Raw genomic sequence first — 61,317 nt, 5'->3', positions numbered from 1 at the left:
TTGCATCAATACACGGTGCATTAAAACTAACCCAGATTATGAAAAGTCACAAAATTATACCATTATGCATATTTTAACTTTAACTGAACATTTTTTTTTTCAAAGTGACATGACCTACCACTGCTTCTATTTTCATCTTCAGCAGCATTTTCAACGCTTCCGTCATCTGCAAATAATAAAAAAAATTAATATTTCACATTTATCCAAAAACGTTTTTTAAGTGCAGTAAGAATATTAATGGATAAAGGAGAATATTATACATTTAAAGGACATTATTGTCGGAAATTTAAGGATGTAAAATTTTTTTGTTTCATTGTAATACGCTCCCAGAATTGGATATTACACATAAATAAAACTACAATGGCATTAAATTTGAAAAAAGTATAGAAATATAAGAAATTGTTTAATTTTAAGCAATTGCAAATCGAATGACTAAAGCGGAACAAACAGTTCAACATGCACACAATCAGGTCAGCAAGCCAATTTCTTATACAAAAAACTATATATATACAAAAAATACGGCCCAAACGTATTGTTGAACCAACCCATAAATACTTTTTTTAACTGCACGAATCAGCTTCCTAAAGTAATAATTATTTCCAATTGAAATCAATATGTGTGACCAATTAATACCCATAAAGGTTTTTCATTCAGTTTATATTCTTACAAGGTGGTAGCCCATGAAGACCTGTCCTATGTTTACCGTACTGTACTACAATACTTACCTGAAAAGTGCTGATTACTTGACGATTGAGTGTCCTGGCTCTCCATGTTGAGTAGTTTTTATGCTTAACGGCGTACGAGAAACTATAGAACTAACATCTGCGTTTAAGCTGAGTTGTGTTTCAATCACGCGCTGCCGTCGCTTCGTGAAAAAGGTAGATGTGAATTTGTTAACACCGCTAGTAGTTGGAAGTGATCATTTGTATCAAAGCTAAATATGAAGCTTCATAATTTAGGCAGCGATGATTTTAGGAATGGTTCTTTGTACTTTTTATTAAGCACGTCATTTACTTTTTAGTTGCCTTTTTACTAGATTCGACACAGATTAAGTAAGTTCAAGATATTGAATCTGATTAGTTCAATTTTCAAGATTAAATCTAATCAGAATGGCGAGTGACGTGGGCACGCATAGCACAGTTCAAAATATCAATCATTTCAACATTAAAGCAGAAAAACTGTAAGTAATGTTATTTGAAATATCTGTATGACTGTAATCATGCAGAGGCAAATAATAAATTCATGTCAACACTGTCACACCACGGACACTGCCGATATTGAAAGTGGCTATTTGCCCGGATCGCCGTTTTAAGCTTGCACTTATACGTGATTCCTGATTATGCATTGATTAAGGTCCGAGTTGTAGTTAATACACAAATTTTCCGTAATTTCAGTGCATTTGTGAAACCGTGTACCGTAAATGGCTAGTTTTGGGGTATTCCTGGGACCTGAAAAGGTTTATGAGTTGGTGACTGGTTAACTTACTGTCAAGTCATTTCTAAATGTAAAGAAATAAACTATTGTACTAAATTATCAATAAAATGGTGATGAGTTGCCGCCGATGTTAAGGTTGTTACGCATGTCGTAATTCCTACTTGGTAAACATTTCCAGCACTTCATTGTAATTATATTTTGTTAGGATCAATGCAAGCTTCGGACAAGCGACTAACTACGGTAAGAGAAGCCTTACACTCTTCAAAAGTAATGCGTTATGGCACATTATAACCATGTTGATTTAATTTATTATTTATTTATAATGCTGGCCTTACATTACCTAGAGGAATCACCCGTAAGCAACGAGTTAGATATACTCACGTTCTTGAAAAGTACCGTATATACTTTTCTAGACTCTTAAAATCATGTCTTATTTGCGGATATAGTTGACCATAGTAAGTAAATTTCAAAAAGAAAAGTAATTGAAATTTGTAGATTAGTGACGACAATATTTGTTAGGTTAGGTTAATTGGTATTGAGTTGTTTTAACGATAGAAATAACGAAAAGGCTTGTGTAAACCAAAGAAATAATAACATTCACTGTTTTCAAACTTATAGTATCGTAATTATATTAGAATCAGATCGTGTTGAGAAAAAGGCGCCCAATACTCCAGACAGCACATCAGGTCAGACTGCGACACAAGAAGAAAATTTAGGAAAAAAAAAAAAAAGGAAAGAAATACGTACCGGTAAGCAAATTCTGATCAAAAATGTCAAACCAAAAAAATTGTTATTCAAAAATGTTTTGTTTCGGGCCAAATAACAACGTAAAGTTTATAAAAAAATTATAGCTAACAATCGTATGTTAAACTTCTTAACAACGCTTTAATTTCATCTATTTTGTTTCTTTGGGCATACTAATAACGCCATTTGGTGTCCAATCGAATTCCGATAATTTTGTCTGAAATATCTGGTATCGGTATTGGAATAAAATGTCAATTATCGGATATCCCTAGTTCAAATAAAGGGAGTTTTATTAGTTAGTTGTCCAACAGGTTGTCCCAGGGGTTGTTGGCCAGCACTCAATTAAAATCATTTGCATTTGAGTTGGCGCTTCCACAGTTAAATAAATACTATACGAGAGAAATACCGTTCCGGGTTGGGAAAGAACTGGAAGTAGATGGGTATAGTCCTGAAATTAAACGCACTTTGTTTCAGACTTGGATTATTTGTTTGTTTTGCAGAGAGAAAAAGAAACAATAAAGTTAAAGTTGAGTTTATTTGGAAAACAGATCTGGAACAACTTCTGTCATTCGAAGGTGGGAAAAGTTGCCAATCAGTAGTTGTTTATTAAATGTTTCTAAGGGGTGATTTTAGGGGAAAAAGTGTTTATATTTGTCGATTTTGTTTTCAGCGCTATTGGGAGATTAAACTAGATTTGATCACAAAATTTCGTTTTTTCTATTATCACATTGGGTAAGTAAACTAACCTTCAATCTTTAGGAATTTTCTAAGGGGGTGCCGGAGATAAAAACAGCATAATAGCAATTTTATACTGTTTTACTATTTTAAAATCCTAATTTTGTAAATTTTAAATTAACGTAAAAGCTTCCCTACAACAACCACCTGCATGAATATTAAACCGAACTATTCTCCCTTAAAACGCGCTTTTAGGTCACATCCGCTTTTGCCTATGAAAGCACCGAGAAAATGCAATACACATGAAGTATACGTACTTTAAGATAATATAACATTGACACAGTGTAACAGATCTGTCCAATGCCCCTGGTTAAATATACAAATACTGCATACTGTCGATTACTCTAAAGCAGTGGTTCTTAAACTTTTTGAGACACGCCCCCCTTTTACAATTTTAAACAAACTTGCGCCCCACCTTGTTTTAAAATAAAAAAACACTAAGCATAACAGCAATTTATTTCCAGGTGAGTTGCATCAATGCAAAGGATGTAACTGTTTTTAACCTAGCCTAACATAGGGTTTCATACTTTGAAACGCGGAATATCTGACAAATTAACCGCGGTTGCAGTGGCCAACTCCAGATCAGGGACCTTAAAAAAACTCGGAAATGACGTCGAACAGTTATGTCAAAACGTGACGTATTTTTTATATTAAAAGATTGGAAACAATGGTGTGCTGCGTGAAAAATGCCTTTATATATAGTTTAAGTTTTACAAATTTTCATTATCGGTGGTACGGTGAGACGCACGGCGCATTCTGGCTAATCCGATTTCAACAAAACGGCTTAGACATAGACCTTATGAAACTGAGATATATGTGGCTTGGTTGTAAACTAAACATTCTGCTTCCCATTCTAATTCTACCATTTCTGAAGCATGGATATTTGGATATTCTGCTTGTATTTCACTCGTGGATTTACATTTTCTCTTAGAAGTAAAAGACTTTAAACAACCCTAAAAAAGTGAGTTTCCATAACTTCATATTTACTAAAAAGAAAAATATATAATCTCGCTTGTTTAGGGTTTGCCAACATTTAACATGCAGTACAAAAAAAAAAGGTATTGACTGAGCTTAATAAAACAGAACGCAATACGCAAAAACTCTTTTCAAAAGGGAAAAAAAGATTAAAAAGGTATAAACTTGGTAGTGTGTGACGTAACAATGAACAGTATTTTTAAACAATGGACAGTTTTAGCACTTGGCGATTTACTTTCTGTTAATTAAGCTATTTATTAAACAGTACAAAAAACAAATTTTGGTATTAACAAATTTCGTTTTCAATCGCTCGCGTGCGTGCGTGCGTGCGTGCGGCACATACCTTGTTTTTCTCGGATAGCCGATTAGAGCGCGTAACTTAATCACGTGGTTAATGCGTTAGCATGAAGTTTTTGTGGAATCATCTCCTCACAAACCGAAAATACTAACCTTTAAATCTACAGGAATATTCTACATAACGGAAAAAACTAATGATGTTGTCTATTTCAAATATACCCCCCCCCCCCCTCTGTAAACCTCACACGCCCCCCAGTTTAAAAACCACTGCTCTAAAGGTAAAGAAATATATATTGCTTTCGCTAGGACTCCTTCTACAAAAAAGCTTGTGTATATATTTTTCTAAGTGGGTTATTTTTACTTATTTTGTTGTGGTTTATATTTCAGCCAAGGCCAACGCTCTGATGAGCCAGGGAGACTACAGTGAAGCTAAAGGCATATTGAGCGACATGGGGCGCTTTCCGGATTCAGTCCGTGATGTTAAGTTTAAATTTGATTATTGCGCCAGTTTAATGCTTACTGAACACAATGAACATGTTTCAGACGTATTTAACTCGCTAGTTGAAATTGTGCGTGATAATCTTGAGTGTACTTTTCTTGAAGTCATGGCATCGGGTAAAAGATACTTGGCTAAGGATGATTATATTTTTGCAATATTACTTTTCAAAATTGCTGCAGAAATTACCGATAAAACGCAGCTTACGGCCCTTAATGCTGTCCATCATAGAAACTGCATGACACACATGGCAAAAGCAACAGACAAATTAATAAAAAAGTGTGACAAAGCTAGACCCTTAATTAGAAAGCATGTCATTCCAACTTGTCATGTTTTAATAGATCATATTCTTGGAACCCCGTGCATAAATGACACCAGAAACCCATTTTTCGAAGTTAAAGTAACCTGTTTTCACTCTCTTGAAATAATCCAACATTTCGCAAATAACCATCGTGGCAGGATAAAGACTCTAAAACACGCCATAAGTTTCATGGAGGGTATGTATGAAGCAGAGGAAGTTACAAAACGTAAATATTACGGCACTTATCTTCACAACCTGGCCTCAGCCTACTTGCACTTGTCACAAGCCTCCGAGGCTAAATTAGTGCTACAACAAGCGCTTGAGTGCTTTGAAATAGCCATTGATTTTGACGATGAAATCGAAAAAATGATGCACATGGAAAAAACAAAGCCTATGTTAGATCAACGATTGAACACGTATTGCTAGTTTCATCACAAAAAACTAACAAAATCAATTGTATATAATGACAAACATGCTTATATGCTACCTTTCTTGCTTATATATCTTCTTATATATATTCTTCCTCGCTTTGTTTGTAGTTGTTGTTTAGCATATATTTGTTGTTCCAAAAAAATATTTGTTTTTATATGTCATAGATAGGTAAAAGTTTGATTGGATATTTCCTTGATGTACAAATGTAAAAAAAGTTCAAAATCAGTCCATCAGTAAACTTTTACATGGGCATGCTGGCTGTACAACGAGTTAAGCATTATATTTCCTATTTCCTATGTCTTAAAGAAAAAAACTGGCTTGTATTTTTTAAGATTTGATGTTATTTTTGATATCCATTGAAGTATTGTATTATGGAAAAAAAGCGTTTTTTCGTTTTAGTAGATTAAATTGTTTTCTGGGCCAATGGATGTGGTACGGCTCTATCGTCTGTTATAGGAAGTTATAAGAATGTCTAATACTTGGTATTCTTTTCCGATTTTTTTCGTGGTATTTTGGGCGAGAAGTACCGCTTCATCATTACTTTTAAATACGCAAACATGTTAAAAGTCAAACGCAGAAGAGCCATGTGAACTAAGTTATTGAAACAAATCAGAGGACTACAAGTTGAGAAAACGTTTCGGGTTGTAAATTTGGTTTAGCATTAAAACTATAGTTACCTACGATTGTTAGTTTACTATTTTTTGCCTTTTAACATAAAAAAGTATCGTATAAATACAATGAGCTGGTATTATAGACATCGGCTTTTATTACCGGATATCTCTATCTTCGGTGAAATTTTGTGCTCAAAATCAAACATCAAAATAGTTAAAGAAAAAACTGTATTTGCTTGGGAACCAACCTGTAGTTCATGAAGGGAAGCTGTTCACACAATACACAAACACACGAACACACGAACACGGCTTTTGGAATGCTATGGGCTTTGATCAATTGCGTTGGTAAATAGAAATTCAATCGCGATGTAACGCCAACTCTGTTGTACGCTGACTCTAAGGCTCTTTTGTTTTGCTCTTTGTTAAAACACTGAGTTTTTAAGTTGGCGACCCATGGCAACAATTTCAAAAACTTGCGAAAGTCAGGTGACCTTCGTGATACAAGCCACACCGGCGGGTTCAGCCAATCACAACGCGGCATCGCCGTGAGGCAATAAAGGGCCGCGCGAGTCGGGCATCACGAATGTCACACAGGTTTCGGATCATCTGGATGATTGTTTTAGCATCTAGCGACGCGTAGTGGTGGAATTTTGCTTATTGTCGTTAAATAATACATTTACTCACATGCTTTAATGCAATTTAATAGTTATAAGATTAAGATATGCAACTTATATTAGTCGGCTTCACACTATAACTTCACATTAACTTAGGTTTTGACCCAAAATTGATGTTAAAAAAAAAAAAAAAAAAAATTGATGTTACAAAAAGCTTTCTTACTGTAATGGCTGTACGACACGATATAATAACATTTTACGGTTTATTACTTTGATGTTCAAATAAGATAAAGTATTTTATGGGCAATTAAATGCGGCAAACGATGTAATAACATTTTCTTCGTTTATATTCTTGATTAGAAAAAGTGTGGAATACTTTTACGTATTCGTTAATATCAATAATACGGCAATGATAATACGTTTCTTTAAAAGTAACCTAGGCGGTTTGTTCAATTTTTTCTAACTAGGTGATGTCGACTTAATTTAATACGCAGTACTTATGCGGCCCGCCAAAAAGTCGCTTTTTATGTTGCAGCCCTTGAAAAAATTTAAATTACGCAGGTAAGTACTTTCGAAAGTTCAAATCACTGTTTTACAAGTAGGCAGATTACCTTTTATTCTCCAAATTTATGGTTAGCATGGCAAAGCTCGGTATCCCAATTTATTTCTGTGTTTTCTGAAAGATATACCCTCTTTGTCGCCATCAAGCGGATGCGAGCGGTGTTGTTTTATTGGTGGCCAAATTTTAACTTTAAAGAAGTCCTTAAAATAAATTGCAGAGGTTGTAGCTATAATAGACTATTATTTTTAAAAGTCGATCTCTTTACAAACAACCTATTGTTCTAATCTCACCCCTTAAAAATATAACTACTAATGAATTGCAAACATTAAAATCGTCTGAAGCTCGGAAAATATAAAGACGTATAAACGTGTGATATAAACTATGTAATAGCATCGTTACATTAGACTAGTGCGTTTTTTTGCTTGATTTTGCAATGTTAATTAACTTTAAAACTATTTTATAAATGAACACTCAGGACAGGATTTGACAGGCAACAAATTCTCAATTATTTCACCACTTAACCTACATTTGCCAATTGTTTTGGGTATGGATGCGGTATGACCTAGTTGCGAGTTCAAAATCTCACCACAGGCTAGACGTTTTATCTTACCAATCCAAAAACAAAAAACAAAAGGTTACAGATGCATATCAATCATTTGTATACCGTGCAATTAGAAGAACTATGTCAATCCATTTAAATTTATATATATCGTTTTGCGACAAAGAACGTTTTAGAAGCATTTTGGGAAGCTGAAAACGAACAGTGATTAAGCAAAAACAATTAGATTTAAACGAACAATTTTTAAGCAAAACTTAGATTTGTTGAATAAAATCGAACAGTATTTAAGGAAAACTTAAATTCGTTGAGCTTGGAATAATAAAATCTCTTATGTGTAAATATTCGTTTCATTGACATGTCTTACATTAGGCATTGATGGCATTAAATACTACTTTGGTTTGCAGGATAAGGTTAGCAACAACTTTGAAGTGATATGTTTTCTAGATGCGTCGGTTTTTCTCCAAATATGCCGCTATAGCGACATCCAACGATTCTGTATTGTCGCCCGAATTGGCAATGGCATTGTTAACATACGTGCAGCGAAACTGTGATCAACAAGCAGAAACTTACTGGCCATGGTTTTGGATTCCATAAAGATACACCCTTTTGTATATATCCTTTCACTCAATGTACAGTAGTGTAGGCTACTGGGTTACGCCATGAGATAACAAATTGTTGCCACAAAACTCAGCAGAAAAATAAAAACGAACTAAAATATAAAATGGCTTTCGGGTTAGTTAACCCTAAAGGTATCCGAAATTTAATTTACATCACAGCAAAGAGAAAAAAGACAAATAATATTTTTTTATGTTTCTAAAAAGTAAGAAAAAGCACAACAAAAATAAAAACAACTTTGTCTTGTTGTTATATTACTCGAATGGGTTCGACTGAAGCGGCACCAGTTTGTTGTACTTTGTAGTATCTTGACTTTCTGTGACGACTCTCCACTTTTTTGTGTCGAAGTTGTAAGCTTGGATACGAACAACTTCGCAGTACGATCTAAATAATATTTTGTAGCATTAGGAGCTAGGGAAGCAATACCTCCACGTAAATGCTTAAAAAAAAAACTTTAACTGTCAACAAATATTATGTAAATTAAATAAACGTATAACAAAATGGTTCGTATTCAATTACAACGCAAGCTTACTCAATTTGGTCATAACTCGTTTTTCCCAACAACACTGTAGGTTTTGACACAAAAGAAACAGTGATTTCCCCCTGAGCAGCACAAGCGTCACGAAATTCACCAACGTGATCAATCTTACTCAAATCATGTAATTCACCAGATTCGTGATTGTATTGCTTTAAAGATAAATTTCTTCCAACTGCAAAGTAAACTTGGTTTCAGCTCCAACAGACTTTTAAATGTAATATAATATAAATAGGCTTTTTCGGAGATTTAAAAACAACAAACATATGGCTCGCAAAAATTCTTTAGACTTTTTTGTATTGGACAACTTGTGAATGATTGACTTTGACCCAGACAGGAAAGTCTAAATAATATTTGCCTCCTATTGAAGTTATTGTCGTCATTTACGTGTAAGGGCGACGAGATATCTTCATATATTACACATTCAGCTTTCCATAAATGGCCCGTTTATTGCGGATATAATCGGTTTGATAATTATAGCAGTCATTGAAAAAAGCTACTGAATTTGCGATTTTAACTGTTCAGTTTCAGCACATGTAACAAGTGAAGCTAAATACCTTTTTGAAAAAAAAAGCTACTGATTTTTGCGATTTTAACTGTTCAGTTTCAGCACATGTAACAAGTGAAGCTAAATACCTTTTTGAAAAAAAAAAGCTACTGAATTTGCGATTTTAACTGTTCAGTTTCAGCACATGTAACAAGTGAAGCTAAATACCTTTTTGAAAAAAAAAAAGCTACTGATTTTTGCGATTTTAACTGTTCAGTTTCAGCACATGTAACAAGTGAAGCTAAATACCTTTTTGAAAAAAAAAGCTACTGAATTTGCGATTTTAACTGTTCAGTTTCAGCACATGTAACAAGTGAAGCTAAATACCTTTTTGAAAAAAAAAAGCTACTGATTTTTGCGATTTTAACTGTTCAGTTTCAGCACATGTAACAAGTGAAGCTAAATACCTTTTTGAAAAAAAAAAAGCTACTGAATTTGCGATTTTAACTGTTCAGTTTCAGCACATGTAACAAGTGAAGCTAAATACCTTTTTGAAAAAAAAAAACTACTGATTTTTGCGAATTTAACTGTTCAGTTTCAGCACATGTAACAAGTGAAGCTAAATACCTTTTTGAAAAAAAAAGCTACCGATTTTTGCGATTTTAACTGTTCAGTTTCAGCACATGTAACAAGTGAAGCTAAATACCTTTTTGAAAAAAAAAAGCTACTGATTTTTGCGATTTTAACTGTTCAGTTTCAGCACATGTAACAAGTGAAGCTAAATACCTTTTCGAAAAAAAAAAAACTACTGATTTTTGCGATTTTAACTATTCAGTTTCAGCACATGTAACAAGTGAAGCTAAATACCTTTTTGAAAAAAAAAGCTACCGATTTTTGCGATTTTAACTGTTCAGTTTCAGCACATGTAACAAGTGAAGCTAAATACCTTTTTGAAAAAAAAAAGCTACTGATTTTTGCGATTTTAACTGTTCAGTTTCAGCACATGTAACAAGTGAAGCTAAATACCTTTTCGAAAAAAAAAAAGCTACTGATTTTTGCGATTTTAACTATTCAGTTTCAGCACATGTAACAAGTGAAGCTAAATACCTTTTTGAAAAAAAAAAGCTACTGAATTTGCGATTTTAACTGTTCAGTTTCAGCACATGTAACAAGTGAAGCTAAATACCTTTTTGAAAAAAAAAAGCTACTGAATTTGCGATTTTAACTGTTCAGTTTCAGCACATGTAACAAGTGAAGCTAAATACCTTTTTGAAAAAAAAAAGCTACTGAATTTGCGATTTTAACTGTTCAGTTTCAGCACATGTAACAAGTGAAGCTAAATACCTTTTTGAAAAAAAAAAGCTACTGATTTTTGCGATTTTAACTGTTCAGTTTCAGCACATGTAACAAGTGAAGCTAAATACCTTTTTGAAAAAAAAAAAGCTACTGATTTTTGCGATTTTAACTGTTCAGTTTCAGCACATGTAACAAGTGAAGCTAAATACCTTTTTGAAAAAAAAAGCTACTGAATTTGCGATTTTAACTGTTCAGTTTCAGCACATGTAACAAGTGAAGCTAAATACCTTTTTGAAAAAAAAAAGCTACTGATTTTTGCGATTTTAACTGTTCAGTTTCAGCACATGTAACAAGTGAAGCTAAATACCTTTTTGAAAAAAAAAAAGCTACTGAATTTGCGATTTTAACTGTTCAGTTTCAGCACATGTAACAAGTGAAGCTAAATACCTTTTTGAAAAAAAAAAACTACTGATTTTTGCGAATTTAACTGTTCAGTTTCAGCACATGTAACAAGTGAAGCTAAATACCTTTTTGAAAAAAAAAGCTACCGATTTTTGCGATTTTAACTGTTCAGTTTCAGCACATGTAACAAGTGAAGCTAAATACCTTTTTGAAAAAAAAAAGCTACTGATTTTTGCGATTTTAACTGTTCAGTTTCAGCACATGTAACAAGTGAAGCTAAATACCTTTTCGAAAAAAAAAAAACTACTGATTTTTGCGATTTTAACTATTCAGTTTCAGCACATGTAACAAGTGAAGCTAAATACCTTTTTGAAAAAAAAAGCTACCGATTTTTGCGATTTTAACTGTTCAGTTTCAGCACATGTAACAAGTGAAGCTAAATACCTTTTTGAAAAAAAAAAGCTACTGATTTTTGCGATTTTAACTGTTCAGTTTCAGCACATGTAACAAGTGAAGCTAAATACCTTTTCGAAAAAAAAAAAGCTACTGATTTTTGCGATTTTAACTATTCAGTTTCAGCACATGTAACAAGTGAAGCTAAATACCTTTTTGAAAAAAAAAAGCTACTGAATTTGCGATTTTAACTGTTCAGTTTCAGCACATGTAACAAGTGAAGCTAAATACCTTTTTGAAAAAAAAAAGCTACTGAATTTGCGATTTTAACTGTTCAGTTTCAGCACATGTAACAAGTGAAGCTAAATACCTTTTTGAAAAAAAAAAGCTACTGAATTTGCGATTTTAACTGTTCAGTTTCAGCACATGTAACAAGTGAAGCTAAATACCTTTTTGAAAAAAAAAAGCTACTGATTTTTGCGATTTTAACTGTTCAGTTTCAGCACATGTAACAAGTGAAGCTAAATACCTTTTTGAAAAAAAAAAGCTACTGATTTTTGCGATTTTAACTGTTCAGTTTCAGCACATGTAACAAGTGAAGCTAAATACCTTTTTGAAAAAAAAAAGCTACTGATTTTTGCGATTCGTGACTGTTCAGTTTCAGCACATGTAACAAGTGAAGCTAAATACCTTTTTGAAAAAAAAAAGCTACTGATTTTTGCGATTCGTGACTGTTTATTGGCGAATTTTAATAAAGACTCACTACTTTTGGTTATTTTGACCAATCTTATTTCGCAATGTCCAGTTTACTTGAAAATGAATCCTTCTTTTTTAAGGTTTTGCCTGTATTTTTTCATCTTACATAGAGTAAGCAGGTACAACTGATCGTCCACGGTAATGAGTTTTGAATGTTGAAAGTATCCAGTGATTTGCTCTATTATCTTCGTGGTTGTTGTTTCAGCCATCGGGTCGTATTGCTGTATCATTAGATTATAATAATCTTTAACTAGCATGGCGTATATCATTTCTGTGAAATCAAAAAAAGTTACCAAGTTGATTGTACAATAGTAACCTTAAATGTTTCACCATTACAGGAGACGATATTGTTGGATGAGATTTTACACTTGTTCAATTCCTGCCATCCAATTTCATTGTTGTTCAAATCGAATCTTGCTGGTGTACCTTTAGATCCGGTGACATAAATGAAGCCTTTAAATGTATAATAAGACGTAAAGAGGTCGGTGTGGCTGTAATGTTAAATTTCCGCGGTGGTGAAATGATATTACGGTTTAATCAAAATCATTACAACTTTCTAAACCGCTGCCTGGTTCATACTGAAGTCGGCGACCTTTTCCTAGGCGCGGGCCAAAGTCAAATTTAACTTACCACTTCGTTGTTAAACATTTTATTATAACAATATGGACGAGGGGCAGACCTAGGATTTTTTTGCCAAATAAAAATGGGTCTAATTCAGTATACGAAGAAGCTGGTAGCTTCGTTTGCACAAAATAAAATACGTTTATTTGGTTAAAAAAATTTGTCCACGCGGCGGCATGTATGATCACAATAAAATTTGTGACAAAAATACTTTAGAAATAACACGATAAATGCATCTTTGTAAAATACCACACTTCGCCCGGATATTATTTTGTCAAATTTTGCAGACCCTTGAATTCTTTGGAGATAAATATCAAAGGAAACTGCAAAAAATTATAAATAACCGTTTCCTGAGGGAAACTGCTGCGGAAAACAGTCGGATATTATTTTTCACAAACGAAAGTATTGCGTAGACCCTTGAATACTTTGGAGCTAAAAGGGCAAAGAAAAAAAAAGGGATTTGTACTTTGTCTTGATAAAGCACGGTTGTACAAAAGCTTGCCTCGAATACAATAGAATTTGTCGTTATATAATGCCACCTGTTTACCCCCACGATTTGGCCGAACTCTAGATGCTATTTTCATATTTAAACGACCTAATGAATTCGTGCGAAACGCAATACCACGCATTTGAATAAACTATAAGTTGGCGAAACTGCAATTGTTAATAGTTCCAAGGTATGCATGGCGACTTTAAGCTAAAAATATTACCTCAAAAGGCAAACATACGAGAATTGCAGTTTTTAATTCAAATAGACCCAAAGTATGGCAAAACTAAGCGATATCGGGAAAATTCTTCTCAAATATAAAAGTTACACTGTTTCGGGAAGAGTCCGGCACAGATTCAGCTGCTTTGTGTGTGGTTCGTTTACCTATACGCGGTATTACCAGTAAAACGATAAGAACACATTTTAGCCTTGTGTTTCCCGACATCTTAATAAATTAACCCCTTTTTTGTAAATTTATTCGTATTTTGTATTTTGGGCCTCAGACAAACATATGGTTTCTGCATTGTAATATAGTTAATTTGTAGAATTTATATTTAGTCGGACAATGCAGAAAACATTCGTGGTAAAGGCGGGAGTCGAACTCGCACACGTGGGAATATACGGGCGCTACTCTGCCAACTGAGTTATCAACCGTCTTGATTTAGATTCGAACTTAAGCCCTGGACACCTTGAGCTTGGAAGGTGGATTAAATCGGCATGACAGATACAACTGACTTTCCAAGCTCTTTTAAGCATGTGATTTGATAGCTCAGTTAGTAAGGCATAAACGGGCAAAACAAAAACGTTTAAAAAAACAATCAAAGCAAAACTAGTGTTATGCCTATTGTATATGAAAATATTACCCTTTAAAACGGCTAAACCAGGATCTGATCTTCCTTTTATCAAGGAAGGTTGTTTCTCCCAACATTTATGTGGGAATCTTAAATCCTTTCTCAAAACCGATTTAGATTGATCTCCAGAACCTCCAATCATGAACAAGTAATTCATGTAGACAAGAAAACAACAGTGTTCCGTCGATTTATCCGGGCTCTGTAACACATAGGGCAGAAGAGTTCGGGAAGTTAAATGTAAGGTCGGTAGCAGAGTGTACGAAGCAGTAAGTTTGATTAAGTTGTAGTTTTCCGTCTGCTACTGCATTTCAACCTAGTTATTTTACAGTAGGATTTTTGTGCTACAAAACACTTCTAATAATGTATGTTTGTACCTGGATGCAACCGAAATACACGCTTTATAGAATATAGAGTTTGTCATAAAAGGAAAGAAGTACAGGAAAAGATATTTACCGAAATCACTTTCTCTACCCCTTGTTTGATATCCAGCATTGTTATGGTGGTGGAACTTGAATTAACAGTAATGATGCTGTTTGCTGGATCTGAGTTGATATATAACAGATAATCATAAACAATTAAATAGCCCACTAAAAGTGACATAACGAACTTACCAGGACACAATAAATACTTTATATTTTCAGTAACTCCAATCAAACATTCCCGGAATTCTTTAACAAGCTCCTAATAAAACAATACTAATAGGAGCAACAAGGCATATGTAATAAACATTGCAAAAATTACTTAAAAGTTACCTCATTCGCTACAACGTAAGCTAAAAATTCATGGCTTAACGATTTTAAATCGATCAAAAGAAAAAGTTGTGGAAACAAATGCTTCCTTTCTTCCAAGTCATGTTTCACCCAAATTACTGAGAATTGAAAAGCTGTTTCTTCACCTTTCGTCTGTTAATACAAATATTTCACCACCGGCATAAAAATAGTTAATTTGTTAATAAAATTTCCAAAAGAATAGTTAACTTTAATAAATTTGCGTCGCGTCACGTTTTGATATAACTGAATGACGTCATGATATGATGTCACGTTGTGACATAGTCTCTGAAAAACAAATCCCTGTCGATCCCCCCAACAAATCTGATCCTTGCCTTTCCATTTCAATTGATTGGCATACAACTGATTTCGCTTGTCATATGAACAATAATGCACTAAATATTACAAACACTTACATCACGACACCTTGTTCTAAGAAACAACTTCAAAGTTTCCAGGTCAAACAACTTTATCTTTTCCAAATCAGTAAGTTCGGCGAAGTTTTCCTTCACAAATTTGTCGCAACCGTCTTTTAAACTTTCGATCTCGTATTTCTGCAGGTTCAACCAAACTTGGACGGAATTTTCGAAATCGAGAGTTTTTAAAATAAAGTTGCAACAAAAATCTTGCAGTTCTGCACAAAATACATAATGTGCAAAACAAGAAAATAGTCCAAATGTTATCAGTTATGCTTATTAGAAAGTTATACTTTTTTTAAATACTAACATAATTTTTTTAAATATTATCTTAGCCCAATAAATGTAAGTTTGCCAAATTTTAAACAAACTGACCTAAACAATTATCCTTTACCCATTACACCAAATATGTGACTGGTCAAAACGCATATGCAAAGAGAGCTTGCAAGTTTTTCGTATGGCATCATAATGCATAAGATTGCAAAATTTGAAAAGGTGGAAAAGGCGACAAAATTATTGGGATCGAGTTAACAGACGGGTCTAACAGCCAAGAAAGTGTATATTATTTAAGACAGATAGTAATCAAATAACAATTGCAAAGTTATGTGCTGGCAGTCTAACTTAATCCTAAGAACTCGAATGAGTTAGTGGACTCTGTGTTTAGAACAACACTAAAGTACCTTTCATGAGCAAATAGTTTGCAGCATTTAAAAGGTCAAAAACACTATCAGTTACAATCGTGATTTTAGCTGTGTAGATAAAGTCCATTATTTGCTCAAATATTTTCACATCGGCTGCTTTCATTTGAACCTCGTCTTCATGCTTTTCCCTCATCTTCAAATAGAATATTTGACAGTTAGATGAACACCTATATCGTTTGTATTTAAATTCACTTTAAAAGTACCTCAGAATAGAAGAGCTTTTTAAAGTACTCTGATACTTGGGAAAGAACATTCTTATGGGCGTGAAATAATTTTGCATCACATTTTAACTTGATGTCGCAGGTATCACCTCCTTCCAATCTATCGCTGGAGATTACAAAAACATTTTCTAGAATTTAGAGCTACGAAACTTTTTATGCTATTTCTATGTAAAAACAACAAATATTTTCGCAAGTTGCAAATATCCCGGAAACCTTACAAAATTCGCAAAACTTATATTTTCCTAATTTAAATTTAGCCACAAATAATTTATTAGCAGAGCAGTTATAAAAATAAACTCAGGCCTATAAACACGAAAATGAGATTCGCTGGCAGCGCAACTATCTGTTAAATTATTGTGGTAAAAGTTAACAAAACATAGTGTTGGAACTGATGTATAATTAGGTAAGTTTCGTTTAAATACTCACGTGTTAAGTTTTAACAAAATTTCGTTTGCTTGATTAGCTGCAAAATATTCTTCCATATTCAATGGTCGGGTTTACATTTTAAAGGAAATAAAATCTGGTACAACTTCGTAGCTTTTGGGAATACGATACTATAATCTCCGGGGATCTTTTGTATACAAACTTAGTAGGGAGAAAGAACGGATCGCCATGGCGTCATGTTTTGATTGTGACGTAACACTTTGTCATAAAAATGCCGCTGCAACACAAACTTTTGTATTCGCAAACTTTACGCTGCAATTGAATATAAATAGTACATGATTACCTTATACTTGTATATTTATATCAAACTGGAAGGCAGCAGGTAAGTTGTATGATACCTGTAATGATTTATGTTTCTATTGTTAACTCTGATTTCTATGCTATTTGCTTCTGTGCGTTTCTCCTTTCTTTTCCTTGCCTCTCTCCGTAATTATCATTATACGCCCCGCGTCTTGTTGCATTCTTTCATACCTTTATAACTCGTGTAACTTTACTGTGCTTCGTCAGTATTTGTCAGTTTCTCTTATTGGGTACTCTTCTATATTCGTTACTAATAACGTTCTTTTTGTTACAGCACTCTATGTTGTAAATTGTTAATTAAAGCTATAGTAAACGTACTTGACGACGTTTATTGTTAGTTACTTCAATACCTATGTGTCTGATAAAGCAGTGCTTGTGTTCTACAAAGTATTACATTACACAATATTCTCCTTTGAGCAGGAAATTATTCTATCTAGATCAGGGGTTGGCAATTATTTTTAGCCGCGGGCCACATGAGAAATCTACAATATTGTGGCGGGCAGGGTCAAAAAATAGGATCTCAAATACACGCAATATGACGTCATACTCTGACGGGATAAAACAAATAAGCTAACGAATTTGTTATTACGTTTAAAGTTGTGCAATACACATGTTTCTCTGATAAAGCAGTGCTGTGTTGGTGTGCTAACAACTATCACAAAAATGTGACGTGGTAATAAGCAAGAACATACGTTGTACTTCACATAACATAATAAAAAAACAAATTCGAATACGTTTTAATTTCCGAGTTTTATCACCAAACACGTGAACAGTTTACATATTACGTCATATTCGACTATATTCAAAGTTTAGCTTTTCATTAATGGACTTTTTTATAAGGTGAACAATTTTATGTGGATTTTCATTTGAAAATGTTTCTTTTTCATTCAATCTGCAAATTTTCAGGGTTGGCGTCAGTTACGTAATTGCGTCGCGTCACAAAACATATGATCTTAAAACACTTTTCGTTGTGGAACGTGCACACAATACAGCTAAAATGTAACCTATAATCGCGGGAAAACGCGAAACATTTGTGTTTATTTGGCCTAAATAATTCAAATTAAAGGATACGTTTTGGTTGTGATGCATTAGGCACAGAAAAGTAATTTGCACATTGATGTATATAATGGCATTTACGATCGTGGAGTTAATAAATTAACTCTGCACAACATACAAAGCTTGAGTGTTACCTTTGGGTGAAACTAAATAGAGTTCCCGAAAACTGACAAAATAACAAAACGAAAAAGTCGAGTGACTTGTATTTCCTAAGTACAGTACACAGTGTTGTTTTAACTTGCTTTCTGTTTGTTAAAAGACGTTAATGTATGGCATTATACGGCAAAAGTTTGTGACACAATGATGGTGTGTACTTTGAACAATTTATATAAACATATCGTGGCTTCTAACTACACCTATCCTCAAGCTGAAGTGCTTCTAAATTGCAGGACAGGATGTACAAACAATAAACCGTGCAACTTATCAACTAAACTATAACTGTACCCTGCAGCCAAGGGGCTACAAAGTATTACCAGTAGTACACACACTTATATTTTTACTTGTGTTTTTACACCTATAAAACATGGGTTCTTAAACTTTTTTACCGTGGACCCCTAAATTTTATTTTACCTGGCGTGGACCACGGTAGGCGAAAAATTTCTATAATGACGTCATAAATTGACGTTACAATACAAATAGACCTTAGAAATCTGCCGATTTTAATCCAAAAAATGTGAAAGTATAATGGAGCCAACATTCAGTGAAAATCGTTTGATTTTTAATTAAAGTTATTTTAAAAATTGATTATTTTTTATATGTATTCTACTATTTCCATTAGGCCTTCACAGACCCCCAAGGGGTCCATGGACCCCAGTTTAAGAACCCATGTTATGAAACATAGATGGCAAACACTATCTATAACTGTTGCGTTAGGCAAAATATCAATCAGCCCAGCTCTTCTTCCACTTTTAGTTCAGCTGTAATGTTGCGACATCCTGTATCAAGCGCTTAAGTATATAAAACGTTGAAACTAAGGGGGCACAATGTACCTTTCCACAGGCGATTTTTGATAAACCGAATCTAGTTCAGTCCTTAACAAAACCATACTTGAAAAAAAAATACTCAATGAACGCCTTAGCTGTGTAGCAATGATATTCATTTACTCAGCATGTCATGTGATATTTTATTGACACGGGTCTCTTTGTAATCATACACCAACTGAAACCTTATCCATTGTGGGTGGTTCAACACATAAGCGAAATAAATTTAACAGGCATGGCGCAAAACCTACTACATTTTTACGACACAGGCTATGACAGCAGTAACTATACTTCTCCATTCATTGCTGAATGTTTTGTACGTACGAAAACAATAGCCAAAAAGAATTAAAACATAGAGGGGCTACAATTGAAGCAGTAACAATTTTCGTATAGAAAGGGTATTAACGCTTATGGGTGTAGGTAGTTATTATGTGCTGGATACCTAATCTATACGTTGTATCAATAAATATGGCGTTCAATTGGTCAAAATATGGTTAAAAGCAGTCTGTGTCACCTAAAAAAAACAAAAAACTAACCTATAGTGTAAAAATCAAAATTCCATAGCTCTAAGAATGCTCACCGAAGCGTTTACTTTGTCTCGCATGAATGGTTTTATTCCTGTGCTCTGCACGTTTTATTGGCGATACTTGTGTTTTGTGCTGCGACTTTATTTGCCAGGCAAACAATAAAACGACGCACAACTGCATTGTGGTGACTTACTACGATTTATTAGGAAAGCGAGGAACAGTTTTATGTTGCAACAGAACGGCTTGATATTTAGCTAGTTGTGAGTAATTTGACAAGCAGATTAGAAACCACGGTAATCACTATTTTGTGCTACAAGTATATTTCTTGCTGAACCATGGAAGAATACAGTTCATCTACTCATGCAAACGACATTTTGGAGAAACTCAATGTGTAAGTATTTCTACGCCATATTTTATATTTTTAAACATTCCAGGGGCAAAGTAAATGAACAAGCCACTGCATCAGATGTATAGATAGTCGATTAGCGATGATCGCTTTTTAAGTCCGGTTTAATTCCCTGCAAGGCATTGCACGCTAGAAAATACCATTCATGTTGAAACTCAGACACAGGAACCCAGTCATTCTAACTGTTAATCTTTAAAGCGAATCTTTAAAAAATGCCTTGCTAGTATTCGATTTCGTGTGGTTCAAATTCTTTCGTTATGTTTTTTAAGGCTAAATTTTAGTTGGTTTAATATCTCCCGGTGTTTCAAACATATTAAGCCCCTATCGTTGCATTCCGAGACAGTTTCATACATACGCAGACAGGGTTTAATTTATTGGCTCATTTAACAACTCACCTAATGTATACCTTGCTGGTATTTATAGTTAATTTGATGCGTATAACTAGGCCTATGTGTATATTTTAAAAGAAGAACCATAGATACTGCGAAGTAACCAAATTCCCACATTGAGATATAGAAAAACAATTCGGTAATGAGAAGCAAAAATAATTTTTGCATTTTGATAGTATAGGATCGTTTTTTTCCTGTACTTACCATTTTTTAATTTTAAAATAAAAAACCGATACAATTGAAAGGCATAAGCATAAAAATGAAAATAAGAAATATGGGTGTGACATAATTACAGGCTCGTCGATAAAAACAATTGTTTTACCAGTGATAGGTTGACTGGGGGTGAAACTTGTGACATCACGTTGAAATGTGACGGAAAATCTTTTCATGTTCAAAAAAGCGTTCTTTCAAGAGTATCTGAGTACTTTCGGAAACTTTTTTATTCTGAGGTAAGTCCAATATAACATTTCACCACCACGAATCTTTCTTACGTTTTGGTTTTGACTTTTTAGATGAAGGAGAAATATCAACATACGGTTGAAGTAAATTCCATTGACGCTAAAATATTCGGGCTGATATTGGATTTCATCTACACGGCTAAAATCACTATTACTACTGACAACGTGTTGGATTTGTTAAAAACGTCTAACTATTTGTTGATCAAAGGTGGGTCTACCAATATAGCAATTATGAAGATGCTTTGAATGAAGATCCTTCGATATTATGATGCAAAATAACATTAACAAAAATATCTGAAGTATGCGAAGACTTGTTGAAAACTCACCAGACAAACAAGGTGCATCAGTTTGCAACAAAACTTTTCAAACTAGCGAATGGTCCACCCTAGGGTAAATGCAATTTGTTTACATGAATTAAAACAAAACATTCCATTAGGTGTGCATACTAATTGAATAAGCGAGCTTGACAACCATGCGTAAAAAAGGCCTCCTAACAAAACCTATACAATAACTGGCCCTCATGCCTACAGCGTACATATATACCAGTCGGAAAATTATCCATGTGCCATGCCTGTTTTATCCCCTCGCCTTGCAAGGGCCAACTACATATGTTCAGTGATAAATCGGTTATGTAAGCACGGAAATTCAACACCGGCAGGTACATGGTCATAAGGTATAAATATGGTTGGGCATCCTGGCAAATTACGACTATAAATCTGCAAAACACCATGGGTAAATTTACATTGAGCTTTTATTCATGCACGTTAAAAATATGGAAAGAAACAAAAAGAAACACAGAAATAGAAACTGTACAAGGCAATAACAAACTGCAGTTTAAAAAGACATCAATAATTGTCTGAAGGTTCCTTTTGTGTGATTTATTCACTGTCAGAAATATAGATTCTGAAAATGAGTCAGCCAACACCGGTTCAGCTATATCGGACTTGTGATTCGCAGGGAGTGGTCATCACAGGTTCTGTGCTTTCTTTATTAGCAATGGTATTGGCTTGTCTTCTTGCACCTATGCCACCATCCCAGTCTATTGCACCTTGTAGTCGATAACAGATGCAGTTTGGTCTTTGTGACCTATGAACAGGAGAACGCCTAAAAAAATAGCTTGTACTAATAAGTAGGGCGATTATTATTTTTTGACAAGTCAAAATTATTTTAAGTTAAAATCAGTCAAAAATACACATAATTCATTTACAAAATTAAAAAAAACTATTGGCAAAACATTAGAGCCCAACATATGAAATAATAAATAAAAATCACATGCACTTTATATAGTATGATATTTAACTAACTTACCTGCAAATTTTGATAAGCAGCCGCCCCAATTTGGAAAATCTTTAACATTTATAAGCTTTAAATCCCAGAGGCCATGTTGGTGTTGGCATTTATTGGCACTTTATGTCGATATCTTTAGTTTTTTTAAGATTTCCAGGTATTTAGTCAGGATTTTATGCTCACTTGATATAAATATTTAGATGTGACTTTAGATTGCGTAAAAAATCTGGGATGTGCACCTTCCACAGAAATAAACTTGTCAACAGATGTAAAATGGAGCTTGTTTCCTACTTTGTTTAGATACAAATTTAGTTCTTGCTAAAAGTTATTTTATTCAATGAATTTATTTTTTTATTCTGATATAAAACTTCAAATATAATTACAAATATAGCTTAGCCTACACTATCCTAAACATATATTTGATAGCTAACCTGATCTTTAGGGCTGAGGTAAAAAATTTAGGGCAGGTAAAAAAAGAAAACAACAACTAACGAAAAAGTCTAACACTCAGCTGCCGTATAGCTTTCAACTGATTTGTGATTTCAATTGTCTTAACAATAAACGTTCAAACTCGATTGTGATGTCATCCGCATATCGGCCAATCGGACGTCTGGAGTTTAAAATTATGCGCGCCGTTCGTAAATAAAAAAAAACGCAATATAATAAATTGCAATGACAGAGCGGGGAAAGGTCGGCGCGAAGTTGAATCAGCGGGTAACCTAGCCAGTATTGTTGCCTTCAGTAGGAAACCATGTGTATAGCGTTGGTACGAATAGTACTTTTCCAAAAGATTTGTGTTCAGGCAACTTAACCTTTACTAATGTAATAAATTTTATCAATTAACATCTTTTTTTTCAGCATATCTAAATATACCTTCTTAACTTTGCTAAATATGTTGCCTAAACAAGAAAACTATAAAGATTAAAACAGCTAACTTATACCCAAGTAAAAATAGTAACCCCCAAAACATTATTATATATGTGTATGATATAGGTTAAAATTTTGGTTTAGCAAAGAAACTGTTAAAATAGGCGAGTCTACAAAGTAAAAAAAACAACTTTGTGGTTAGGTTCGATTTATCCCAGAAAATATGGAATCGCCGAATAAGTTACAAAAAACACATTTATCACCAAAATTCTGGGAAGCGCCGATGATTATGAAGTTTCGACAGAAATAATCCAGAAAAATATGTCATATATCACTGATTATTGTCAGGGTTATATACCTTTAGCCGGATATAAATATTTTCCGTGATGGCCCAGGGATAAACGGGGAAAAATTTCCGACTGGGATATGATAGCAATATTATGGTTATATAAAAGGGCGTATCTTTATGGAATCTAAAACCATTGGTAGTAGGTTGCTTCCTGTTGATCGTTGTTTTACCAGAGTTTCTAAACGTTGAGTTGTATTTGTATTATGGTTATTACGGTCACGTCGATTTTGCTTTTGGGTTAATGCAGTGAAACAAACTTAAATAGCTTAAGAAATACGTCTTTAGAAGACACAACTTTCAAAACAATAACCAATGGTACGTTTTCATCATGAAATAGAGAATGTTTGTTTATTACAGTTGCCGTTTAAACTGACTCGACAAATTTTAAATCCAATGAACTTTGAAATTCTTCTCGAAGGACATAACTTTATTTACGTTAAGCAATGTAAATAATACGGAATTAAAAATTTACCTTCAGTGGTAAAAGTGGCTGGATAACAAAATCTGCTGATTTAACTTTACCATTTAATATTGCCAGCCAACAGGCGGTAAATCAACAATGATTTGCATCTAAGCATTTCACAGAGTTTTCGTAAAAAGAAAACCCTCGATGATTAGCAGCGCAAAAGCGGTGGGCAGTTTTGCTTTTCATATATGTGCTTTACTTCTTAAAATATGCACTTGTTGTCTGCTGTGGTCATACAGTTATATGAAGGTATTTTATAACGATATTTCTGACCTTGCTATATCACGTGTTTACAGAACTACAAGAGTTTTGTTGCAACTTTCTTTTGAAAACTCTGGACTGCGACACATTTGTCCACGTTTGGCTTACTGTGCAAACGCATAACATTGAAAGTATAAAAAAACAGTGTGACGAATATTTAAAGGAAAACTTTAGCAATTTAACCGATGTTGCAACCATCAATTTAATGGATCTAAGTACATTTAAGACGTTTATCGCAGCAAGGCCTAACCATGTAAGACAAATAAATTATTAGCTTATTTGCAATAGAACTAATACCAACCGTTGTTTTAGGCAAAAAGTGAAGAAAGAGCTTTTCAATTCACAGTGGCTTGGGTCAAACATGATTTAGAAGAAAGAAAACATTTGTTTCCACAACTTTTTAGATTAATCAACTTGAAACGTTTAGATCACGATTTTTTTTCACAAGACGTAGCTTTTCAGGTGAGCAAATTGCTTCGCATTGTGCTCATCATTATTTGCATATTACATTTTACTATTTGTGATTTTTAGGATTTAGTACAAGAATCACACGAGTGCCTACAAAAAGTTACAAAAAGTATCAAACATTTGCGCGGACCTCGTAAGTTTTTGTTTATTTCTTTTAGCCAGGCACAAAAAATGTTTTGAAAATTATTTTAGGTCCACTGTACAGTATTTTGGTGGTTAATGAAAACTCAAACAAAGTGAAAATGCTGGATATTAAAGATGGAACTGAAAAAGAAATCACAGTGAGTTTAAACGTTAATACTAATTGTTTAGATATACATACCTAAGCCTTCCTCTATTGTTACTGTTGTTGGTTGTTGCAGAAAAGAAATGAAATAAGATTGAAATCAAGTTTTGTGGTGTACAACAACTACTTATATATGGTTGGTGGTTCAATAGTTCAGAAGCTAACTAACTCTGTTTTGAGGCTGGATTTACGATGTCGATGTAAAGGTTGGGAAGTTCAACCTTCAATAGTGTGCAAACGCAGTGAGCCTGGTTGTGCTGTGATAGGAGGTATGGCTGAGCGCTGTGCATATTAATGCGACCCATGTAACAATCAAATGTATATCCTAGTGTTTCTCAACCATGGCCATCGGTATTTTTATCCGTTCTTCAGCAAGTGTGTCCAATGGCCACAATGTGTTGGGATCCCTGGAAAGGGACCACCTTATGAAATGTTAAGAACCACTGGTCTATTTTAAAGTGCTATGACTGGCTTTTAATTGATATTGTTATTTCATCATTGAAACACAGCTTTTATAGCGACGGTCCCGGTATGTTTGAGTTTGCAAGTTCGAATATAACCATATGCTAGTTTCATAAACAAGATGCAGCAGACAAGTGTTATGGTTGTTTCTCGATTTGCTTCCCTCTGAGCATGTGTAGCTCAGTTGGTACAACTAATTTACGTTACCACTTATTTCATTAGTAGAGCTACTATATTTTGACCTAACAAGTTAGAAACTTTGATCTCAAATTTTAAATTGACAAATTTTGACATAAAATTAATTTTTTTCACAAAATTTTGACCTATTAGAAATACATTGATTTAAACGACATTTTGTCGCTTAAATTACTGAAACTCTTGGCGTTATCCACAACACGTTTTGGACCGGTCGAGCAGAAGTCAATTCCTAAAAATGAAATTCGAGCTGAACCTAATGCGATAAATTTTGTAAGCTGACTATACTTTTTTTAATGTTCTAAATGCTTTTTGCGCATTTTTATTCGAGCTTGACTTGAAATAACTTTGACATATTTTAACGTAGCCTACCGGTAACGTGTAAATTTTGACAAAATTTTAACAATTCAAAATATAATCACCCTAGTCATTAGTATTACTATGTACAATTTTAAGCTTAGGTTGTTGTTATTCTTGTGAATAGATTTCATGTTTGTGTTCGGAGGATATGCAGAGAACGATGAAAGTAAAGTTTGGTTTGTCCCTGAGAAACTCAAACTTGACAAAGAAAGTGAATGGGTGGAAATGGAAAGATGTCAAGAAGGCTCATTCGACCTTGTTTCTTGCAAAGGTTTCAGTGAATCTCTTATTTTTAAATGCTATGGACTTCAAGCGTTTTATAAATATTTTTATTTTAAATTATGTAAAGAGTTTCGTAGATTATGGGACGTCTCAGGATCAAGTCCTGTGTTATATTTATGGGTTTCCAAACACTACCGGTATGTCCTGGTGTAGCTCTAGGATCGTTGTACAATCGCTAAAAACATTTGTTAATTTGTCACAGAATATAAGTAGGCAGTACTTCAAGTTGAGAACTGTTTAAAATTAAAACGTTGTGGTATAGTTTATATAAATTCTTCCATCACTGTTGTACCAATCACAAAATCAAAGCGTAGAAACCAGGGCTGCGGAGTCGGTTAAAAATAAAACGGAGTCCTACTCCGGTCAAATGTGCGATTTCGTCGAGTCCCGAGTCCGGCCCTGAATATACAGTCTATATTCCGCCAATTTACGTAACTAAAATAACGTGGAAACTTAACCATCCAGTTATAGGGGTGTCGTATAATTAATTCACTCACAATACATGGTTGGAAAATATCCACCAACTGCTATCCAGCCTTACAAATTTACAGTTGGCTGTCATATCAGTTTCCAAATTTCGTACTGCTAATGTAACTTACTCGAGTCCCGAGTTCGACTACAGCTTAACAAACCGACTCCGCAGCCCTGGTAGAAACACCATCACACTGTGTTTTGGTGTGCGGTAAACTACCACTTTTATGGTGATTTGACTTTTGTGCTCGAGTTGTACTATTTCTGTTGCAATCCTATCCATCTCAGACATGTTATACGCTCTGGATTATGGCAACTTAACATGCGAAAAATACGACCCTGTTACTGAAATACCAGAAGTGATGCCAAATCTACCAGATGGCTGTGAAAAAGTTGTGGCAATGGAGAATCAGTTATATGCGATTTTCAAAGGTTAGTTGCGTGTGTTATATAATAGACTTGTATTTGCTTGTCTTATTCTAGTATTCCAATGTTGGTTGTTTGAACCGGTTAAATAACTTTACAGATGGCGATAATCTTTCTTTGGCAAAATACGACCCCGAAGCCGGCAAATCACGTGATATAAGTGAGATTAGTGGCGTTGGTGTATTCGGAGATGCTTGTGTTGCTCACGGAAAGATCGTCGTATCATATGGAAGGTGCGTGAAGAAATTTATTTGAGAAACAGAAATTTATATTATTATTTACCTTAAGGTGCTTCATATATTTTAGAGAGAGTTTACATAGAGCGCTAACTTATTCAATTATTAGTTAAAAAATTAAACAATTGCACTTATATTTTGTTTTCGTAAACGTTTCCAATACCGTTCAGTAAGTTTTAAACTTGAGCATTTTTAAGATCCGACAAGCACATTGTTTGCATTTCTGCTTACAACTTTGATGCAAAAGAGTGGAATCTTGTCATCGAAAGTGAAGACTTTTTAGACTATTGGACACTTGTTCCTTATCAGAACAATCCGTTTGAGTAGTATAACTAGTCACCTTGTCCATATCACATGTATAGTTCGTCTTTAGTTTTCTGGAAAACACTTTCTTCTTCTTTACCTTTTTTTAGAAATTCTGCTTTGATATGCTAAGAAATATAAGTTAATTTCTGGCTAGTTTTAATCCTCAACGCATTCGCTTTTACTGCAACGTTAGTCGTGTCCTTTCTACTGCAAGACAGTCAACGATGCGCTCCTTACTGGCAACACGTGTTTTTACTGCGCTGTAAGCCATTTTATTGAAAGCGAGCTATAATTATGTGAATGTACAATAAATCTATAAGCGACCTGACAGTATGCTCCTTTAATTACAATGGCAGCTTGTTTAGTTTCGATTTAGTGGAGTCAGATAGCACGTTGGTCATGTCTCACCTGTTGAAATATACATTGGAGACCCCGAAGGAGATATGAACATGCAAATAAATCCTTCTGAATTAAAGTTTATGCTTACTGTCTGGTTGCATAGAAAGTATGAATTATTATGGTTTGCTAGCGTAGTTTTCTCGTTTGTAAGTATTTTTAAGTTACGTCGATCAGTTATGATTTGTTGAAACGTTTGTTGACAAGTTTATGCCAGCGTTATTGCTTGTTAAATTGATGTTTGATTAGATGTAATGCAGAGAAAAATCGTTTGACGCTTTAAATTGTTAGTTACGCAAGACTGTTACAGTTATTATTGCAAAATTATGGCCTTTTTTGGTAAAGTTTGGTGAAAGTATTACGATAGAGGTTAAACACTTCTCGTGATATCTAATCTCAAAACCAATAAACGGATAGATTCCATCTCAACCAGCACTTACAGAAGTTGTTACTTCAAAAGTGTCAAAGCCACTGCGGCTATTGTCTCTGGTCACGTGTTATGGTGATTGATGTTTTATATCTCACCCAAATAACCCGACCACTTTGTCTAAAATCCCTGCGTCACTTAACCGTTATGTTTCATTATAGAAGGAAAACAGAGCAGAAGGCCAAACCTTGTTGCCAATTCCCAACATAACGCGAGATTTATCTCATTTGTGACTGCAAGCGAGCATGCTCTGGGTATTATAAATCCATGATTTTTAAGGCTTTTGATGCCTCATTTACCTATCTGACGGTGCGAGATAACCTTCATGTAGTCCACATGAAGTTACTAGCATGCAGAGAGTAACTTTCTAGAATGACCTTTTGCGCCAAGGTTATTATGTCTGCTATTTAGGGAACCCATCTAATGTGGACTAGGCGATGTAATTTGTTTTGGCGTTTCTGAGATTAGCACCTTACCCCCTTTTAATTGGTATTCTAGAGCAAAAGACTCTAAGCAACATACTACAGTTTTGCGATTTAAAATTCGAACTGCGTTTTAAGACGATAATTTTCTGCATTATAGGCTATTCAAAAGTGTTTTGCATGGTTGTTTATTGTGCCTTTTAGGTACCATTTCAGACGTTACATCGTGTTGCACAATCAGCTACCCCCGGAGTTGTTCGTTGGCCGCCAAGACAAGGAATTCATGAAACCTCTCTTCTTTTCCACATTGCACAAATGTCAAACATTCTGCGTTTGCTGGTCGACTCGTGATTGGATCCTGGGAAGATTTAAAGAAGAAACGCGGCCCAACGAACTGCTCGGAACTTTTTTCGTGTTCCAGGGAGGAGGGAAATGGTGTAGAGGTCCCACCGTCTGTATTTGTTATTTACTGTTTGTTGTGCGTGTGCTAAATGCCTGGTTAAGTCGTTCTGGTATATTTCCTTTCCCTGCATCCTGCTCTTTAACACTGGCCAGTTTTAATCCTCAACGCATTCGCTTTTACTGCAACGTTAGTCGTGTCCTTTCTACTGCAAGACAATCAACGATGCGCTCCTTACTGGCAACACGTGTTTTTACTGCGCTGTAAGCCATTTTATTGAAAGCGAGCTATACTAAATTATGTGTACGTACAATAAATCTAAAAGCGACCTGACAGTATGCTCCTTAAATTACAATGGCAGCTTGTTTTAGTTTCGATTTAGTGGAGTCAGATAGCACGGTGGTCATGTCTCCCCTGTTGAAATATACAGAAGCAACTTTAAATCTTGGATGACCGTTTGGTGCCTTAGGATTCCAAGTAAAGAATCCCTAAGTGTATTTTAATGCAAAAAGGAACGGTAGGCTAACCCTAATAATCTATATAGGCCTGCCTGTGTCTTTAAGTGTATGGATTCTTAATTGCTGGCAAATTGTTTCACGATGAAAAGTCCTGCTTTAAAATCACCGGAATTAATGAAGTGTGAAAACAATAATGCTAAATATTTGTATCTCACAATAACGTACTGGCTGTACAAACTGGAACAAAATTCGTCAAAACCATTAACATCTTCCATTTAGGGAGCATAATGGTTTGACCAATGCCTTGATGGCAGAGACGAAGCTAAGGGGGGAGCTGCTTCTTTTTTAAATACACAATGTCCTTGTAAAATTTGAAATGTTTTTTCGTATAAAGCAAGGTATATTATGCTAATGTAATATAAAATATGATAAATATGGATTTAACTCGCGACAAGCCAGGACCGTCGCTCTACCAACTGAGCTACACTTAAAAGAAGCGAGTCGAGAAACAATCATACCAATGCTAGCTACATTCTTACCAGCAACTTCACATTGAGCTCAATTTATGTTTACCAGACCGATTTATTTTGGTCTTGCCTGAGTGGTTACTTACCTGTGTGTGTGAGGTTTCTCAGCAGACTGAACGAAACTTTGCTTTCGACTGCAAACATTTTTTTCTCGTCTTGTTTGTGATAATGCGAGTAAGATGTTGTGTTTTTAGGCTTGCGTTAGTTGAAATATCTGCGCATCAGTAATAGGAAACAGTTTTCAAACAAAGTTAGAAACAGTGCTTGTTTCACACGACATTATAAATGCTTGCAATATTTTCTTCGTACTATGATAGTGCAGAGAAACGTGTAAGGTCAATTTTGGCGACATTTTGAATTGGCAAGCTGTCATGATTGTTGCTTATTAAATAAGTGAAACTTGGGCACTGTTCTAGAATCCTACCACAACGAACATTATTTGGGTTAGGGTGCGGGTTAGCGTTTGGGTTTAAGTAGGGTAAGCAATATTATTACATAATAATACTTGAGCCACCTTCACCCAAACACCAACCGAAACCCTAACCAAAATGTTGAAACAGTTAGTGAGTTGAGAACAGTGTTGTTATCCACACGACATTATAAATGCTGGAAGCTAAGTTTTCGTCATACTATGATAGTTCACAGGAACGCATAAGGTCCAGTGTGGCGCCATTTTGAATTGGCAATGTTTAAATGTAATTTGGAATAAAAAAGGAACGGATAAATATATTGACGCAAATGTACGGTTTCTTATTATTTTGTCAAAATACGCTGTGCACACTCTCCGTTATCTATTATATTATCCTAATGCATAGATTGTTTTCATCAAAATATCCTTCAGCAAGTAAATTGCTATTTATTTGGTACTAATGATTCGGCTGAGAGGTTATAGGCCTATAGTCTCTTCGTGTATTGACAAATTTATAGGTGTTGTTTTTCCATATAAAGTAAAATACAATGTTGTGTTTAACTTTTCTTATTCGCACCTGGCAAATTTTTTAGCGCACCGGTTAAAAAGCGATGAATTAAAGGTTAGATCAGCGGTTCTCAACCGGTGGGCCATAAGAACATTTAAGGTGGGCCACCGACCAATTCAAAAAGCTAGATTTAGTTTCATTTGTGTCATTATATTTAATTTTACAGGAATAATGGCTTGGGGAAGAATTAAAAAGAAATGTAAATTTATTGTTCAGCCGCAAGTATCTCACTAATGCACCGTTGAATGAATAATCTGTTTTGAAATATCTTCTGCTGTGTTTTGTTCCAACCTATTTTAAAGCTTTTTCTTTCGTAAAAGTTCTATTGGGCCACAGAAATATTTTGTAACGTAAATGGGCCACGGAAGAAAAAAAGTTAAGAACCACTGGGTTAAAATCTTAAAAAATAGTATATGGTGTCATGACAAAAAGTTTTTTCAGTCGTAAAACTGCCAACTGGTTGTCGTTAAATCAATAAGAATAATATCAAAATTAATTATAAAAAACTCCAAAACTTTACTTATCACCACCGTGTTAGGCTGTTATGGACTTTTTTACTTGATGGACAAATGTCAAAAATAATATGAGTTTCTTTCCAGGACAACCTCGCGTTTTGCGCATTTGTTTTCCAACTATAGTTACGTCACAATAAATACACGCCGTCACCATAAGGAGTGAACGCGTTTCATTTTTTTTGGCGAGTTACCTTCAGTTCGTATTGCTCTTATGTTGTTCCTAATGTTGTGACTTCCTCAGTTAAAAGGTTTTCTGGTAAGGAGTGGATTTTCTGAATTACAACAAATTAAAACTTGTAAAAAAACGCAGTTCACAATGAAAGAATACTTCGCACAGAATCAAGCGAGCGACATTTTGCAGAAACTCAACATGTAAGTCAAATGAACTGAGGTGTTTAAATTTTGAGAGTGGTAACTTAAAAAGTAAAAATTCAGTTTTTAAATTTAATAAATGTTTCTCTTTCCTTTCCAATAAAACGCGGGGTCTTAACAGTGATAGATTGAGTGGAGGCAAAACTTGTGACATTCAACTAAAATGCGGAGAAGTAAAGTTTCCCGCCCACAAAAACGTTCTCTCTCAGATATCAGAATACTTTGAGAAGCTCTTTTATTCTGAGGTGAGTAGCCTAATTTTTAATCTCTTTGAAAGCAAGAAACTGGGGGAAAATTTGACAGTGTAGTTCCACGTATTTAAACAATTTTAAGAGAAAATGCCTGCAAAAATTGAGACGGGGGTACCTGTCGTCTAATTATTTACATTTTACTCAATGTTCTTCAGATGAAAGAAAAATACACCGACACAGTAGAAATGAATTCAATCGATGCAAAAACATTGAAAACCATTTCGGATTTCGTGTATACAGCCAAAATCACCATTTCTACTGATGACGTGTTTGATATATTAACAGCTGCAAACTACTTCTTGATCAAACGTATGTAAATAATGTAGCCTAACATGCACATTGCACACGTATAGGTGTTAACAATTGTGATCTAGCCCTTCTGAAGCTACTTTTAGACTAACGATTACGGCCAACGTATCATTAGAACACCGAACGCCATCGCAGACTCACCTAATCTTTCGATCAATGATGCAAGCAAGACAGGCTAGAAAAACAACTAGCCTGCACTCTGCAGTAAGGTTCGAACTCACAACCTCGGTCATACCGGGAACGTCGCTCTACCAACTGAGCTTCACAGGCTCAGAAAGGAGCGAGTCGAGAAACAGCCATATACGCCAATGCTTGCCACATTCTGTTAGCACAAGCAACTTCGTATTGAAGGAGGGTTCACATCTACAGTTTCAATGAAACATATGTGCACACATATGCGTGTTAACAACTGTAATCTAGACTTCCTGAAGCTTCTTTTTCACCAACGATTACGGTCTACGTATCATTAGATAAAAATGTGGCAAGCATTTGCGTGTGATTGTTTCTCGACTCGCTCCTCTTTGAGCCTGTGTCGTGTGTGGCTTAGTAGGTAAAGCGACGGTCCCGGTTTGACCGGAGGTCGTGAGTGCGAAACTAACTGCAGGCTGATTGCTTCTCTAGCCTGCCTTGCTTGCATCATTTGTCGACATATGCTATCTAACTAAAGTTAGATATTATATCTAATTTAACTACATGCTGTTTCGCCTAAAGGTAATTTGCAACATATAAGTAGCATCAGTAAATATGATCTGATCAACTTAATACTAAAACAACGAAAAGCATGTACTGTATATATAGTTTTGTTTCATATTGATTTTATATCCACCAAAAACCTTTCTGTAGCATATATAATCACAACTTTTGTTACGTCATTCAACTTTTTGCAGATATACAGGAGTATTGTTTCAACTTTATTTTGGAAACACTTGATTTTGAGAATTCTGTCCAAGTTTGGTTAAAAGTGCAAAAGTTTGAAATCGAAAACTTGATTGAAGGATGTTACAAGTATTTAAAGGAAAACTTTCCTAAATTAACTGACACTGTAACTACTAACTCAATGGACTTTAGCACATTTAAAACCTTTATTGCAACAAGATCTAAAGATGTAAGGCGATTTGTTAATGATTTTCAAAATAATGCCTAAAATAACCATTTTGATTTTAGGTAAAAAGTGAAGAAAAAGGTTTTCAATTCACAGTGGGTTGGATCAAACATGATTTGGAAGAAAGAAAACATTTATTTCCACAACTTTTTGAACTGATTGATTTAAAATTATTGAGCCACGAATTTTTTTCGTATGACGTTGCGAATGAGGTAATTTGGTTTTATATGCAAAGTATGGCAATATCGAGAAAGAATATATAAATTAACAATTTAAATCATGGTTTCGTTTATAACCTAGAAAATACATTAATGTTTTAGGATTTAGTGCAAGAATCCAACGAGTGCTTACAGAGATTCTCTACACATGTAAAATATTTAGTCGGACCTCGTAAGCATCTGTCTGAGCTTTTTTTTTACTTGAATATTTGATTATTTCAAATTACTTTTAAGGTCCATCAAGCAGCATTTTTGTACTTAATAAAAACTCTACACTTTTGACAATGGTGGATACAAAAGAAAATGCAAAAAAGTATATTACAGTAAGTAAAATATTTGGTTCAATTTAGGTTACTTTTTTACAAACCTAAAATATTATTGTTTAAATTATTAAAAGATGGGTGACAACAGACTGCAATCAAATTTCGTTGTGTACAAGAACTACTTATATATGGTTGGTGGTTTAACTGATGGAAAGGTAACTAACTCTGTTATGAGGTTGGACTTAAGATGCCAATGTAAAGGTTGGGAAAACCAACCTCCAATGAAACGCAATCGCAGCAAGGCTGGAGTTGTTGTGATTGGAGGTTAGTAGCCCACGTTGTTCATTGTCACATATCCAACAATTTAAAAATAGATTTCCTATACACTTCAATTACCAATAACTTGTACTTGCATACGCTTGATGATGTTGTCATTCAGACGTGATGTTTGTGTTTGGTGGATATTCCCGGGATGGTGGAACTAATCCAGTTTGGGGTATACCCGAGCAACTTAAACTTGGTGACAAGGAACGCAAATGGGTAGAAATGACAAGTTGCAAAAAAGTTGCACTTGATCTCGTTGCTTGCAAAGGTACTATACATGTTTTTAAACGAAATGACTACCGACTTCAAGGTCTTTTTTCTAGCCAAACCTACAAGAAAAACTTAAGCTTTGCATTGTAATAAGACTTTTCTGGTGGTTCAACATTAAACAGGCACAGGCCCGGGTCTAGAGTTCTTGTTTGGGGAGAAATTTCAGGGATAACGTTACAAGGTTACGTATAACGCAATCGTGAGCAAATACGCAGCCGAGATGCAGTTAAACGCAAAAAAATTATGTATACAAAAATTTAGATTGAAAAACACTTAAAATCTAAGTTATTTGTCCTTAAGACCTAAGTCAAGTCTAGTCATTAAAAAAGTGACTTAAGTCCAATGAAGACTTAAGTGCACTTAAGCCAAGACATTGACATATAGTTCATTGCAACACTGCTATGGGTTGTAATTGCATTTTTGCTGCTTATAAAATGTGCACTAAAAAAAGATCGTAACTGAATTTGTTTCTTATAAAATCAATGTGCACAAAGCCAAATAAAATTCATTTTACATAAAATTATACGAAAACTTGCGTATCGTAATAATCAGTTAATATATATTCGTACGGAATTGAAATCGTCTGAGATACATTAAGTGCTGACAATACGACAGAATGGAAACTAAGTATTATTGTCTGCAGAACAATTCTGTGTGCTGGAGTCGTACTATTTACGTATTGATAATATTCGCTTTATATTAGGCATTTTGCACTTGAATGTACCTTAACATTTAACAACAGGAAGGCACCGAATGCCTGGATTTTGTTCTAACTGTGAATATACAGTAGTTGTAACAATAACGAGTCTTTTAAACTTTTTTCTTATTATATCCAACTTTTTACAGGCATGTTATACGCTCTGCATTATGGCAACCTAACATGTGAGAAGTACAACCCTGCTACTAAAACTTCAACATTGATGCACAAACTACCCGACGATTGTGTTAAGCTGCTAGAAATGGAGGATCAGTTGTATGCGATTTGTCAAACTACGCGTGGTTTTGGTAAGCCAGATATTTACCGAAGTAAAAGAAAGAACTATAGTTCTATAACAAAGCGGCGCATATTACAAGCCACCAAAAAAACTTCAAAATGCATAAGGGAGTTATTTACAAATGCACAAAAAGTTTTTTTTCTGTTTTTATATTAAAATTTAAGTACCAGTATAACAAATATTAAGGCAGTAAATTTTATTTTGTGATTTTGATTACATATAGATTTTAATAAAAAAGGATACATTATAACTGAAATTTCAAAGACCATTATGTAAATTAAGGCGGAGGCCACTAAAGGTTTTTGCAATGTTTTGTATAGGCCAGTGGTTGGCAAACTTTTTGTTGCAGCCCAAAGTACTATTTTCAGTGCTGTTAAAGGTTCACTATGTAAAACAACTACGAAAAAAGTGCCGGATTCAGGACATTCGTTTCAAATTACATGGCGCATTGATGCCCAAAACACTGCCATGGCATAATGTAAAACATACCAGTGTAAAACGAAGAATATACGCGCGAATCGCGAAAACTTTTGCGCTAACTCGGCTAACATATAGTTAAAGTTGACAAAAAAATATAGTTCGACAGGCTCTCAGGACCGCATTTGGCACGTGGGTCTGAACCACGCTGAAACAATATAAAAATTCTTAGCCACACGAACTTTTAAAATAAAGTGCAATGACTGTACGGCCATCACGCGGCCCACAACTACATGTTAACACTAAGCTATAAGTAACTCGCGGCCCACTAAAAGTGGCTCTGCGGCCCACAGTTTGCCGACTTCTAGTATAGGCAAACGATTTTAAAGTCTGAAACAAATTCGCATCTGACGAAAATATTTATTTGACAAAACACTACTTAGGCTTAGGGTATACAATCATTGCATTTCGATCATTGTAGAATATGTTCTATTTTTAGATTGTAGCACCTTTCGGTTGTCAAAATACGATCCTGAATCTGGGGAATCACATGATGAGAGTGAGATAATAAATGTTGGTGAGTTTCGTGATGCTTGTGCTGCTCACGGGGAAATCTTCGTATCATATAAAAGGTGTGTGTTAATATTAAGTTTATAAAACTTCTTATGGAGCAATAATCAAACTACAAAAGTATTTCGTACATCAGTGGTTCTCACCCTGGGTGCCATTTCGAAGGAATCAGAGTACAATAAATTGAACTATACTTTCCTACATTGTTTAAAGTTGATTTGTATTGTTTCTGTTCTGTCAAACTAAAAATCGCGATGGTTTTTTTTCTGTCAACTTAAATTCTAGAAGGGTGCTTCTATATTTTAATTTTTCTCGGGGTGCCGCAAGCCGTAAAACGTTAATAACCACTGTCATAGAGTTTGTATTGTTATCATAAAGTGAATGGTACTGTACATACTTCACATAAAGGATATTGCATAAGTTTTTACAGTGTTTCAATTAACCCTACAAAACCTCACCAACTCGCAAGATTATCAAAAAACTGATTAGAATTCACTCTTTGGTAATTGCGTTTTATAACGTTTTAAATTTACATAAGTTTAGTTATTCACTTTAATTTAAGCTGTAGTTCTTTTACTACTTTAATGCTGAATTCATTTTTAGGTTGTTTTATACTCCAGTTTGTATCTCTTCTTACAACTTGGACGATAAGAAGTGGAGACTTGTTTCTGAGAGTGAAGATTTTCTTACAAGAACAATCCGTTTGAATAAAACCGCTGGAGTTTTCAGTAAGCATTATTTACTTTTCTATCGTCGATAAACATGAAAGTTGAGATTAACAAGTGATGGTAAAACAAGGGAAAAGGAATACAGCATCTTTCATGTTTTTAAATTGCTTTCTTTCCATTTTTATGTTGTCCGACATTTTTGTTTCAGATTTAAAAAAAAAATTAAAAGTTTTTTATCTACACCATTTTGTCTCGTGACGTTGACAAAATACACTACATCCCAATTGCGGATTACACGTTCATTGGCCCTTATATCTATCAATGTCACTTAACAGTTTTAATTTTACCATTAGTCAGATTCCAGTTTGTCTCCACGAGGCCGAAAAGATTGTTCTTCTGATATGGAGTCATTTTAAATGCGCCAGTGTCTGCGATTCAAGTTGTTATTTTATCTTGTTTAATTCCGTGGTTGTTATTTTATCTTGTTTCATTCCCAAGTTTTATCAAACGTTGAAATAGTTTTTATACGTTTGACAAAGTGCTTTTACGCTTTTTAGGCCCATTGTGGTATATTTAAAGAAAGTGCCTATACGTTCCATTAACAGCTGTTTAACCTGCTTCATCCGGTAGTTTATTATACATTTCGTTCTTTGTTCATATTAAAACATTTATACACAATGTGTATAATCTGGGATCATTTCGGCAGCCTTTTCAAAGCATTGTGTGTTGTACCAATCAGGTATTTTTTGCGATTTTTTTATAGTCTAAAGCAAAACACAAAACGAACTTTTAGCTACACTTGCATTTAATACTTCTGTACTTCAATTGCCCTACTTAATATTACATCCTAATACTGTCACGAACCACGTTTTATTGGAAAGAATATAGAAAGTAAAGGGAGGTTGGACGTTTAAAGACGAAAAAAAATAAACTTGTTAATTATTATGTTAGTGCTAAACGCCACTTCGTCCAGTGTTGGACTAAAAATCAAAAGGATGAATGCGCTAACAAGTAGAGTTTTAGCAAACAGTCTTTCAATTTCCAACAACATTTAAACAACAAGCATTACATAAGAAAAAACGTAGCTATTGCGTTGCTCATGTCGTAAGGCGCCTAGTAATTTTAACATTTGGGAGTCTGCCGAAGTCTCTTATACAAGTTCTTATTTTGGAAATAAACACTTTTTGGTAGAAGTATGGTATGGTATAAGAATATAGTCAAATAAATATTACTTTCATTTGTAGCGGACTGAAAACCCGCTTTTATCTAGAATCTATGAGGATGTAACTGCCTGCTAAAAACGTTAGATTGAATGTAAAATACCCGCTTCAAAGAACTTTATTTAAAACCACCACAACTGTGAACTTGCGTTAATTGATCAATATTGCGAGTAACAGAGTGAGAAGTAAAGAACGTGAAAACATTAAGGATAGAACAGGTATTTGGTTTACGTAGATCTCCAAAATCAACCAACTGTGTGTTCAGTGTCATTTAATTTACGCGGATATGGAGGCTATATTCGACGTCGAAACATTGGTACAGGAATTCAATTGATAGAGTCGTCGATTTGCAAGTAACAGCACGTCATACATCGTAAAGATATATACAGTATGGTAAAATATTCTGTACGACACTAAAACAACTAAATCAAAACAAAGTGTTCAAAAGACAATAAGGTAAAATTTACGAAAGAAACGAGACAAAAGGCAAGAAGATGCCAAAACATAATTAAAAATCAGAAAATTCAGTTTACACAGTAAACAACTGATATTGTACCAAAACATTTTGATCTGTACCTGGTTGCAACATTTTCTGGTTGTTTCATGCAAAGAACATTTCGTATATTTTCAAGTAACAAAGAAAGGTTATGGGTCCATTCGTTTATGACAGGGCCCCATTTAACAAGCTTGGTGTATCTCACAGGGGTGAATGAAATTCAAACCAGCGGGGAATGTAGAACTTTTAAGCTCGGACTAGGCGACAACCCAGCTTTACTGGAGTAGCAAAAAAACTGTTTTACATTGAAACAGATGTCGATTCGAAATATATACCCAGAATCACTAACAAAATGTATCAAGTCTTATTCCAAAAGAACTATAGTATTTAAACAATAACAATATTTAAAATTATAATATGTATATCATTTAATTAACCAGTATTTGGTGGAAGCTGTTTTAGAAAACATTGCACTACACTGTTGTGGTCACGAAAGTCTAATTATCTTTGTAAAGAGGGCAAACTGCGCCTATTTTAGCACTTTAGATGGACAATGGACATGCTTTTAGAATGCAAGACTATTGTATAGGTGGCTAAAAAGACAAAAAAATCATTGGAGACAATGTTCAGCGTATTATTACAACAGTTGGTTTGCACTATGGTTTTTTTAGACGAAGTTGGTTTACTCAACCTATTTGTAGGTCAGATAATTTTTTTTAACAATTTGAATGAATTTGATGCGTAAAAACGTGGCAATATTCAGAATTCTTGGGAGCACATATTTTCTTGAAAAATTTGCTAGTAAGGGGCTTCAGTAAGGCGACCAAACCGATTCTCAGTACCCCAAATGCAATAATCGTCACCTAACAGGAGTAGTGGTCCTCCCAAGCCTCTAAGGCTTGATTTGCGAAAGCTACACTATGATTGTTTTTTTATTTTGTAAGTAGACCGAGACTCTCATAGCGGATTATACGCAGCAGACGAGTAGCAACGGATATTCCAATGTGGAGATTACAGTCGGTTTTCTACAAAAATTGTAATGGAAGAAATTGCCAACAAGCAAAATTAAATAACCTTCAACAACTAGGCCCCAGACACGTGTATGATACATATTTTGTAGTTACGCGAAACGTCCAAAACAAACCTTTCATTACAAATTATATGGCGGGCAATCAAAATTACTAAACATGAAATTACTTTCAAGTGGAATAAACGAAATAAGTGGATATAGAAGTAGAAAACATTCTTGCAATGCCGCTCAGCGCAAGACGTAGAACAAGAACAAGAACAAGGAATATACGTAGTTTTAATTTTGCAAATATCTTCAATTATCTCTGCAAATAACTGGGATTAGGATGACCAAAGCTAAAAAAAATAGGTTCAAATCTACTTATCTAGCAAAATGTATTTTAAAAAAATGAGATCTTATATCGCTACATATAGTTGATGATAAAAGTGCTCGTGCAAAACTTGCTACCACCAACAATATTAAAAATTAAAAAAATAATCTGTAAAGTAAACATAAGTAGATAATAATAATAATCGCTCGAGAAGCTCACCGCTTCCAACAAAACTTCGAAAAACAAAAATGTTTGAACAAAACAAAAATCAGTCGGCAAGGTATTAAACTTTTAATGATTATGTGTTCTGTTTGAGGGCAAGATTCTGTTGTGGAAACACATACAAAGCTTCTAATAGAAGTAGGTAACATTTCGCACCAAGATAATATTTAACATCACTACAAACGCCACCCTACGCACTATACGTACAACATGAACAAGGCAAAAGATATAATTAGTTTTACTTTTGCAAATAAATTCAATTATCCCTGCAAATAACTGAGATCACCAAAGCTATAAAAAAATGTTAAAAATCTACAGTTGTCTATAACAATTTAGTGTAAAAACACCAACGTGAAACTACAGATATTGGAAGGATAAATTAGGCACAAATTTAATGCAAAATAAAGCAAACATTTTTAGGTTAATTTGTCCAATGTATTTTTTTCCCGTTCCAACGGGTTACATTGAATGAAGGAAAATGGCGTTGCCAAAGCCAAAGCAAAAATTACGTGTTACACCATCAGCAGTTTTGTAAAAATTAGCGTAGTTTAAAAAAAATATTTTTGCCTTTGATTTAATGTAAAAACATAATAAATAGGAGTACTTAAACCAACAAATCAAAGTGCAAAGGACTTCATGAAACCCTAAGGCATAGTAAAGGTTAGAGCAGTCAAAATTGTTAACTGTAATTTCCCTTAATTGTATTTTATGTGTCATTTACTTTTATGTCATGCTTGACTGATTCTTATGCATGACTAATTTTATATGCACGAGTGACTTTATATGCATGAGTGATTTTGTACATGTGGCACTGTGCCAGCATGCTTGCCATTTATGTTAGTGCTGTCCTAATGTTATTTAGTTGGTGCTGTAGTTGTGTTATATGTTCCTACTTATATTTCTTTTAGCTCATCATTGCTCATCATTAACTATATGTATTCATTCGAATTAAAAGTTTACAAAAATGACAGTGCTTGAAGATAAGTTTACAAAAATGACAGAAGTCATTTAGAACAGAGTGGTTGGCTAGAAATAAATGAACCTCTGAAATGACAGTGCTTGAAGATAAGTTTACAAAAATGACAGAAGTCATTTAGAACAGAGTGGTTGGCTAGAAATAAATGAACCTCTAATAGCAAACCGCGGTCTGAAGAATCGCAAATTGCCGAGATAATCTCCGCTTAGCTTAGCAAAGGACATTGAGCCTACATGAAACGCATCTAGAGAAGGAAGTTCGGAAACCTATACTGATGTTTATGGAAAGGCTCAATAATCTAAGATCGGCCTATAGCCTGTTAACGATTTCGCAAGGTTTCCTAAATTTAAACGAAACAAGTGAAGCCTACATCGACCAGGCGGTAAGTGGATGCTTCGTTGTGCCGTCCTGATTCTCAGCAGCTCAATTACACGCGCTTCATATCACAGGAGCAACGAGGGTCTTCCAAGCCCATTGCTAAGACGACCGTCCCAAATACCTCAGGTACACATCCCACCCACTCAAAGGAGCAACGGTCCTCCAAACTTATTACTAAGGCGACCGTCCCAAATACCTCAGGTACACATCCCACCCACTCAAAGGAGCAACGGTCCTCCAAGCCCCTAAACTAAATGAGCAGCGGTCCTCCAAACTTATTACTAAGGCGACCGTCCCAAATACCTCAGGTACACATCCCACCCACTCAAAGGAGCAACGGTCCTCCAAACTTATTACTAAGGCGACCGTCCCAAATACCTCAGGTACACATCCCACCCACTCAAAGGAGCAACGGTCCTCCAAACTTATTACTAAGACGACCGTCCCAAATACCTCAGGTACACATCCCACCCACTCAAAGGAGCAACGGTCCTCCAAGCCCCTAAACTAAATGAGCAGCGGTCCTCCAAACTTATTACTAAGGCGACCGTCCCAAATACCTCAGGTACACATCCCACCCACTCAAAGGAGCAACGGTCCTCCAAACTTATTACTAAGGCGACCGTCCCAAATACCTCAGGTACACATCCCACCCACTCAAAGGAGCAACGGTCCTCCAAACTTATTACTAAGGCGACCGTCCCAAATACCTCAGGTACACATCCCACCCACTCAAAGGAGCAACGGTCCTCCAAGCCCCTAAACTAAATGAGCAGCGGTCCTCCAAACTTATTACTAAGGCGACCGTCACAAGTACCTCAGGTACACATCCCACCCACTCAAAGGAGCAACGGGGGTCCTCCCAAGCCCCTTACTAAGGCGACCGTTCCAAATACCTCCGGTGCACTCCCCGCACACTGCAAAAGCCCATTACTAAGGCGACCGTTCCAAATACCTCCGGTGAACTCCCCACAAACCCAAAGGAGCAGCGGTCCTCCAAACCCCTTACTAAGGCGGCCGTCACAATTCTGAGTAGCTCACATTGACGTCCTTGCAATCTCATAGCAGCAACGGCGCAACGACCCTACATGAGCCTAAGGCCATTCATTTTAAGTGAGTTGTAATAAAAGCTTTAGCTATTTATCTTGCATATAAGAACTCCCAGGCCATATACACCCTTCTTAGTGAAGGAATTCGAGAAAGGAAGCACCAGGAAATTAACAATTAGTTTTAGTTTTGCAAATATCTTCAATTATCTTTGCAAATAACTAAGATTACCAATTTAAGTTTGGCAAAAAAAGAAAATAAGGCTTCTGTCATAGAAAAAATAAAAGATTTCAAGAGCCAGATTGTAAATCGTAGAAAAAGGCCAACTGTTTACACTTTATTTTTTGCCGTTTTGACGGCATAATGTTTACAAGGCGTGGAAAGCGTAACCCTGTTTCTTAATCGGAACACAAAGTTCTCTCCTGCGAAAAAGCATAAAAAGCTACAGTCGTGTTTATCTAATCCTACAACGATACAAACAACTATCTGAGAAGTAGTATATTAAGAAAAACTAGCAATGATATGAATATACTGATGCTGCCAGTCAAAGTTACAAGTTTATTACCCTAAAGAAGATTAACCGCCTGGGCTCCTGGGGTTATATTATTCTATTTAACAGGAAGTCTGGCCTTTGAAATATCACGAGCGTTGAATTTGATGTTTGCCCGAAAACACCGACTGTTGCACTCATTGCAATTGTGAAAAAACACTTTGTGGCCTCTTGGCTAATAGGAACAGATGGATACGTTTTAAAGCATTCAACACAAACACAAAAAGTTGCTGGAAAGAACTGTATAAAAGTTTAAGAAATAAATGAAAGTATTCTAGAAAAAGGAAATAACAACTGGGCATTAACGAGGTGGACATATTTCCAAATCAGTGATGAAGCAAAGCAACTATTAAGCAAAAATTATGAAAAGAACCTCCGAGGTAGCAAAGCGTTGGAAGAACTAACAGCAGTTTCAGAAGGCGCGCTTAATGTAAGCGAAACGAACAAAGCCAACATCGACCAGCTGTAGAAGTGGTGTTTCGTTGAACTTTACGATGTCGATACACATTAAAGTTGTCAAGGTGGTAGAACCGAAAAGGGCATGTCGTTATCTTCAGTAGAAAAATGGTGTCCAAAGAAATGATAAAAAAAAATTCTTTTTATTTGCATTTTTATTTCGTTTCGCCTTACAGGTGTACTTTTCCGATGTAGTTCTTATCACCGTTACTTAGTGTTCTAAAACGTTCTAGCGTCTATATAATGATTCGCGTTTATCTCAACCTCATTTTAACGCACTGAAGATGGCATAAGCACTTGCCGAAACGTATGCAAATAAAATAAATATTTTATCATTTATTTGGGAATATTTTATTATTTATTCCACTCGCTTTTTAGTGAAGATTATGAACAGATTCGTGTTTAGTGTTCCTAGACATGTCGTTGTAATCTGGAAGCTGCACATAAAGACGTCAGCTCAATATTTGCACTTTTACTGCAGTAAATTAAGACGCTCGTTTCGGGAAATGGAAACGCAAATTCAATCATGTAACAGGACACCAACGGGAAACTATCATCTCCTACCGAAAAGAAACATTAGATAAAAATATATTTAAACATTCATTGTTTTGGGCCGTAAGCTTTTAAAAAATAAAAACAAACAACTGGAAATTAAGCTCAATTCATGTTCAGTTCCATACATTACGTAATATACATTTGTCTGTCAACCTGGCTAAGTGACAAATGATAAATAATATGACAGTACAATTTACGCAATTTGGAGCTTTACAAAGCATAATTTTTACCATTTAATTGGACCTCTGTACAAACAACAGTTCTTGCTGGCTTCCAACATACCGAAAGTAGTAGGAATCGCGTCGCCCTAGTAAGGGCCTTAGATGACCGTTGCTCTTGTCAGTGGGTGGAAAGTGCACCTCAGGTACTGGTGACGGTGGCATTAGTAAGGGAATTGGATTGTTGGAGAACCGTTCCTCTGGTGTGTGTGTGTGCGGGGAGTTCACCGGAGGTACGACGTTCGTCTTAGTAAGAGACTTGCTTCCCATTGTAACTTTTACAAAAGTGAATAGGCTTCCACTGGCCAAGTTGCTCGTAGCTAATTATCCCGCAAGCAAGCGAGTTGCCCAGGTTGTCGTGTGGTATCGTTACCACGTTGTTGGTATGCTGGAGAGAAGCAGCTTAACTGGCGGAGTAGTTTGCGAGTCTTTTTTCCGCTGCTCGGATTGCCAGATAACGACGGTTGCATACCGTTTCTCGACGTATTGGTGGGACGTTTGGCTAAACCGGTATGTGGTAGGACGTTTGGCCAAAGATCGAATGAAAACACAGGTGTACCGTAAACCGACGAACACGGACAGGCTCTTGCACTTTACATTGCATCACCATTTAGCCACACACAAACGTGCGGTCTGTAAAAGACCCTCGTCGCAAATCAGTGACTCGACGCCAAACGGATGGATTTTGAGATTACCAGTTGCATACATACAATATTTTTGAGAAGATGTCTATGAACACCGATTAACACTTTGTTTTTGCTAATTTTATTATCCGTTGTAACATTCGTTTGTTTTCAGATCTATAGCATTAGTCAAATCTTGACGTCGCAAGAACGTTGTGCTCATCGTCGATACGAAGAATGAATGATAGCTGCTTTAAACAGAAACGGCCGAGCTGAACCTGTCGAGACTTGGAACTACATAGATATCAGACGCAACTACAACTTGGAAAGAATAAGTATTTAATTATTATGAACAGACTTGACAGTGAACACAAGCAACTTGAAGCAACTCTACAAATGTTAAACCTGGACAGTGAAGAAGTACAATCGAAAAATGTTAGAAAATAAAAGTTTTACGCCAAGTCAATAAATCAAGGAGTAATCGTTTAATATGCAACATGTGTTGATAAAATTTTGTAAAAAATGACTTCTTCACCAGAAAAACAAACCGGAATTAGAAACGGTAAAATCCGTTCACGACGGAGTGGCTAGCTAGACCAGGAATTGCCATATCTGAATTGAATGAAACAATATCGGAAAATTGGAAACGCCTTTAGAATAATATGGACCTATTTACCGGATGAAGAAAACGTTGCTGAGGTAGTAACATTTCTCAAAAATAATTTATTTAAATCGTTTTGTTATTTGAATAGTTTAATTGATTATTTATTTGATTTTAGCTTTGGAGGAGCAAGGCCAAGTGGGTCCAGAATGTCTTGCGCAAGATATCCCACGGGCATCTCAAACAAACTGGGTCATACCACCAGACCAGCCCAGAAGTCTGGATGTGTGTACTCTTTGTTTCGGATAGCAGTGGAAGGGATCTTGTTTGTCCTTCGGTAATCAAGCCCTCCCACAATTTTACACTCGACTTTGCTGGCGTCAGCATACCAGGAGGCACAATCAAACATGGATTGCTGGAGCTTAAAGACCACCAACCTCTTCTGTGTGTCGAGGTGGTTGTCCTGGCCCTTGGCACAAACGACGTTCTAAATAACCTAAGTCAATTGAAGAACGACCTCGAACGTCTTCCTACAGAAATTAACCTCCAGATCGGTCATCTAGATTAACATTTTTTAATTCGTCACTGTTTGGAAAACGTTTCTCACGATATTGACGTTGCAAAGAGCGTTATGATCAACCTCGGTACGAAGAATGATAGCTGCTCTAACCAGAAACGTCCGGGCTGAACTTGTCAGTGCAACGAGAAGTGAAACTAAACAGAAATCGGAAGAAATACAACTCGCTAAGGATAAGTATTTAACTATTCTGAACAAATTTGATAACATTTTGTAAACAGGACTGCTTCACCAGAAAAGCAAACCACAATTCAATACTTTCGTCACTTTCCAAAGGATTTTATAAAACCTTAAGATTATAGCAACGGTAGCAGTACAAGAGATGACAGACGCATATATTTTTAAACACATCAAGCTGTCCACGACGGAGTGGCTTGCTAGACCAGGAATTGCCATATCCGAATTGAATGAAACAAATAGAATATTGGAAACGCCTTAACAATATGGACCTATTATCAGCTGAAGAAAACGTTAAAGTAGGAACATTTCTTGGAACAATTTTAGGAAAAATGATGAAACAATTTAGTGCTACAAGGGCTTTGATAGAACTATCAGTGATCTGGCAATGAGCTAACTTTGTGTCGCTGGCCGCATACCGTTTTACGCCTTTCGCATGTATTTGGACGGTAAAAAACTGTAATAAGTAACGGTAAACCTACAAAGCTACGATATAACTAAATTATTAACGGCGTTATGAAAATCATAGGACATTTAAGAAACCAGGATCAGTGTGATGATACGAGTTTGATACTTTAGTAAGCAAACGTGTATTGAAAACTTGCAAGACTTCGGAAAATCAGGAAAAAAAGAAATTGGAAATCGTTACTAAGGAGTCCGAACATGATTGGCCACTCAAAATGGTGAAATGAAACTTTGAAAGAAAAAGGGCGAATACCAACCCAAGCTATTTAGAGTACAACACCAGATTAAAATTAGAGGGAAAAAAGGACAAGAGATCAGAATGGCATTACAATAAAAACCCTTACGGATAATTGAGCCGTACAATAGGAAATCTTTTTTTTTGTTCAGCTGCAATGTTCGTCACTAAAATATTAAGACCATATTGGGACAAAGTACTACCCGATAGATAAGTCAAATCACACATTTAGAAAAATGTTTTAGAAAAGAAGTAACTCCAAGAATAAGTGTTTTGGCTACCTATAGGAGTTGTCAAAACATCTAATTAACCGACAATGAAAATGAGTCTCCTAATTTATGAAAAGATTTTGCTTTAGTCCCCTGATGATAAGTAACCGCCAAGGTAATTAACTAATAATACATAATCGCTTAATTAACAGGCAATATTTTTGCGAAATTACAACTGATTTAACTAGTTTTTAATCATTCATTGTTAGCCCCGAACATATTCATTGTTAAAACACTGTCAGTCTTTTCCTTCCATCAACAATTAAATGATTATCCGAAACAGCCATACAATCGATTTAGATATATTTTGCCTTGAATGAGTTGGATAAAGCAGAGATCTACTGGTGCACGGCTTCATGTCATTGTAATGACAAGAAATCAGTGATTTCGAAGACCTTGACATACTAAGTGACCTAGAAAAGCAATTTAATGCGGACTTTCGTGGATTTGAGAGGAATTACAAAGAGCAAAAATAACGCTATTCTAAGAAATGCAAAAATGAAATAGGGATAGAAATAAAACGCTCTGTGTGATGTTATATTGTTGACAGAAGAAACGAACAAATACGGAATACACGCAACAGCTTGATTTTCATATGATTATTTACATCCTATTAATTTTAGTACTGTTTAAAATAAAAATGTCTTTTGGTTAAGTATTTAACTATTCTGAAGAAACTTGACACTGAATATGTGCAACCTGAAGCCTCTACAGATGCTAAACCTGGGCAGTGAAGAAGTACAATTGAAAAAAGATAAAAATGAAATTGTTTTACGCCAAATCGATAAAGTAATGATTTGATTTTTAATAAGCAATATTTATTGATAAAATTGTGTAAAAAATGACTTCTTCACCAGAAAAACAAACTGCAATTGGCAACGGTAACAGCCGTTCAAGGCCAAGTGGCTAGCTAGACCAGAAATTGCCATATCCGAATTGAATGAAACAATAGTGGAAAATTGGAAACGCCTTGAGAATAATGTGGCACATTATTGGACTAACAAAACGTTGCTGAGGTAGGAACATTTCGCTAATCAAGCACATCAATCAATTCAGTAAAATGATTGAAAGCAATTCAGTGCTGAAGGGGCTTTGAAAGAACTATCAGCGATTTCGCGATGTCTTTCAAATTGGAGCGACATAAGTGGGGCATATATTGACCAGACGGTGGAAATAGGTGCTTTATTGTTCTTAATTTTAAGTAAACGACGGCAGAAGTGGCGGAAATATCGTCGCTTTCTAGATCTTTAACTTTAAACAAGAACATCTCTTCATATTTAGAAGCTGCCCACAAATACTTAATGCGTGGTCTAGTTAAGTATTAAAGTTGAGACAGTTATCTCAGTGTTAGGTGATATTCCAAAAACTCGCTTTCTTCCATATGTTCATAATAATGTTTTGGTGGTTGGTTTTAAGCGCGCACCATTGGCAAACGACCCGATTTTCTTTTAAACCAGATTTTAATTCACTTGTTCCAACAGGACTTTTACAAATAATCGACGAGAATTTTAGAGCAGAAACAGAGCTATTAGCGAATTCTCCTCCCTATAGTATTAGGTTTTGTTTTGTGAAACATGTAATGCAAAAAGATTACCAAAATTAATTAACAGTTGACATCAGTCCGTTCAATCGTCACAACGAAGAGCTTGTTACACATACATCCTTCTTGAACTTTTATAAAGCGATGTTTTCATTTTGTGAACAAGGTTATAATTGAAAATCTACTAATTTCCACCTCGGCAACACTATGGTTCATTTCAATGGGTTCTTACATTTCAACGGGATCAAACAACCCATTTACGAGAGAATGCTTGTACGAATCACAGAAAATCGGGACAAAACTAGAGAAGATATGTAAACGGTCTGAAAGCAATTTATTGCTACAATCGCTTTGAAAGAACTTTCGCGATGTCTTTTAAATTGGAGCGACATAAGTGAGGCATATATTGAACAGACGGTTGAAAAAGGTGTTGCAATCAAAATAATTAAGTAAAAATAGTATTCTTTAAGAAATCCTAGGATATGGTTAAAAATAGCAACAAAGTTTTAAAACAATATGCATCTGACGTTGTATCCTTGTTTAACAAAGGTCTTCTAGCATAGGTATAAAATAAGCCATGTGGAGAGTCTTAAGCAAGACACTACACTAGAAAACGGGACTATGTTTAATGTCAAAATTCCACATACCTTAAATTCAGAGAAAAATAATAACACGAACGAAGCTAACGAAATCAAACGCGATAACTGGTTGTTCCACAAAACCAAAATAACCTATAACAGCTAAAGCAGAACGAATAGAAGGTGGCTGTTATAACTTATTTCTAGTTCTGGGCGAAAAACTACCGTATTTTTGTGTGCATTTAGCCCTGCTCCATCGACCAGCGGGGCGAGGAAATGGTAGTTACTTGCGGTAAGCGTGTGTTTTTGCAAATATGCTGATAAATGTAACAATTTGCAAGTTCAGGAGAGTTGAAATATCTGCGAGTTTAACGCTTTAGCAGATAAAGCTGAAAAAATCATGATGATCGGAATTTCGACTGGTTTACCTATGCCCCCCACTGTTAACCCAGCACTAACTCAAACAAAAACTGACACATCAGGTTTGGTGAATTAGCAAACCTTAATAAAACAATTTTCAGTTTCAATTAAGCAAGATAGCTGAAGACTTGTATAGCTGAAACTTGGGTGCCTGACGCACATTTCACACCTCAATTTAATGAAAAACAACAAACCGATTTATCTAACCAAAGGCGAGAAGGTTATAACAACCGCTCGTATTACTATCCTAATTCATATCGAAGAGGCAACTCTTTTTCGCCGCCAAACAATCAACAGAAACCTTGGCATTCTCGAGCGCCTTTTCGAAATCGAAATAAAAGATCTTTGGATCACAATCACCCGACTAGGCGCTTGATTCTCAAACATATGGCGCAAGTTCAACTCGTTTCCAACAACCGAGTTACTTATATAAGCTATTGCTGCCAGGCATAATATAAAGTTTGTAGAGCTCTTCTGGCAAATGTAATTTTTATTCCGACGTTTCGACGTCCTATACAGGTCGTCTTCATCAGGGTAAATAACACTGAATGCGACTAATAGACTATTTCTTGAGTCATGGAATATTCATCAACGGGGCAGCACAATTAACATCAAAACAGACGTGATGCTTTCAGCGTGCTACAGGCACCTGCTTAAAGATTAGAGGCCCAATCATTCGTTATCGCGTGTTGTTTTCGTTGCGTTGCAACGTGCTTGCGTTCCATTCTTTTTTTCCTTTGTTTATCGTGCACTGTATCTAGTCGCATTCAGTGTTATTTACCCTGATGAAGAAGACCTGTATAGGACGTCGAAACGTCGGAATAAAAATTACATTTACCAGAAGAGCTCTACAAACTTGAACCGAGTTAATTGTCGAAAAAACTCGCTAGGTCCTTCGCGGCGGTAAAGCGTTTAAGAGAAATTAAAACCAATATTAACAACGACACGTTCACCGTATTTGACTGATCCAATCAATTATCTTTCCTCGTTGATTCAGGGACAGTTTTCAGTTTAATTCCCAAATCCATGATAACCGAGTTTCGTCGTTTTAAGGCAGGAAATGTGAAATGCGCGATTGGCAACAATTTTAAATCTTATGGCAAAGTTGTTTTTAATCTGATTGTGGATGGTTCGTACAAATCTAAATTTTTAGTTTGGGGTGTTGGGAAGACTGCATATAGTTAATTGAAAAAAATAACTTGACACGGAACATGAGCCAACTTTAAGCAACTCTACAGATGCTAAACCTGGATAGCGAAGAAGTAAAACTAAAAATTGATAGGAAATGAATTTGTTCTTCCGTCACTTTCCAAAGGATTTTATGAAACTTTACGGCATAGCAACGGTACCAGTACAAGAGATGACAGACGAATCGGGCCATCGTCGATAGATCACAAGTGCAAGATTACTACTATACGGAAGCTTATGTTCGGTTCTTGCAAGCTACACTTTTTTTAAACGAAAAACGTGTTTTTATAAATGGCAAGCACCAACTGTCGCAAAAGTTAGGATAAAAAAAACACTACAAGGTAAATGAAGGTGAAATAATTCATACACTGGGTCAAACATATATTTTCCGTCTACACCGAGTCCAGTCCTACCGGGTTTTTTTTTGCTTAAGTTGAACAGCAATCATAATATAATTCCGTACTAAAATAATTTCAGATTATACCAAGTTCTATGTGTATTAGGTGAATTACGAGCTTCATGCAAAGATGACTTAACCGCACAGTTCGGAGAGTTGTTGCGTCTGTATGCAAGATACGGGATTACCTCGCAACCGTGAATGAGTTGAGAGATGGAACCAACAACATTCGAGAATGTTTTTCCAAACTTGCGAAAACTGAGTCAGTAAGTAATTTATTGTTTTTTTTTATGTTTCGTCTATATGAATTTGCTAAATGAATTTGTTTATTACCGATTGTAATGACTCCGCCTGTAACAACTGCGATGCCCGAGCGCTCATTTTCGAGATTCAGACTAATAAAAACGTTCAATAGAGCAACCTGCGGCGAAAAGCTTGATCGGCTTAACGCTAATGAACATACAATGGGATAATACTATAACTATACGTGGATGATATTATACAGGAGTTCATATCAAAAAAATCGAGAAGAATAAATCAATTTTGGTTAAAATGCACATTGCTGTAGCTACATTGTTGTGAAGTCTGTTAAGGGTAGAGTTTACCTTTAGTATGCAAACAAAACTAACTAAGGAACAATTGTCGTCATTTAGTTTTTGTTTTACGTTGGGAGGGCTTTTATCAAAAAACAACCATTTTAACTTAGAAAAAGAAATTATAAATATTAGTTAGGGGGCGCCGACCAACGGTTACTCGTTACGCGCGGGAAACCTGCGGAAAACAAGCTTGCTGGCTAGTACCGGCGCTTAGCTTTCGCAGGCGTATACTGTTTGTTTCAGACGGCAACACCAGAAACTTGGTTAATCCCGGCTTGGTTAAGTCGTCATCAAACTTCCAATTTAATTTTTGTTGTCGCAGTATTCCAGGTGGTACCACCCATCATGGCACCATCGAGCTGTCTAACAGGAGGATACTAGACGAAGTTACTGTGGTGGTAATAGGCTTCCTCAGTAAACCAAGACTAATTCCACTCTTTGAGATACATTGTAGCAACTTATTCTTGTCGAACAAATCTGCATTAATCTTGCTTGAACATTTGAATTTTTGAATTCACTACGGGAAGTATGAACTCATTGGGCCGTATTACCACCAAGGTAAGAGCTGGTGCACAACCGATGCTATATCACCAGCACTCTACGGGTTACCAAAAATACATAAACCTGAATTCCTGCCTAGGCCTATTGTTTTATTCATTTGGATCCTCCACATATAATTTTGTTGAATAAACTACTTGTCTTCAAATACAAGATGAAAGCATGGTGTTGTTTGATGTTGTCTCCTTGCCCTGCTAACCTAGCTATACAAGTAGCCAAATAATGAATTAAGGGTTACAATTTGTCTAGATTCCACATAAGATCCATTGGTGACATGTAACCATAAAGTTTACAATGGAAAAGAAAACAAAGGTTATCTTTTAAAAAACAAAGGCTATCTTTCAAGGTTTTTAAAAAAGTAACGCATTCAGATCGCAATTTGAATTTTAGACCGGACCACCCTTTTCAGCACTAATGCTCCGTTGTGAACACCCTGCTACACCATCAAGATTCAAAATTTTGAACTAGCCATAAGGACGAAGCAAGCAAAAAAAAGAAAGTAAATCAAACGTGTTAAAAAGTTCATGAGATAAAACGGATACATACCGTTAAACTGTAAAACGAAACTAAACATACAACAGCTAAAATAGAACCGAACGGTCTGGACATTATTACTTATTCCAGGTCTGGGAGAAAAAACTAAAACATATTTTGAAAAGCAACAACATTTCTACAGCTTTCGAACCGGCCAGAAAAATTAGACCCAGTCAAACCAGAAAAACGCCAAAGGGATGTTTATTTCCTGTGGTGCAAGGGGATAATTGTAAAATACTTCACTGGGAACTGCACTATTACAAAAGATGGTTTATTGAATCCTTCAGGATTGACAAATGTCGTTACACAATGAATAAAAAAGATGAGTTAATCAAAATCTGTTTTATGATTAACGATATTAGTAGGGTTCAATGTCTAGATTCCCCATACCTTAAATTTAGAACAGTTTGGAACCAACCATGAGGTTCACAATGAAAACAGAAAACAAAAGCTCAAACTATTTTTCTTCTAACGGTAATAAAACCTCAGATCGGACCATGACAAACACTCTTGTACACACAGAGCTGGAAAACTTGTGCAAAATACCAATATGGACAGAGCTAAACACGTGGAAGGCCAGATGGAAAAACGAAAAAAAAACTTTCGAAAATTGTCCACATTCCAACAGCATTCAAAACAGACATTAAAAAATCGGAAACGAAAAATATATGGAACTTGTAACAAAAGAATACCAGGAATAGAAAATCATTACTGAACACGGAGTCTGAATAAGATTGAAAACTCAAGATTCAAACTTACCTGTTGGTCGCTGGGCACGCCGTTGTTGTGGGTGTAAAATATCAACTCAGTTGTAACATGGATCAAAATGATTATACAGAATATTGTCAAGACATATGGCTAAGCAACAGGCATATTGATTCAGTAATGCATATTATGGCGGCACAATTTCTTCAAAATTTTAGGGTTACAAAGCATTATGTATATATTTCAGTTGTTATTTTAAATACCCAAGGTATGCAAACAAAGGGCTCCTATCATGGTCCTTTTGTGATAGCAGTATGCACTGCTATCCGACATCAAACCAGAACAGGTAATATTTAAAGAAGCAGCAATGTGCGGGGACATTCTAGCAAAAGCTAAACTAGTAAAATCCCGGGTAAAGCTAAACTAGTAGGAGGTAAATTTATAGCAGGTATAAAATCCCATAAAACAAATAGAAACCAGCCCTCAACCAGTTGAAAAAAGAACCTAGCTTAAAAAAAACAGAGGATTCATAATTCAACAGGCAGACAAAGGTATAAAGTGAAGGTTGTTAACAAGTACATGACATGGTTGAAGAAAGAAGAGAAGGTAAACAAACAATGCTAAATCACCAGCACTCTACGTGTTACCAAAAATACATAAACCTTAAAACCTGCCTAGGCCTATTGCTTTATTCGTTCGGATCCCACACATATAATTTTGTTGAAGAAACTACTAGTCTTTAAATACAAGATGAAAGCATGGTGTTGTTTGAAGTTGTCTCCTTGCCCTGCTAACCTAGCCATACAAGTAGCTAAATAATGACTAAAGGTTAGACTTTGTCTAGATTCCACATAACCACATTACAAACAGATATTTGGAACAGCAATGGGATCAATTGTTTCAGTAACCGTGGCGAATTTGGTATTGAAGTGCTTTACCCGATTGATAAGTCAAATCACACATTTAGAAAAAGGTTTTAAGAAAAGAAACAACTCACAAACTTGCTGGCTAGTTTCGGCGCTTTGCTTACACGACGGCAACACCAGAAACTTGGTTAATCCCGGCTTGGTTAAGTCGTCATCAAAATTCCAATTTGATATTTGTTGTCGAAGTATTCCAGGTGGTACCACCCATCATGGCACCATCAAGCTGTCTAACAGGAGGATACTAGACGGAGTTACCGTGGTGGTAATAGGCTTCTTCAGTAAACCAAGATTCATTCCATCCTCTTTGAGATATATTGTCGTGAGCAACTTGATCTTGTCGAACAAATCTGCATTAATCTTGCTTGAACATATTAAAAATTCACTAGGGAAGTATGAATCGCCGTATTACCAAGGTAAAGAGCTGGTTTATTTGTTTAATTTATTTATAATCGTTTTGTTTTTAAATAGCTAAATTGATTATTTGTTTGATTTTTTAGCTTGGAGCTAGGCCATGTGGGTCCAGAATGTCTTGCGTAAGATATCCCATGGGCATGTCAAACAAACAAGTCAAGTGGTTCATACCAGAAGGCTGGATGTGTACTCTTTGTTTCGGACAGCAATGGAAAGGATCTTGTTTGTCCTTCGGTAATCAAGCCCTCCCACAATTTTACACTCGACTTTGCTGCCGTCAGCATACCAGGCGGCACAATCAAACATGGATTGCTGGAGCTTAAAGACCACCAACCTCTTCCGTAAGTCAAAGTGATTGTTCTGGCTCTGGGAACGAACGACGTTCTAAATAACCAAAGGCAATTGAAGAACCACCGCGAACGTCTTGCTACAGAAATTAACCTCCAGATTGGTCACCTTTTGACATGACCAAAAAAACATATTCCAATGCTGAGGTAAAACAATCCTAATTATATTGGTTTATTACCAAGATTTTTTTTATTGTGCGAGCTTGGAATGATTGGCGAGCTTGGAAGGCACGGCAAATACATTTTCTACAAACAATATTCAGAAATCTATATTCGTACTTTATCTGTGCATTTTGTTACTACAGGTGTTCTGTTGTGGCATCAACCCTCCACATTGGAACCGCGATGGCAGCAAAATATCAAAAATTAACGCTGCCAAATATTGCGCTATGGTCAGGTATAATGATTGGGGATCTTGGAAGGCACGACAAAAACTTATTTTAGAAACAATATTCAGAATCGTATGTTAAAATTCAAGAGGCCGGAACAAACGTTTACCAAAGATAATCGCACGCAGGTAATCCTGGATAAAAAGAGCTAGCAAGAGTTACAGATTTTGCAGAAATAACACAAAGGAAAATGGTTGTCTGACTTACATATGGACGCGGCAATGTGCGTATTATTGTCTTAAACAATTTACGCAGCATCTGGTTTTCAGCGTTTTCCTCGTATAATTCTCCAGTACATACACCAAAAGGTACATTTGTACAAATTATCCAGGGGCACAGCATTTATTGGGTAACAGCGTCCAACAGGTTTTCAATGAACGAACAAAATTCCTCATTTATGATAGTGCTTTATCACGTGCGTATTCTGATAAAGATAACTGACTAATTTCGGGTAAGAACAAAATAATCGAGGTCATTTTTCCAAAGGTTCAAACACGGACCGAGTCTGGGAACTGTGGCCCATTTGCGATCGCATTCGCCACAGCTATTTGTCTGGGAATTCGGCCGAAGAAAGTTAGCTTTGTTGAAAAAAGATTACGCGGCATGGTAGCAACCAAGAAAGTGACGTGGAACGAAACAAAAATAATACTAAGCGTAACAGAATGCAACTAGCAATCCCGGTATTTTGTAACTGTGTTTGGCCGTTAGATATAATAAAGACTTTAGTGTGGAATGCTGCTCTTGTGAATAGTGGTATCATCCAAATTGTGTGGTTGTAGGAGTTCCTGCATGTCAAAACTTAGTGTAAACCAGGCAAAAAATTAAGGCTGCAATACCGGTGTAACAAAAATCTTGTTACTTATGAAAGCAGAAAAGATAAAATGCAAAATATGGTATGAAGAAAGATTTAGTAAAGCAATTCAACCCAGCCCTGTACATATTAATAAAGAATACAAACAACAGCTTAAATGTTCTCTTTTCAAAACAAAACTATTGGAACAGATATCTATGAAAATAGATTACATTTTATAAGGGTTTTTTCGGCTAAAACGATGAATGATAGCTGCTTTAAACAGAAACGACCGGGCTTAACTTGCCAGTGTAGCGAGACTTGGAACTACTGGGATATCAGAAGCAACTACAACTCGCATATTATTTAACTATTCGGAACAAACTTGACACAGAACATGAGCAACTTTAAGCAACTCTACAGATGCTAAACCTGGACAGTGAAGAAGTAGAATTGAAAAATGAAAATAAACCTGTTCTACGCCAAGCCAATGTAGCACGTTTAACTAAACAGTGAAGAAGTACAATTGAAAATGATAGACCAAGTGAATAAATTAATGATTTATCATTTAATAGGAATATTTATTGATAAAATTTTGTAATACAGGACTTCTTCACCAAAAAAACAAACCGGAATTCAAAAGTTTCGTCACTTTCCAAATGATTTTCTGAAACCTTACGGCACAGCAACGGTAGCAATACAAGAGACGACAGACGCATATATTTTTAAATATATCAAGCTGTTCCCGACGGAGTGACTAGCTAGACCAGGAATTGCCATTTCCGATTTGAATGAAACAATAGTGGAAAACTGGAAACGCCTCGAGAATAATATGGGCCTATTATCAGATGAAGAAAACGTTGCTAAAGTAGTGAGGTAGGAACATTTCTTAAATTGCTAGTTTTAGGAAAATGATGAAAAACAATTTAGTGCCACAAGGAGTTTGAAAGAAATATCAGCGATTTCGCGATGTCTTTCAAATTGGAGCCACACAAGTAAGGAATATTTTTACCAGGCAGTGAAAGTAGGCGCTTCATTGTTCTTGATGGGAATCCACATAAAGATTACTAAAGCAGTATTGGAAAAAAACTTTATCAACTGTTACCGACCTTTGTAAAGATCTTCGTGGCTACTTAGTGGAACGGTTCTTTTACACAGGTTGGTTAAAGCTAAGTAAACGTACTTGACGTCGTTTATTGTTAGTTACTTTAATGCAAGAAGACTCTTTCACAATTCATAGATTTATCCAGTTGGACGCGTATCTGTTGCCCAAAGTAGAACAAATAGATTCGGCAGAAGTGGCGGAACTTTCGTCAACGGCGAGGATATATCTTCATATTCAGAAGCTGCCCACAAAGACTTGCTACAGAATTACATGGATACAACTCCAAGGTTCTACAAAACCGTCTTTGCGGAAACTTTGTACACAAAGAAAACGAGGTAAACGCAAGAAAGTAGCCAGAGTTTATTTTACTGACAACAACCTAAAAACTCCAGTGGCAACGCGAGACAAGGCAAAACGCAAGAAAGTAGCCAGAGTTTATTGTACTGACAACAACCTAAAAACTCCAGTGACAACGCGAGACAAGGCAAAACGCAAGAAAGTAGCCAGAGTTTATTGTACTGACAACAACCTAAAAACTCCAGTGGCAACGCGAGACAAGGCAAAACGCAAGAAAGTAGCCAGAGTTTATTGTACTGACAACAACCTAAAAACTCCAGTGGCAACGCGAGACAAGGCAAAACGCAAGAAAGTAGCCAGAGTTTATTGTACTGACAACAACCTAAAAACTCCAGTGGCAACGCGAGACAAGGCAAAACGCAAGAAAGTAGCCAGAGTTTATTGTACTGACAACAACCTAAAAACTCCAGTGGCAACGCGAGACAAGGCAGCTACAGGGATACAACCCCAAGGTTCTTCAAAACGATCTTTGCAGGAAATTTACAGAACGAAAACGAGGTAAATCGCAAGAGAGCAGCCAGAGTTTACAACCCGGAAACGCAAGTGTAACCAAGTCCCAAGAAACATTAGGTTATTTTGCGTGAATACAATTAATGTGTTGAGCCTCTTGTTCTCTAAAACCAAACTTAAAATGCCGTTCAGTCCAATAGTATATTAAGTGTTTTGTGAGCAAGGAAAAAAATCCCGTTTTTTTTTTGTTTTTGACATAAATGGTAAAAGTAGAAACGATACATGCAATTGCATAACCCCGCTCTAAAATTTCACAAATTTAGGGCAAATAACTCATTTGTTTTTTAAACATAACATAGCTACCAACGCGCAACCGGCCTAAAGTACATTGTGCAATGAAACCAAAGTATGGAAAGTCTCACGATTTTAGAAATGAAACGCTGTGTCTGATGTTTTTCAACTTCTGAATAAACCTAAATGAATGACGCCCTAACTATCATCAACGCACAAGCTGATACGATCACAGATCATCGCTATGCCGAAGATCAAGCCTTCAATTTTCGACTATTACTTTGTGCAACAAACAGACCACCATTGTACTGCAAACTTTGCCTGTTGGTTGCTAGGGACGACCCAGTTTTAACATGGATCAACCTCTTGTCAAAAGACATGACTAAGCAACAGGGATATCGATTCAGTAATGGATAAATGGCGGCACAATTGCCTCATAAGTTAAACATTCATGCTTAAAAATCTGTTTAATTTTTCCTTTGGTATATTCTCCAGACTGAAAGTTTGTCTGTTCAAATAACGGCGTCAAACATGCTTTAGCAAAGTGTAATTCTGTACAAATATACGACAGTTGTTATAGCGAAAATATGTTACAGTTCGTACTATTTATTCGAACTGTCAAAAGTTCCAATACCCTTCCAGTGATAAAAATGACAAAAACCTAGATTAACAAAGCGGTGACCTCAGCCGTATTATTGGAACGCGCGTGAAAACGAAACCGTTCAGTTAGAAGACTCTATACGAGTTTATCATTGGACCAAAAACTCACTTTTTTCATATGACCATAACAATGTTTTGGTGGTTGGTTTCAAGCACGCATCATTGACAAAAGACCTGATTTTCTTTTAAGATCAGATTTTAATTCACTTGTTCCAACATGATTTTGACAAATACCGGAAGATCTGCGAATGTTTTCTTTTGCTATGAACAATCGACGAGAATTTGAGCAGAAACAGAGCTATTAGCGAATTCTCCCTATAATATTAAGTTTTGTTTTGTGAAACATATGATTCCAACAATGTAAGTTACAGTTTGATTCAGGACTTGCCAAAGTTCCGTTCATCAGTCTATTCAATCGTTTCCATGAAGAGCTTGATCGAGGATGTTAAGTTCCTTTCCCAATGTCGTTAAACTAGTCTCCATCAACAATTTGCTGCTAGTGACAGTGAGCTTCACAATTATAATTCGACACTGCTGGTGAATTACCCATCCGCAGAAACCAGTCTGTCTGCATCGAGTAATACACATACATCCTTCTTGACTTTTATAAATCGAGGTTGTCATTTTGTGAACCAGGTTATAATTGAAAATCTAAATTTCCACCTAGGCAAAACCATGGTTTATTTCAATGGGTTATTTATCGAAAGAAATACAACCCATTTACGAGGGAATGCTTGTACGAATCACATGAGAAGATATGTAAACAGTCTGAAAGTTGCAATGTTCTACAAGAGAATTGGCATGTTGGAAAACAAGGATAATTCCTACATTAGAATATACACAGTCACTAACGATTCTTCAGGACCATGTACTGTCATAAGCAAGTTATGCTTTTTTTTTACATCACAAAAAAAATGTATGACAACATGTAGGAATTTTATTTTAAAAATCTGTTTTTCCAAAGGTATGCAAACAAAGGGAAAGGTCCAATTGTAGCCCTTTAGCAATAGCTTTTGCAGTTGCCCTGCTATACGACATCAAACCAGAAAGGTAATATTTAAAGAAGCAACATTGCGCAGGGACATTCAGAAAATTGTTTTGAATAGAACTGTTGCTCATTTTTACGCGTAGGAATAGACCAGAATTACTAAGGAAATCTTTTAGCTATACAGACTAGCATTTACTGTACATCTTTAGCA

General features: G+C 35.6%; 2 protein-coding genes across 2 annotated transcripts; one reads left to right on the top strand and one right to left on the bottom strand.

Annotated features, from left to right (window-relative positions):
- Positions 1-14,025: 14,025 nt before the first annotated feature.
- On the bottom strand, positions 14,026-16,790 carry LOC146165575 (kelch-like protein 20). Its single transcript, XM_083380975.1, has 8 exons — positions 16,735-16,790; positions 16,291-16,414; positions 16,067-16,220; positions 15,387-15,604; positions 14,956-15,105; positions 14,815-14,884; positions 14,657-14,745; positions 14,026-14,097 (listed from the first exon to the last, which is right to left on the bottom strand). Exons 1-8 carry the CDS (start codon positions 16,788-16,790, stop codon positions 14,026-14,028), a joined length of 933 nt encoding a protein of 310 aa, XP_083237101.1.
- A 17,571-nt stretch (positions 16,791-34,361) lies between these two features.
- Positions 34,362-39,474, top strand: LOC146165574 (uncharacterized). The gene is made up of 6 exons (XM_083380974.1): positions 34,362-34,551; positions 34,667-34,819; positions 35,668-35,826; positions 36,733-36,865; positions 37,407-37,531; positions 39,395-39,474. Exons 1-6 carry the CDS (start codon positions 34,362-34,364, stop codon positions 39,472-39,474), a joined length of 840 nt encoding a protein of 279 aa, XP_083237100.1.
- The last annotated feature ends 21,843 nt before the right edge of the window (positions 39,475-61,317 follow it).

Source organism: Ascidiella aspersa, chromosome 2, assembly GCF_963924565.1.
Source record: "Ascidiella aspersa chromosome 2, kaAscAspe10.2, whole genome shotgun sequence".
Classification (NCBI taxonomy): domain Eukaryota; kingdom Metazoa; phylum Chordata; class Ascidiacea; order Phlebobranchia; family Ascidiidae; genus Ascidiella; species Ascidiella aspersa.
This window is presented reverse-complemented; position numbering and strand designations above follow the sequence as displayed.

Bases quoted from the DNA above. Each gene is read 5' to 3' on its own strand.
- LOC146165575 (XM_083380975.1), bottom strand. From the start codon at position 16,790: ATGGAAGAATATTTTGCAGCTAATCAAGCAAACGAAATTTTGTTAAAA. The intron at 16,221-16,290 runs GTACTTTTAAAG...TTCTATTTGAAG, and splicing joins AAAAGCTCTTCTATTCTGAG to ATGAGGGAAAAGCATGAAGA. The intron at 14,885-14,955 runs GTAACTTTTAAG...TTGTTTTATTAG, and splicing joins CTTACGTTGTAGCGAATGAG to GAGCTTGTTAAAGAATTCCG.
- LOC146165574 (XM_083380974.1), top strand. From the start codon at position 34,362: ATGGGTGACAACAGACTGCAATCAAATTTCGTTGTGTACAAGAACTAC. The intron at 34,552-34,666 runs GTTAGTAGCCCA...GTTGTCATTCAG, and splicing joins TGGAGTTGTTGTGATTGGAG to ACGTGATGTTTGTGTTTGGT. The intron at 36,866-37,406 runs GTGTGTGTTAAT...ATTCATTTTTAG, and splicing joins ATCTTCGTATCATATAAAAG to GTTGTTTTATACTCCAGTTT.